Source organism: Xyrauchen texanus, chromosome 15 (genome assembly GCF_025860055.1).
Source record: "Xyrauchen texanus isolate HMW12.3.18 chromosome 15, RBS_HiC_50CHRs, whole genome shotgun sequence".
NCBI classification, from domain to species: Eukaryota; Metazoa; Chordata; class Actinopteri; order Cypriniformes; family Catostomidae; genus Xyrauchen; species Xyrauchen texanus.
In genome coordinates, this window is record NC_068290.1 from 20,755,897 (window position 1) to 20,811,844 (window position 55,948).

Consider the following 55,948-nt stretch of genomic DNA (forward strand, 5'->3'; position numbering starts at 1 on the left):
AAAATTTGCACACTACATGGAAACTGCATACTAAGACCAACTGAACAAAATACATTGGGAAATTATGCAACCTCGATTAGTATGATGGGTAGTGCATTAACCTTAAGGCCAGGTTAAAGGAGGACAATAGGACAGTAGATCCTGTCTGTTTCCCAGGACAACCAATCCCATTCAGTAAATAAATACATTCTCAGTAGCTAGTTTTGAGTAAACAGATACAAAGGACAGCAAATTCTATGGATATAAACATACTTTTTTGAAGACCTAACTACTGATAATCAAAACTATACTAAATAATATTAAAACACAACTGTCATTATCGTAATCAGTGCTGGGTAAGTTACAAAAAATAGTAGTCCACTACAAATGACTAATTACCTCTCTATATTTGTAATCAGATGACTTTACCTATTACTTAATCACATTACAAATTACTTTATTTTTCTAAAACAGAAAAGGTTGTCTTTCCACTGAACAAATGTTTACATCGTCTCCGTGTTCATTGTTGTTGTCCCTTCAGATGTTACAGAAACACAAACAGACTTGCATATGAACATTATTCATATTTTAAAAGTATTCTACATAAATTATATTATTTTAGAAATATGTGTAACCCAGTGGTGTAGTAGTGTATGAAGAGGTGGGCATACTGTGATTTTATGAAAGACCCCACCATAAAAAATACACAAAAAAAAAAAACACAGATCAATATGATATGTGCATAAAAGAGACATTTGTATTTGATGTCTTACAAATATCATATTTCACTTTATGATTCTTTTGAAAATCATTTGAACTGTGGTATTAGGGCATCAAAAGAAAATGTAGTTGAATTCATGAGAATTAGAGCTTTCATTTGATAGATGATTTGTGTATGTAAGTGCTATTACAAAGGCTTTTATATTCTACTACTCTTGGTTGTGCTGATTTGCCACGCAAATGTTTTCAGGCCTTATTTTGTTATTTTATGTAACATAAATGCAAAAGTAATGTGTGTGTGTGTGTGTGTAAAGTGAATATAAAAAGTCTACACGCCCCTGTTAAAATGCCAGGTTTTTGTGATGTAAAAGAATGAGACAAAGATAAATCATGTCAGAACTTTTTCCACTTTTAATGTGACCTATAATAATGTGAACAATTCAATTGAAAAACAAACTGAAATCTTCGTGGGGGGAAAATTCAAATTAAAAACCTTACAATAACCTGGTTGCATAAGTGCTGAAAGCAGGATAAATGGGCAAGCGTAAGAATCTGAGTGACTTTGACAAGGACCAAATTGTGTTGGCTAGACAAGTCAGAGCATCTCCAAAACGGCAGGTCTTGTGGAGTGTTGTATGTGGTGGTAAGTACCTACCTAAAGTGGTCCAAGTAAGGATAACCGGATAACCTTGGGCATCATCGAAGGCTCATTAATGTACGTGGGGAGTGAAGACTAGCCCGTCTGGTCTGATCCCACAGAAGAGCTACTGTAGCACAAATTGTTGAAAAACTAATGCTGGCCATGATAGAAAGTTGTCAGAACACACGGTGCATCACAACTTGATGCTTATGGGTCTGCATAGCCGCAGACTGGTCAGAGTGCCCATGCTGACCCCTGTCCACCACCGAAAACGCCAACAATGGGCACGCGAGTGTCAAAACTAGACCTTGGAGCAATGGAAGAAGGTGGCCTTGTCTGATGAATTACGTTTTATTTTAGATCATGTAAACGGCCAGGTGCATGTGCATCATATACCTGGGGAAGAGATGGCAGCAGGATTTACCAAGGGAAGAAGGCAGGCAGGCCGGCCGGCCGGCGGAGGCAGTGTGATGCTCTGGGCAATGTTCTGCTGAGAAACCTTGGGTCCTGGCATTCATGAGGGTGTTACTTTGACACATACCACCTAAGTACATAAAGCTTGTTGCAGACCACGTACACCCCATCATGGCAACAGTATTCCCTGATGGCAGTGGCCTCTTTCAACAGGATAATGCGCCCTGCCACACTGCAAAAATGTATTTAGAATGAAAGATGACAAATTGTTCAAGGTGTTGACTTGGTCTCCAAATTCCCCAGATCTAAAACTGATTAAGCATCTATATGATGTGCTGGACCAACAAGTCCACTTCATGGAGGCCCCACCTTGCAACTTACAACTTACAGGCAGGTGGTTTTAATGTTGTTGCTGATCGGCAACTGTGCAAAAGTCTTAGGCACAAAATATATTTTCCAAAAACATTTGTCTTAAAATCGTTATTTATATCTTCATCTTTAGTGTGTCAATAGGAAATATAAATTTAGACTCCCAAACAGTCCATTTGCAAATAGAATAGAAAAGATCTGCCAACAACCAAGAAAAACTGTCCATGTGTACCTACAAGAATTGGTGCCGTTTTGAAGACAAAGGTGGTCACACCAAATATTGATTTAGCTTTTTTTTTTATGTTTACTGGACTTTGTATGATGTTAATTGATAAATGAAAACTTATTATGGCATTATTTTTGAAGACATCCACATAATGCAAAATGTTTCACAAGTGCCTACAACTTTTGCACAGTACTGTACACAAACACACACATAAATACACACACACACTGATCGGCAACAACATTAAAATCACCTACCTAATATTGTGTAGGTCCCCCTCGTGCTGACAAAACAGCACCAATCCCAATCTCAGAATAGCATTCTGAGATGAAATTCCTCTCACCGCAATTGTACAGAGTGATTATCTGAGGTACTGTAGACTTTGTCAGTTTGAACCAGTCTGGCAATTCTCTGTTGACCTCACTCATCAACCAGGCATTTCCTTCCACAGAACTGCGACCTAACTGGATTTTTTTTGTTTGTTTTTAAGGCACCATTCAGAGTAAATTCAAGAGATTGTTGTGTGTGAAAATCCCAGGATATTAGCTGTTACAGATATACTCAAATCAGCCTGCCTGGCACCAACAATCAACCATATGATTATCTAATCAGCCAATTGTGTGCCACCAGTGCAGTATTTAAAATCACACAGATACAGGTCAGAATTGAACTTAACCAAGTCCAAATCCTCTGTAGATTGCATTGCAGTCTCTAAAATACTACACACCATGCAGACAAAAACACTACAATAAGCACTCAGAAAGTTAAAGACATTTATAATGTACAAGCACAACATCACTGATGCTCATGCTCTGTATTTCATTCATGCACATAAGCATGCACTGAGCTTCAGAATACATTAATTTAGTGGTCTGGTCAACGGGGCAGAAATGAAAGATTATAATGAGTTATTAATGTAATTGCTGGATTATGATGACTGTTTCTATATTCAAAATTGTTATACTGTAGATGAAGAGGATTGGACGGATAAGAGAAATCTCAGCAGAGTGCTGGATGACCTTCACTCATTCATTTCTCTAAGAGCAGATCAGACTATAGGCCATTAGAGATCAGAGCTTGACAGATAATACGCATGACTCATGCACCAACTTGAAACTAAATACAATATGGCACTTGCTGGTATGATAACTGTATTACATTTATCAGTATGGAACTTAATGAAAGCATTTAGGAAACAGTGTCTACAAAATTGATTAAAGTGTTCTAGGGCAGATTATGTGTGTTGTTCCTACCCTATGGGAGTGGAGTAAAGCTTTAAATGAACAGCATGCATGTAGCATAAATTGCCATGTCTTACAAACCGAGTCTGAGACCTGAGTTGACCAGTAATTTCAAACCCATAGGACTTTCTTTCTGTTAGGCTGACATTCTGTCTAACACCTCATTTTGTGTAACACGGAACACAGAAAGTCACACAGGTGTAGAATAACGTGAAGGTCAGTAAATCATGACAGAATATTCATTTTTGGGTGAACTATCATTATTGCATGTGCATTATTGTATTAGCATGACTTTATCAATGACATTTATTTCACCTAGCTTAAAGAAATAGTCCACACAAAAATAAAAATTCTTTCATAATTTATTCACCCTCATGCCATCCCAGATGTGTACGACTTTCTTTCTACTGCAGAACACAAAGATTCAGCTTTGTAGGTCCACACAATGCAAGTGAATGGTGACCAAAAACCACATAATAGTTGCATAATTTTCTTCTAAAGATCTTTGTTTGTGTTCTGCAGAAGAAAGAAAGTCATACACATCCAGGATGGCATGAGGGTGAATAAATGATGAGAGCATTTTCATTTTGGGGTGAACTATTCCTTTAAAAATGTCACTTATGCAGTTCAAATTCTACTATTATGTCCTTACCAACCTAACTAACCAGCAATTTCTGAGCACATCAGTTATTTGTACACTACAATGATTTGTGTCTTATATTCTTCTACAGTTGGAATAGGCTGCAGTGACAACCAGTACAACTGATGATACTTACAGTAAGGTGTTGGCAGTCTTAGCTGAAGAACATAACATGCATCCCTACAAACAGCATAAACATTGTATTAAGTTGCTCTGGTAACCGTTGGTGGGATATCATTATCATTGCCTGGACAGTGTTAAGTCTGCGGAGGCTGCTCATACACACAAGTGTCTTAAAAACACACGGTCTCCAACACTCAAACAATCCACTTGAGATACAGACGCACACAGAAAGACAGCATCTATGACTCCAGTTAAACCCAGTCAATAAACAACAATGGCAAAAAACATGCACCAAGGTTTGTTGCGTTAATGAGTCACAAAGCTGACAAGTTAATTTCCTGCTTGTTGTGTCAGTGTTTCTGTGATACTGACAGTGGTCAGATTTGGATGGTAACTGATTTATATGAACCGTCTGTGCAACCAACTAATTTTCTCAACATCATACTGATTGATTGGTCTATGGAGATGGAATAATCATGGTCTGTGGATACATTTAAATGAATAGTTCACCCAGAGTCATTATTTACTCCCCCTCATCTCATTCCAAACCAATATGGCTTTCTCTGTTCTGTGGAACACAAAAGTAAAAAAAATAAAAAGTATCTTTACATGCATTTTTGCCATTTAATGAAAATGAATAGTGATTTCGAGCTGTTAAGCAGCATAAGGTACAAAAACACCATTTAAAACAATGAGTCAACAAGACTCGTGTACCATTTTCCAAGATCTCTGAAGTCACACAATCACTATGCGTAATGAACAAGTTGAAATTCAAGTCTACACAAGCTCAAATCAAAGATTAAATCCTATTACCCTAACCCTAACCAAAGAGGTTTGATGTTACTGATGACCAACAACCTCAGAGAATAAATCAAACAATTCACTAAAAACTAATGCATAAAACCTTTTAGTTCAGATAAATGAATAGAGTGAATCGGAATAAAGTCCATACAGGATTATACCAGATCCAGGATTTAAATATCTAAAAAAAAAAAGCCTAATGATATTGCCTGTCAGCACCCTTTTTTGTTTTCTATTCTGTTGATATTTCTGATTACGTTATGAATCTATTTCTGTGAACTGCTCTGAATCATCAGATGGAGCAGATTTCCAAATATACGGGTTCCATAAATGGACAAAACACACTGCACTCTATAATTCTACATGAAAACTGTAAATAGATACAAAGAATGATTTATTGACAGAACACATTTAAAACATGTTCAAACATACAATATATATTTACACCAAGTGTGGTGGCAATAGGTTTGTACTTTAGATTGTGCTTTAGGATTGTGAAGTGGTGCTCTGAAAGGCATATGTAATGTGGTTATGGGCATGATCTAAGTAAATATCATTATATGATTGAATGGCTCCAGAAAAATGCCTCCAGTGCATGAGCTCAGACATGCTGACACGTTGCGGCAATGATGCTGCGCTGTCGGCATGGCGACCCAGCTGACATGCTCTTCCAGTCTCCTCGCTTACCTCCTTCACGACACCTGGTGCAAATACACACAAATTAATTAACAACAAATTAAAAGAACAAACAAATAAAACAAACAAACAGTGGCCTATGAAGTATTTGGACACTTAAGACACATATACAAATGTTTTAATTTAATTGGATTAGATAGCAAAACAACAAACCAAGTGGCATCAGCAAACAAATGATTGACATTTTCTCAGAACTAATGCCACTTTCATTTCTGCAATTACTTTTAACTAACTGGCCTAAAAAGTTCAAACCGGTGGCCTAGCTGTGTAACCACAGGTGTAGTTCACCCACAAATTGTAATTCTCTCATCATTTACTCACCCTCATGTCATCCAAGTTTGTGTATAACTTTCTTTCTTCTGCAGAACACAAATTAAGATTTTAAGAATATTTCAGCTCTTTAGGTCCATACAATGCAAGTGAAGCTTTTTCAAAAATGTTAAGCTCCAGAAGCACATAAAGGCAGCGTAAAAGTAATCCATAAGACTCTGGTGTCTAATTCCATATCTTTAGAAACTAGATAATGTGGGTATTCATTTATTAATTTTTTTTAGACTTTCACATTCTTCTTTTGTTTTTAGCAATTCACATTCTTTGTACATATCGCCACCTACTGGGCAGGGAGCAGAATGTAAAGTAAAAATGTACTTAAATATTGATCTGTTTCTCACTCACACCTATCATATCATTTCTAAATATATGGATTTAACCACTGGAGTTTTATGGATTATTTTTATGTTGCTTTATATGCTTTTTGGAGCTTATTAATTACATTATTTTCTTTCTTTTGAACTTGCGACTCCAGGTGTGGTAGTCAGCGTCTTTATGGACATATTCCACCATATTCCAGAAAGGTTTTGCTTGAAAAATTTTGATCTTTGGTTTGATATTTTATTATGTAATGCAATGATATTCATACATTTTAAGTGTGGCTTTAGTGTCCAAACCCTTTTTGCAGTCACTATTAATATGCAATGGAAAGGGAATCATCCAGTTCCTCAAAAGTGTCTCCAACACTTTGAGTGTTATGCATTTATTTACCTGGGGTGTCTCCATCTCCGGCGCACTGGCAGCCCAGAAGGCTATGAGTGAGGCAGGTGGTATTAGGCTCAAAACTGAAAAGGTCCCGTAGCTCCTCAGCAGAAAAGCTAATATGCTCTTTCTTCTTGGTCAGGTCCACCACTGTGCCAGAAAGCCCCTGTTTACTCACCTGCCGCTGATAAATCTTCTCTTCTATGGAGCCTACAAGAGAAACGTGCACACTTCTGCACACTCACGCTGATTTGCAAACTCTGTAAACAAATGCTTTTTTTTTTCCATCCATGAATCATCAAACTGAAAGCCTTCCAAAAATAAAGTGTCACATCATGTGCAATGTGTCATAACACAATTCATTGGTAGAAAATAAAGAGAAACAGTTTGTGTGGGTTATGATTTATGAACGGCATTGAGACTTCAGTTTTAGTTCAAGTACTGCTTGGTATTGCACTGTCATAACACACAGCTAAATTTTGGTATTGGCAAAGGGGAACTTAGTGTGATTACACACTTTTTCTGTTGACACTTTGCAAATGTCCTGATTACCTGTTAGAAGAAATCTGTAGATGTGAACGGTTTTCTTTTGTCCATCTCGCCACACACGTGCCATGGCCTAACGGATGAATATTAATAATTACTAGACAGACAGAAAACATTCATCATGGCAGTAAAACAAATGTGATCATAACAAATGCATATGAATGATGAAGAGCACTGCAGAAATAAATACAACTTGAGCAACACTTACTGTCACAGCAAAATAAGCTTAAAGGATTTTTTTTGTATTCACTGACATCTAGTGGTTAACATTTTAGGTGGGACATGGAAAAGCACATAGAAAGAAAACAATAGGGCAGTCTTATCATAATGTGTGATACCTGATCTCACAATCTTGAGCTTTATTTAGCATTATGTAGTGCTGTCTGGTGCTATGTTCTTGTGTACTTTGTGTAATAATGCATTGTTGCTTTGCAGTGTTGCATGGCTAATTGTTATGTTGTGGAAGTCCTCTGACCTGTATGTCATTGGCTGGATTCCAGTCTATATCATATAAAACAAGATGGGAGGCACCAATGAGGTTAAGCCCCACCCCTCCGGCCTTTGAACTGAGTAGCAACAGGAAGTTGGAGGAGTCAGTGCTGTTGAAAGAGTCAACGATGCGTTGTCGCTGCGCAACTGGTGTCTGTCCATCAAGCCGACACCATTTATAGCCTATATGATCACAGACGTCCTGCAGTAAGTCAAGTGTTTGAGTGTAGTTAGACACCAAAACAGCCCTAGAGAGACAGAGAGACCATAAATACTCTGAAAACAAATAATATTATTGAATGTTTTTTCTTGTTTTCCAATAAAATCTTCGAACAATCCTTAAAACAAGATCTGTTCCATTTCGAATTAAACTGCTTTTTTTAGGCCTCTGATATGACTGCAGTCTTCATCTTTTATAAGCGTACATCATTTATTAATTTTGTCAAAAGGACTATTAATTCCTTTAGGTATAAAACTTTCTAATGTAGAAAAAATATTGGACCTTTAAAATTACATTTAAAATGAGATGATGTCTGTAATCAGTTTAAAGAGTGTAATTTTTTCTATGTTAATTTATTTGCATAGACAACTATAAGAAAACAATTTGGAGGTTGAATAACCCAAAAAGGGCACCATCTGTAGCTGTGTGGCACTAACAAAACTCTGCTCTATTTGTTTAATCATCCCGACCCGCCTGACATGGCAACATTGACTCAACCAATGGCATGAGAATATCCGTTTTTTAAACGGGGAAGAATTCAGGAAAACTGTTTTAAAACAATCATTACTTTTGCAATTTCGTTTTGATGCTAATAGTGTATTATGTCTATGGCAAAAATTACCAGGCATGTGATGATATTCTGTAAAATGGTACATCACAGGAATAAACATGCCTGATATTGTTATCGTAAATAATTCTAGATCACCTTTCAGCCAAATTGTTTAGTTTTTCAGATTGAACAGTCGTTTTATTCCCCATCAAGATTCCCAATATTGCATGTATGTGATATAAATGTCACATGTGCACTTTAATCTGTTCTAAAAAGACTATGACAGATTTGTTTAATTTTTTTCATTTTCAAATAAACTAAACAGTGTGATTGTTCAAAAGGGACTTTAAATGTTTGCAGCTTTGCACTTTAAGATGGTGATTGACTATTTGACTTACTATTTATTTTCAAATATGTTTTTACTTTGTACATTTGTACATTTTATTATTGAATATTATTTTTATATTTTTGTGTAATTATTTAAATGTTCAATTACGTTTTTTAAATGTTCAGGGTTTTTTTCTAAGTTCTTTGTTACCTGTTAATTTAAAAGGCCAGTTTGGTATTGAAAAAAGTAATTAAACTTATTAAGAGAACAACAATAAAATTAGTTTACTATTCAACCAATTTTTGTAATGTAATTCAATACCGTTAATATACCATATACTGTGATAAAAGCTTCAGAATTATCTGGATGTGAAAATGTGATAATGTCACATGCCTAGAAATTACATGCTTCACCTTTAGGTGTAAGTTTGACAGCAGTTGTGTATGTGTGTACCTGTCTGTACGATTCACTTTTTGTATTGCTGAGAGCAGGTCTGTTAGAACTACAAGTTTCCCAGAGTCTGCGGTGCTGAAGGCTCCTGTAGAGTAACCCTCAGGAAAGAGTTCCATAATTCCATTCTCATACATCTCATCCTTATTTTCCTGAAGCAAATACCACAAATAATCAAAAAGCAGCAATAATCAGATAAAGAACATAAAAGAGCAAGATAACAGCATCTATTTCAAACATCCGCCCCAGGCAGAACACATTTCTGTAGAGGTGTGTACCTGTAGAGTGTTATAGAGCAGACCGGGATGGTTGCAAAGCTTCTTGAGAGCATTGATGCATGCCAGGTGTGGGCTGTGTGTGTAAGAGTGTGTGCTGGTGCCAGAAAGGCAGGCTCTGATGGGTCGTGTGGCCAGCAGGACACCGTACAGACGTAGCTGCAGCTCGGTGGGTTTGCAAAATACAGTCCACTCTATCCGCTCTGATAAATACTGATTAATGATCTCCTGAGTACGCCGTAATGTGAACACACCTGTTAGACGAAAGAGCTCAGCGGCACGCTCCTCTCCGATACATCTTTCTTCCTGAAACACACAGTTACTGTCAATGCATAACACTCTACATGTTGGACGCACACATAAACACTCAGTGGTAAATTTTCTAAATATATCAGCTTAAGAACATTGCTGATAAATTGTATACTCAAAAGTCATATTCATTTTACTAAACCATGCAGACTTTTATTTCAAAATCAGATCTGCTTAAGCATGTTTCAGTGTGAATTCAAAACCCTAAACTCCCCTAACCCTAACTAGCCCTAACCCTAACCTAAAAAACAGATAGCACAAACACATCTTCAAGCAAAACATTTAACAAAAAAATATAAAAAAAATTATTATATATTTAACAAAAAAATAAAAAAAAATAATTTCAGGGTTTCAAATGATAAAACAACAGATAAACTGTTCAAAATTAAGACAAAAGTATTTAGCACTTTCTGGTTGTCGAATGTTAGTGGAACATGTCTATAGGTAATGTGATAACTTACACCATTGGTTACTCTGCTAGAACACGTTAACTTAAATGTGGAACCAACTTTATACATCAACAAAAAAATGTTAACACCTGTTCATTAAAAGTCATTGCAAAAAGGACTTTCATTTACTGATTTTGATTTGATAGAATCGAATTCACTGATATTCAGAAATTTTAATTGTGATTAAAAATTTAAATTCTCTCATTATTTACTCGCCCTCATGCCATCCCAGATGTGTATGAATTTCTTTCTTCTGCTGAATACAAACAAAGCTTTTTAGAAGAATATTTCAGCTCTGTTGGTCGTTACAATGCAGGTGAATGGTAACCAGACCTTTAAAGCTCCAAAAATCACATAAAGGCCACATAAAAGTTATCCAGAATACAATGGTTAAATCCATATATTCAAAAGCAGTGTAATAGGTGTGGGTGAGAAACAAACCAATATTTCGGTCCTTTTTTAACTATAAATCTCCACTTTCACATTCTTTCACGTTTTAAGTGTCCAAATACTTTTTGGGCCACTGTAGGTGTACGAGGGTATGGATTTTGTGCGCTGTACCTCAGTGCAAGTGGGCTGGCGAGATCTGAGGATGGGTTCTTCATAAACTTTCCTGTATGCTGCAGATGTTCCCAGAATTCCTGGATTTACAAACTCAATGATAGAATAAAACTCCTGCAGGTCATTCTGCACTGGAGTACCTGGCAAAATAATAATTACATAATTTAATATAAATGGCATAATATTATACTACTATGCTCATTTATAAAAGGTGTGTTCATGTGTCTGTAACGGGAAAATTCAAAACAAACCTGTTAATATAAGACGCCGTTGACATGAGAGGCCAGTGAGTGCATTGGCTGTTTTGATGTTGCTGTTTTTGAGGCGATGGCCCTCATCACAGATGAGCACACCAAAGTCCAGGTCTTTTAATTTGTCCACGGAGCGCAGCAACATCTCATAACTAATGACCATCACGGAACAAAAAAGAGAGGACACAAAATCCTCCACACGGTGATCCTACAGAGGCAACGCATACTTTTAATTTAGTCCTCAGTCTATTTTTGATTATCAAAAAACAGCCACACATACACACCTGGTCCACAGTGTACACACTTATCCTCTCTCTGCCCAGCCACTTGTTAAACTCAGCAGCCCAGTTCTTCACCAAACTACCGGGACACACTACAAGTGCCCTCTTCAGTATAGGCCGTCCACCGTAGGGGCCCTGTCTCAGTAGTGTCCAAAGCACACAGACACACTGGAGTGTCTTCCCTAGTCCCATTTCATCTGCCAAAATAGCTCCATAGCGGCTATCCAGCCTGCAACAATTGCATAGACATAAACATGTATGAACAAAGAAATGCACATGGTGAACTAACAGTACAACTAACTGAATATATAGTTTTTTGAGAATGAATGGACACTATTGCAACATAATATTACAGATATTGTAACAGATATTCACCTCATCCCCATTAAGCACTCATAAAGGAAGACCACGCCCTCTCTTTGGTGTGGCCGAAGATGATTGGTCAAGTGAGGGTCGACAACCACATCCACCAGTGGAGAACCGAGTTTATTATACAGCCACTGGTGATCAGTAGTTGGTCGTGGCATCACCAGGGCTCCTTAGGACAAATACATAATAAGCAGTATTGAGGTTGTATGCAAGTACTGTACGTCTGCTATATTAGGATATGCATGTGATATACCTGGTGCATTTGGGTCATGTCTGGGTTTACAGACCGGTCCTTTGGGTTCAGAATCTCTAAGATCTCCTCCTTTGAGTGCTGGTCTGCTAAAGGATTTGGCCACTGGTGGGTATACAGGAGCTTTTAAGACAGGAGTCTCAACAGCAGCGCCTTGGAAACATCGGCCCTTGGCATAGTCCTCATTGGATATGACCCCCATTACCTCGATTTGCTTCCCTCCCACCATAAGAGTCTGACCCTCACACAAGCTCTCCAGCTCAGATACCTTATAACCTGATCCTAACAGACAAACACAATTCACACATACATTCAAAAAAGGTTTCAAAACAATTTCAAGAGTGAGATAAAACCATAACAGTGCATTTAAAAATAAATTATGAATTCAAAAATAAAACTTCATTTCTGAACTATATTATACTTCACAACATTAGCTATTTTATTTTAAACATGTGTTGGGACAGGTTTACCTCGTCCAATGTCCCGTGCCTCCATGTCTTTAAGAACAACATTTCGTCCCCTGGCCACCAGCACAGCGTCACCTTCCCAGCGCTTATGCTTCCTTGATGATGCCTTGCACCATATTACACTATAGTAGCATGCTTGAAAGAAAATAAAAACATGAATGAACAGAGATAGCGCAACATAAAAAATAGCCCATATTGAATAATAAAGACGGCTGTACAAAATAAATAATTTAGTTTAAAAATATATATGTATATAAATATCTTCATATTTCAACGTGTTGCACCAAGCACATATACTGTGTCAGATGAACTACACAATTACTGGTCAGGTGTCAAACTGTAGCATGAAAATCCTCATTCATTTGCAACAATTTCACATTAGCTTAAGTAAACACATTATACTTTACAAACACAAATTAAGTCTCCTCAAACACAGCTAGAGACTGAGAAGATTATCATTTTATGCTTCTGAAAAGAAATAATACAAAAGATATGCTTAAGACAGTTCAATTTTATTAGTGACAACTTACAAAAAAAATAAATGTCTTTCTTGTCCAATCAGGCATTCACACAAAAACTTTCATTCCTGCTACAGATATGAAAAACGATCTAGTAATACTTTACAATAAGGTTGTATTTGTTAACATCAGTAAATGCATTAAGTGTAACGAACTGATAATGAACAATATATTTTTACAGCATTAATTTATCTTGGTTGATGTTAATGAATACATTTACAATTGTTCATTCTTCATGTTAGTTCATATTGCATTAACTAATGCAAACATATACAACTTTTAAAAGTTAAAAATGTATATGTTGAATTTTACATTAACCAAGATCAGTGTAGGGTAACTCAAAATTAGTAATCCACTAAAAATTACTTTTCTAAAAAATATATAATCAGATTACTTTACTGATTACTTTGTCTAAAAAGTAATCACATTACTAATTGTTTTACATTTAAGTTACTTTCTAAATCACTTCTGGAAGTTTGGTCTATATTTCCAAAATGTCTATATTTCCTCATTTATTGTCACGCATGCTAACAGACGAACATATTAATTCATATTTTAAATGTATTTATACAGTACATATTACTTTTGCTCAAGTAATGTCCTTAAACGTAATTATTTTAATTGAAATTCAGTAACTGTAATCTGATTACAAGAATTTAATATGTAATGCATTAAACTACTTCTATTAAACCAAATAATCTTTAAATTACAGTAATTACTTTGTAAATGGATACACCCAGCACTAATCAAGATTTATAAGTGCTAAAAAGTATTTCATTCAAGTTAACTAATGTAGTTAACTAATATTAACAAATACAACCTTAATGCAATTTGTAACAAACAGTCCTTGAACAAATATCACCTGAATAAAAGCTGTACAAACAAAAAAGAACTGTACAAACATTTCAACAACTTCAAACTGTACAAACAAACAATTTCATTGCAGTTGGATATTGCCAACTGAGTAGCAGTAGTGCCGAAATTCCCTTTATGCTACATTTTATACACAACATTGTATGTGTCAAATCAATGGCAACCCGTGGCGGAGTCTGGCCGCCCTTAGTTTCTCCACTTTGACCTTTGACCTGAGTAGCTCCTCCTCCAACTGTTGCTTTCTTTTAAGGCCCTCCCTCTTCTCCTCCAGATACAACCCAAGTTTTCTGTGATTGGCCAGAAGCAGCTCATGTTCCTCACGCATCATCTGCAATGTTTCTGCCTCAAAAATGTGATTTTTAAAAGCGGCATTGCCCCTTTGATACAGACTCCTCCTTGGGGTTGGTGCTGATGGCGAGGGTGGGAGGTGTATGGAGGAGGGACATGGAGAGAGGGAGGCCGTGTATACGTGGGAGACTAATTCCTCTTCCTCATCGTCTTCCTCCTCTTCCACTACCTCATTGTCCCTGTCATTCTGTCCATGGTGGGCTTGACTACTTGGGGTGGTGATAGTAACAGGTGAACCATGTGATGTAATCAGGTGAATATCAGGTGGTGGTTTCACATCCTCTGATTCCACCCTCACAGCCGCAACAGGTGGATAGTCTGACATCATAGTAAGTGACAGACTGCTGCCTGGCTGCTCTACTGGAGAGTTCCTCTTGAACTGAAGCCTAGCACAAACACATATGATGTCAACTTTTAAACAGTTATTATATAAAAAAATTGCAAAATGTACACACAATGGGAAATCTCAAGTGTATCAAAGCCTTTTAAAGCAAGACAGGTCACTAGGTGGCCATGTTCTTAAAGGAATAGTTCACCATCATCCAAGATGTATTGGAATTTCTTTCTTCATCAAAACAGAATTAAAGATTTTTAGGATTTCATTTCAGGCCTCCTCCTTTAAACAATTCAAGTGAATGTACACCAAAATGCATATTTAGGGTGAAACAAAATAATCCACACAACTCCAGTAGACAAATAAAGTTCTTCTGAACCCAATAATTGATTATTTTTAGAAACAATATAATACTTATATACTTTTTTACTACAAATGTTTGCTTCTGTACATCTCTGTGACACACGCTCATGAGAGGGATGATGTAAGCTCATTGGTAAGGTCACGCATCACATGGAGGAGGCAGGAAGCACATCATTGTTCACAAGAGAAGGAGCGCTGTACAAAAGTTACATTTTCTTTGCTGTAGATTTATATTTGTATAATTGTATTGTTCAAAATGGTCATCATTTATTCGGGCTCAAATAGGTAGGGTTGGGCGAAAAACTCCACCTCCTCTTCTCTTCTAAAATCAAAATCCTCCAACATCCATGTTTGAAATTGTTTTGGTTTGTGAATGGCGTTTGGTCTGTGCAAGTTTCTCTTGTAAACAATGACGCGCTTACTACCTCCTCCACGTGACGCATGACCAACGAGCTTACGTCATCCCTCTAATGAGCGTGCGTCACAGAGATGTAAGGAAGTGAACATTTGTAGCTAAAAAGTATGTAAGTATTGTTTTGTTTCTAAAAATAATCAATCGTTTGGGTTCAGAAGAACTTTATTTGTTGATTGGAGTTCTGTAGATTATTTTGATGCACCATCAATATGCATTTTGGACAGTCAAAATTGTTTTAGTACATTCACTTGCATTGTTTAAAGGAGGAGGCCTGAAATGAAAACCTAAAAATCTTTAATTCTGTTTTGATGAAGAAAGAATCTCCAATACATCTTGGATGGCCTGAGGGGGAGTAAATTATCAGCAAATTTTCATTTTTGGGGGAACTATTCCTTTAATGAACCTGCAGGACTCATTTCTACTTGAATGCAAAAAGGCTGAAATCTCCAAAACAGTTGTGTCAATAATATTGAAACAAATAAAATAACTGCAATAAAAACTGACCACAACAGTATCATAAATTTTGCTTCTTTATCTCAGATCATGCTAAAAAGCCTGCTATTTTTCAGGCTGGTACAGATAATACACATGCACTTTCTTGATAATAACTGACAGGCAATGTCCCTATCAAAAAGGTGATAGGTTCTTTTAACTGTAAGGTGGAACTTCCATTCCTAGAGCCATAATCAGCATTACAATTTCTACCAATCATAAGTATACCAGTGACCTGCCATATTCTATACAGTCTCTGGTTGTATGTTTCTTTATATACCAGTAATCAATTCCTCTATTTACACTGCCCTACAAAGCCAAAATGCAGAAATTATGCCAACACTGAAATGGAGAAAAATGGCTCTAAAGGAATTTTCTGGGTTCAATACAAATTAAGCTCAATCGACAGCATTTGTAGCATAATATTGATTACCACAATAAATGACTTTGATTCATCCCTCCTTTTCTAAAACAAAGAAAGAAAAAAGCTAAAATCAAAGTTACAGCGGCACTTACAATGGAAGATAATTGAGCTGTAAAGTTGTCTAAATCACCATTTTTACAGTAATTTTAGTGTTTGTTGACATGACACCGACATGGCAATGAAGTTGTAAAAACGCCATAAAGTTACACAGAAAATGTAAGTGATTTTATCACACTAAAATCATGTTAACATGCATATTATTACATGTATATTATGTCTTGTGGCTATTCTTTTAAAACAGTGAATATTTGAATGTTTACAAATTGGCACCATTTACTTCCATTGTAAGTGTCTCAATGTAACGCAGATTTCTTACCTTTTTTCTTTTTTTTTTAAATGACTAATAAGTCGAAAATGAATTTTTTGGTAATCAACATTATGTCACAAATGCTGTTGATTGAGCTTAACCTGTATTGACCCGGAATATTCCTTTAAATATTTTCAATTGTCAAGCCAAATATGGATTATAAAATAGTCTCTCTCCGTTTTCTCTGAATCGGAGTGTAGTTGAGCCAATCTCATCTGTCACTGGATAGATCATAGTCTAAGAGATCCAATTTAACTCAATAACTTAATTTTGACAAAAAGGAGTAGTTACTGCATGTTGCCTTTGCAGGGCAGTACATTCACTCATCTGACTCATTATTATATGATCTTCAGGTGCAACATCATCCAATCCCACCACTCAGCTAAACTGAACTTGACATAAGTGACAAATAGAAAGTCCAAGAACCCACATTTTTATAAACTCTACAGAAAGGCCTAAGATTGGGCAGATATGGAGATGACACTGGAAAATAACTACTCTGGCACTCATTGGCAAAACTGGCTTTAGTGCAGTGTTGGAAATACGGTTAATGACATCGAATCCCCTCAGTGCTGCAGCTTACCTTTGGCACAGGACATAGAGTGAAAGGACTGTGAGTGTGTGCCTGTAATGAGTGTTTTGACCACAGACTGTAGAAACAGGCCAATTTAAAACTGGCAATGGAGATGTTTATACGTCTGTCTAACAAATTGGCTAAAGGCAACAATTAAAACTACAGCCACTTAAAGATCTCAGAACATTTCTGTGAAGATATTAGCAGAAGCTGCTATTAATGATTAATGACCAATACCTTTGTCTAAGTGATGCCAATGAGAATCTGGAAGAGACCTGCTGAGAGTAAGTTTACTTGGTTTGAATTTTCCATTGGATGACATTTATATTTTTGAGTTGTGGATGCACTGCTGAAGACTCAGTTTTGTTTATGCATGCCTGTGTCTGCATGTGCGTGCATGTGTGCCTGCATGTGGCGTGTGAGAATCTGTATGCTCAATCTCACCTGTGGAGTGCACTCTGCTCTTTGTCTCCCACATGAAACAGTTGTGGAATCATTTCCATGATGCGTTTGGTTGGCTCTGATATGCTGCCCCTGTACTCTGGTTGGGCGTGGCTTCGCTGAAGAACTTCCTGTTTGGCACTTTCTTTAAGTCGTTTATAGAGGGTCCGAAGGCCCTGAGCAGTTCTGGGGGGCCTCTCCCCTCCTAAACTATTATAGCGTTCTGCTATGCTGTCCCAGCACCGGTTCTTATCCACAATCACTGCATGCTTGTTGGTGTGCTCTTCCAAAATTCGTATGTGGGGCTGTACCAGCCGCAAAAGATCCAGTTTCTCAGACAGGGTGAAGTTTGAGGAGCGGGCTTTGCCAACCATGCTGTTTGTCATGAATAAGGAAGACATCTTGGTTTTAAGCTGGTCTCAATGCTCTAGACCCTCTCTTCTTCTCTCCTTCTTTCCCCTGTGCTGTGTGTCTGTCTTTCACTGGAAGACACTCACTTGTGTGAGCAAGCTGCTGCACTGCTTACCTTGGTTAAACAACACACACATGCACAAACTAGCTCTCAAGCACACAGACGTAAGAAAAAGAATCAGGCTTAACTAGGCCAGCCTCGATTAGGCCCACGCCTACCCGGGGAGGGCTTTGCTGGAATTCCTTTTAGCTTAAGCTGACGCAGGTTCAGTAAAGCTGCTTAAGCCTGGCCTGACCTACATAACAAACCCGACTACATTAGACTGGAAACACAGCGGAGCTCTTTTATGCCGTTATGCATTTTATTTAACGGGTCAGCAATGTGCTTTTGAACATTTATTAAACAGGAAGCGTCTACTCCGTGTTTAGATTGTACAGCGCGAGTCTGTGCCGACTTGCAAGACTTTAACAAAGGAAAACATTGATTTGGTGAAAAATGTGCAAGAGCTCGTGCCATTTACATTCAGAGAGCGAAAGATAGAGGGTTGAGTTTAGAAAAAAGACACCAGTTGCTGTAAAATTTTTCCTAGCCTAACAAATGCAGCACAGCTCACTCGTACGCTGAAGAGTTTGCCTCGAATCTGTTTGTGTGCGGCTCGTTTACTCATTTGCAATTGGACACACAACGCCTGTCAGTCAAGCGAATCTTGTGCATGGATTGGTTAGTTTCACTTAAAGCCGAAGTTAAAGGAGGGGAATAAAGTTCCGGTGTCTCGCCAAACTTGTGCTGCTTTTCACCACTCTACTGGTTTTGCTTTAACGTTTAAAATGGGACCATTTAAAATGAATTCCCTCTTTCAAAATACCAAAGCGTTTTCGACCAATTCATACACGTTTTGCTACATTATGTCAATGTGGTTTGAATGCTTGCAACACCACAAGAAACTACCATGTTACTTAAAATATAGAAATAAATCTAATTAATTGATTAAAAAAGGTTTTAACCATTCCTTTAAGCCCATACCCAATGGTTTACCCAAAAATGAAAATTCTCTCATCATTTACTCATGCAATCCCAGATGTGTATTATTTTCTTTCTTCTGCTTAACACAAATTAAGATTTTTAGAAGAATATCTCAGCTCTGTAGGTCCATACAATGCAAGTGAATGGTGACCAAAATGTTTTAGCTAAAACAAAAAGCACATAAATGCAGCATAAACGTAATCCATAAGACTCCAGTGGTTAAATCCATGCCTTCAGAAGCAATATTAAAGGTGTGGGTGAGATACAGATCAATATTTTACTCATTTTCACTTTAAATCTTCACATTCACATTCTTCTTCCTTAGTTTTTGGTGATTCACATTTTTGTGAATATCGCCACCTGGGCAGGGAGGATATTAAATATTGATCTGTTTCTCACCCACACCTATCATATCACTTCTGAAGACAGTTTTAACCGCTGGAGTCTTATGGATTACTTTTATGCTGCCTTTATATGATTTTGGAGCTTGAAAGATCTGGTCACCATTAATTTGCATTGTAAGGACCTAAAGAGTTGAGATATTATTCTAAAATTCTCAGTTTGTTTTCAGCAGAAGACAAAGTCACACACATCAGGGATGGCATGAGGGTGAGTAAATGATGAGAGAAATTTCATTTTTTAGTGAACTAACCCTTTAAAGGTAATGCATTACAAGGTATATCCTAAATACACTCACCTAAAGGATTATTAGGAACACCTGTTCAATTTCTCATTAATGCAATTATCTAATCAACCAGCAGTTGGCAGTTGCTTCAATGCATTTAGGGGTGTGGTCCTGGTCAAGACAATCTCCTGAACTCCAAACTGAATGTCAGAATGGGAAAGAAAGGTGATTTAAGCAATTTTGAGTGTGGCATGGTTGTTGGTGCCAGACAGGCTGGTCTGAGTATTTCACAATCTGCTCAGTTACTGGGATTTTCACGCACAACCATTTCTAGGGTTTACAAAGAATGGTGTGAAAAGGGAAAAACATCCAGTATGCCGCAGTCCTGTGGGCGAAAATGCCTTGTTGATGCTAGAGGTCAGAGGAGAATGGGCCGACTGATTCAAGCTGATAGAAGAGCAACTTTGCCTGAAATAACCACTGCTACAACCGAGGTATGCAGCAAAGCATTTGTGAAGCCACAATACGCACAACCTTGAGGCGGATGGGCTACAACAGCAGAAGACCCCACCGGATACCACTCATCTCCACTACAAATAGGAAAAAGAGGCTACAATTTGCAAGAGCTCACCAAAATTGGACAGTTGAAGACTGGAAAAATGTTGCCTGGTCTGATGTGTCTCGATTTCTGTTGAGACATTCAGATGGTAGAGTCAGAATTTGGCGTAAACAGAATGAGAACATGGATCCATCATGCCTTGTTACCACTGTGCAGGCTGGTGGTGGTGGTGTAATGGTGTGGGGGATGTTTTCTTGGCACACTTTAGGCCCCTTAGTGCCAATTGGCCATCGTTTAAATGCCACGGCCTACCTGAGCATTGTTTCTGACCATGTCCATCCCTTTATGGCCACCATGTACCCATCCTCTGATGGTTACTTCCAGCAGGATAATGCACCATGTCACAAAGCTCGAATCTTTTCAAATTGGTTTCTTGAACATGACAATGAGTTCACTGTACTAAAATGGCCCCCACAGTCACCAGATCTCAACCCAATAGAGCATCTTTGGGATGTGGTGGAACGGGAGCTTCGTGCCCTGGATGTGCATCCCACAAATCTCCATCAACTGCAAGATGCTATCCTATCAATATGGGCCAACATTTCTAAAGAATGCTTTCAGCACCTTGTTGAATCAATGCCACGTACAATTAAGGCAGTTCTGAAGGCGAAAGGGGGTCAAACACAGTATTAGTATGGTGTTCCTAATAATCCTTTAGGTGAGTGTATGTTAAAATGTTGAAAAATATACTAATTTTGAACAAAATACAAGAATTCAGCAGTTTAAATCTTTTCATTATATATCAGTCATGTTTTTCTTTTTTTTTAACTGCAAGATCTGTATGTTTTGCATTTATAGTCTGGCATGTAAAATTATAATACACTGTAACCACTGATCAAAATTCTTTTGAATAATATACAATATTTAAAGCTATATATAGCTAATATAATAATATACAAATGTATTATATTGTATCAGGGTTTCTGCAGGTTTTATGAAGCTACATTTCATTTTTAAGACCTTTTTAAGAACAAATAAAGAACATTTATTTAAGGAATACATTTAAGGGAACACAATGTTATCGCATTGCTCTCTAAATGTAAATGCCTAGGGAGCACAAGAACAGTCATATATGCTGTGCCATATATTATACATGTATACTGTAACACTTCAAAGTTTAAAAACACAACTTAACAGATCTCCAATACTTTAATTCATTTAAAAAAAAAAAAGTAACACGATTAAGGCTTGAATTCCTCTGCTCCTAACTACCAGAATGTGGAAATAACTTTTACGTTTGGATCAGACCCATTGTATCAGCTGTATACCTCTACTACACTGCTGTTTCACAACACCCAAAAATATACTTCAAAGCTCTGGAATAAAAAGTTATCACCAGCAAACATGTAAAAACGTTTGAATAAAAGATTTTATTCAAATACTTTTGGTCATTGTGGCAGGGCAGAGGGCAGGCTAATTAGCCCTCGAGAGGGATAAAGGCTGACCGAAGATGGCAATGTGTGAGAGAGAGAGATTTACGGACAGCTGTCTGATACCAGTGTGTGTGTTTGTCTTTTTGGTTCAGTTTTATATTAAACTATTATTTATATTGTCAAGCTGGTTCTCGCCTCCTCTCCCTTTAAAGTCATTAAATCTAGAAGCTCATCAAAAGGAGAATTTATGATATTTTTTTCTTTTTTATAAGAACCTATAATTCTGCATTCTAAATCCCTTGTCCTAGATTAGTCAATAATATATATATTTACAGCAATTTACACATTGTTCATATCATTCACAAACAGCAAAAAGACATGCCAAGGTTGTAGTCAACACACACGTGTGGATTATCTTTTGAACTATAGGTGGCGCTGTCTCCAAACTGCTCAGGTACGTTCAGGAATTGGTCAATGATGCATACCAAATTTCTTATAAATCTGACAATGCATTCAAAAGATATATAACTTATAAAAATCAATGTGCCAGACAGGTATGGCCAGTGTTGGGCAAGCCACTAAAAAAAAGTAGCAAGCTAAGCTACTAACTACTCAAAAAAAAAAAAAGTAGTTAAGCTAAGCTAAAAGCTACACTTAAGAGAAAGTAGCAAGTTACACTGCAAGCTACAGTACATGCCAGAAGTTGCTTGCTACATTTAAGATCATTCAACCAGATGCACAGAGCATACTGTCATAGACAAAGCATCTAAAAGACTTTACATGATGTTCATCTAAGCCATGGTACAATATAGTACGGTATAGTGCAATGCTGTATAAATGTATACAGTATTTTGCAATATGAAATGTGCATGTAAACAAAATATGTAAATTCATATTTATACATGCTACCTATACAAACTCATGTGTTCAAAATTTAAAATCACGATTTGTACATTTTATTTTCCATATTTATACTACTACCTCTACAAACCCATACCCATTTGAACAATTACCTTTCCTTTTTTCCTGTATACAATTTTTTCACAAACTATTCATCTTATCCTGTAAATCTGTGTCTAGCTATTGTATTTCTGTACTAGAATCTTCTGATCAGAGGCCTAATTTCTTCTGTTTGTGAGCAAATCTGGGCAATAACAATGTGACATCTGATGGTATACCATGGTACTTTGAGATACAATTACCATATTTATGTACCATTCTGTATTTACATGGTGCTTCAATGTACTTCAAAAAATACCATGGTAATTTAATATATGATTACCATATAATTGAATTTACATGGTGCTACAAGATAATGCTAGATTTCCAAAAAGCATGGTAATGCCATGGTACTTTGTGTTTTCGTGTAGGCTGCTGAATGTATTGATACACTTTTGGTGGTAAAATGTCTTTACCTGCAGTCGCTCACAAGCTGCACATGTGTTAAACTTAATAAAAACCTTCTTCATCACTGGCAAAAGACAGGATGCATTTGCAGATTTGGTATCCTTTTATTGTAGATCCACTGTAACCAGTGATATACAATAAATTATCTTTATTTTCTGCATCGGAGTGTTGCAAAGTGAGAGCGTGCCAAATGATTCAGCAGCGCATGTGTGAACTTTGAGTCATTCAGATTGAATCGTGAACTGATTCATACTACTTTGCTATCACGTTTGACCAATTCATAGTAAAGAGTCTTACATCTTTATTTCTGATTCAAAACTTGGGATATTAAACACCAGGTGCACGCATGATGTAGCAGTGTAGCTTTTGCCAAAGCTACGCCACTACCTAATCAAAAAGATAGCTTTGCTACTGAAAAGATACTTGATTTAAAAACTAGCGAAGCTAGTACCTCGCTACTCAGAAATGTAGTTAAGCTAATAGCTTCGCTATTTGTAGCTAAGCTACTGCCCATCACTGGGTATGGCTGATATGGGAAAAATTATATATGGCTGATATGGGTATCCTTGAAATCCCCATGACCCAAGGAATCCATAGACACCAAACTTTTAGGACATATGGTCAAATGCTTGGCAACAGGCAAAAATAGCAATTTTTCACATATCTTGACCCATAAGTGGCACTGTCACCAAACCTGTATGTACCCTCAGGTCATGGTTCTGATGAAGCATACCAAGTTTAGTTTCAATATGACAAACCACTGGCAAGATATAGCCTCACTTTTCACATGTTTTATGTCAACTTTGTTAAATTTGGTGTTAACGTAACTTTTAAACAAAATCAAAAATCTAAATGTGGTATGATTCATTCTGTGCAGATCAGTCTGGAGATTATTTTGAGCCACTGTTTAGGCAAATCAGGCAAAGTTTACAGGAATAGTAGCAAATAAACTATAAACGTCATACTCCAAGATGGCGGCCACTGTAATGGGCAGGGTTTTAATTTAAGTGGTCCATTTGTATCATACGGAGGAGAATAATTACATGCAAAAGGAATTACTAGGACAAATGGTTCAAAAGATACGAGCAAAAGAAAAGTGAATTTTTTAACTGGTGGTAGCACTATAGTTTGTCCTAGAGATCTCAAATTTGTTATGGGGTTATTCGTGCTCAGAAATGACTTCTCACTTTAAAAAGACTTACGGTAAACGCAATGATCAGACCAATCCCTCATTTAATATTTAATACAGAGACCTTATGAATTTTAGACTTGTTTCTCCGATTTAAGACTGTAAGGCTTTAATTTGCAAAAGGGCAATTAAAGACTTTTTACGACTTTTTTCAGACCTGCAGAAACCCTGTGTATATAGCTTTTTATTTTTTATGCATATGTCCCAGGAATTATATTTGTAATTAAATGTTATGTTTTCTTTACAAAAAATAGCTTCGCAGGACAACAGTGGTATACAATCTACATGAATGCAACACTTAATGTAGCACTGGCCTGATAGGGCAAGTGACAACTCTATCTACTGTCAACTGGCCAGAATCTCTCTCTCTCACTTGCCATCCTTATAGTTGAGCCTTGGGTTATTTGCTTCCATTTTCGTTACCATGAATGATGATAGTATTTCTGTCACCGCTGTATCTTACCAGTTGATGAGGAGTTGGCTTCCGTATTTGGCTGTCTTGTGCAACTGTCTTTGTCTGTCCATTGCTCTGCTTCAGGACAGTCAGATGATGAGTTTAAGCTGTTTTCCTTACATTCTCCTTGAGGAACAGCACCCAAGACCCTGGCTAAAGCTTTACTGCCTTCTGAAGCTCTAGAAAAATCTGGACCGTCTCCACTAGTCAAACACCTCTGGACCTGCAGAGAGAAATAACTGTTAAACATGCTAGCAGTGGAAAATTAAAAACTCATAAAACTATAGATGAAGGGTCATTCCTAATGACTGTTTTATGGATCTTACACATGTCTGTTCAATAAACTCTTGCTTACAACTGCATTATTATGAACACACTACTTGAATAACATACACATAGAAGTTTAATAGACAATATGCACAGGAGCACTTTAAAATAAATCACATATAATTATGTACATAATCTCAAACATTGCATAAACAACTAACTAGAGATACACTGATATGAACATTTTTGGTTGATACCAACACTGATAAAAAAAAAATACATAGACCGATAAAGATATATTGCAACTTACGTAATTTTGTCATCACTTTTACTTAGGCATGTTTAAAACTAACAAAGAGTCACAAAATCCTTTTCACTGTTCTAACAAAACATTTTTTCCTTTGAACATGGCTTGAATCTGTTGAACACATGACACAGTGAAAGATACATGCAAAATAAAAAGACAAAAAAAGATGATAAAAATTATTAAATATGATAACATGTTGATTGGTATGAAAAAATATTATTATTTACTTGTAAAAAAAATTGGCATTTGTTTTTGCCGTTTAAAATGCAGCCTTTTAAGGGTTAGTAATCGCACAAAGTCATATTGCAATTTCAATCTTAATTCAATAAATCAATCAATTAATGATATTATACTGATATCTCAGAAGTCAAAGTCTACTGGTTTCAAACCATTTTGGATGGTTTCTCTTATCATGAAGCCTATAGGTAAGTGCCTGTGTCACAACTATCACATCCGTTTATGCAGTTGTTTCCGCATTAATGTGAGAACGAGATAATTAAAATTGAATTAAATTAAATAGAAATAGAAATGTAATATGTTCTTAGGAGTTCCAACCCTTCTACATATATATATATATATATATATATATATATATATATATATATATATATATATATAAATAATTTGAATTCGAGGAGTTTATACAAAGTGTGTAACCAATTAATTTTAATTAATTTTTAAACAAACCATCAGTTTTTCATGCTTATAATTAATATGCCAATAGTTTAAATTTGGTCAATAATTGGCCGATAAATATCGACAGCCGATACATCTGTGCATCCCTACATTTAACATACCATTTTTATTTTTCACTTGTTCACGTGTTTTGGCTTATTCATCGCTTTTACCTTGTTGAGCACATTCCCTAGTGCTAGTGTGGACGGTGAGGATGGTCCTGGTTGGAGGTTTGATACGGTAGGAACATCAATCTGCGCCGGCCCCGGAGGCTTAAAGCGTGGTTTCTTTGCAGCATTGACGCTGAGCTGACTCGGAGCTCCAGACCTGCGCATTCTGCCAATGAGGACGCCACTTAACTGAATAGAAACATGAAGGATCAAACACAGCCATAATGCCTATGTCATTAACTTGTATCAAAATAAGAATAAAATACATGTCATGTGAAATAAACGTGGCTTTTAAGGGATAGTTCAAGCAAAAAGTTCTGTCATAATATTCTCACCCCAAACATGTATAACGTGCTTTCCTCAGTGAAACACAATAGTGACAGACAGGCTCAGTCACCCTTCACCTACATTGTCTCTTTTTTCCATACAATGAAAGTGAATAGTGACTGAAGCTGTCATACGAGTTTGGAACAATATGGGAGTGAGTATATGATGACAGAATTTTTATTTTACAGTGAACGGAACTTTCCCTTTTATGTAAACAGATTACGTCGATTATAACTCTTTTATTTCTCCAAACAATTATGTTAAATGTAGATATGTTTAATTTGTACTAGTAGTAGACAGAAAGCACGTTAATCGCTCACCCTTTATCGTGGTTCCCTCTTGTTTGTCAATGACTGTTTTTGTTTTTTAAAACTCCCTCGAAAATCACAAAGCTCAAAATACGCGCAAATGTAACGCGGAAGTGACGTGTCTTCGCTGTGATTGGTCCAACCATAGTGTTGCATGAAGTGGGTGGAGCGGAGAAGCTTATGAAGTGCAAAAATCAACACCGACTGAAGTCACTGTCAGGAATGTTGTCAACAAGAAAGGTTTCCGAAATAAAACAAATAAAGCAGAGGTAGACGTCTCAACGTTTTCATCCCTGTCAAGCATCAAACAGGCAAGTACTGAGTGCAACACTTTCCACAGTAAAGGCAGGCTGCTGTCTCTCACTCTTTCTGTAGTACCCTTGCTTGTTGGATTTGATTAATGTACAACAACTATGAACATATGCCTTTTGTAACAATTGTGGCTTTGACATTAAACTATTTACTGCTATGAATCAAACACAATCAAAATGATCTTTTAATTGTATTAATTTCTTTTAACTCTGCCTTTAATATTAATTGTAGAGATTGATGAAATGTTGATAAACTTAAATATTCTACTAGAAAATAGTCCATTCAGTTTTGTGTCATTTTTAATTCTAGTACTTCAGGACTTTAGTAATTTGCTGTATATGGGCATGATCACCATGTTATTTTTCTATGGTATCTGAAGCTATTAACTCTCGCATATGCACAGACACATGTTTGGCTGTGTTGTGCCAATGTTTTATGTGGCTGAATTTCTGAAAGTGAATCTGCAATGTTGCGGTGTAGAAAATAATCCAATCAGGGTGTGGGAAACTGTAATCCTGTCTAATCCCACCACATCCATGAAGAACAGTGTCCAGAGTGTCCAGACAGGGACACAAATGTCCTCTCCTCTAAAAAACTCGAGACTTTTAAATAATTCTCCCGACTGTAAATATTCAGAAGACTCAACTGTTTAAATATGTCTATTTAAAAAAAAAAATTGTCTACTGGGCCTTATACCTCTGTTTTAAAGAAATAGTTCACTCAAAAAGAAAATGCTCTCATCACTTACTCACTTTCATGCCATCCCAGATGTGTATTGCTTTCTTATTTCTGCAGAACAGAAACAAAGATTTCTATAAGAATATCTCAGCTTTGTAGGTCCTCACAATGCAAGTGAATGGTGACCAAAACTTCAAAGCTCTGAAAAAGCAAATAAAGGCAGCATAATAGTAATCCATATGACTCCAGTGGCTTAATCCATGCCTTCTGAAGAACGTTGAATCGGTTTTGGGTGAGAACAGACCAACATATAACTCCTTTTTCACTATAAATCTTGACATAAGCAGTCTCCTTGGTGATCATGATTTCAAGCTTAATTACATTTCCTAGTGCCATCTAGTGCTCTGCACATGCATCAGGAACTAGGAAGCTTGAAATCATGATCGTGTCTAGAGACTGTAATTGCAAGATGTGCAGTGAAAAAGGAGTTACGTTTTGGTCTGCTCTAACCAAAATTGATTAAATCGCTTCAAAAGATATTGATTAAACCACTGAAGCATTATGTATTACTTTAATGCTGCCTTTATGTGCTATTTGGAGCTTTTAAATTTTGGTCACCATCCACTTGCATTGTGTGGACCTACAGAGACTTCTTCTAAAAATCTTTGTTTGTGTTCTGCAGAAGAAAGTCATAAACATCTAGGATGGCATTAGGGTGAGTACATTTTTTTTTTTTTTGTGGCATAATGTTGATTACCACAAAAAATTATTATGACTTCTTCCTCCTTTTCTTTAAAAAGCAAAAAAAACAAGGTTACAGTGATTCACTTACAAAGGAAGTGAATGGGGCCAGTTTTTGGAGGGTTTAAAGTAAAAAAAATGAATTTATAATTTTAAAATTATAAAATGAATTTATAATTTCATGAAAGCACTTACATGAACTCTTCTGTTAAACCTCATGTATTATTTGGGCTGTACATTTCTTTAAATCATCATTTTTACAGTCATTTTACGGTTTATTGACATTACATCGTCATGGCAACGAAGTTGTGAAATTGGCTATAACTATACTCAGAATTTTATGTTAAGAAAATGATGTTTACATGTATATTGTTTATGACTTGTAGCTATGATTTTGAAACAGTGAGTATTAAAAAATTGCCCCCCCCATGCACTTTCACTTTTGCATTTTTAAAGGAAAGGAGGGATGAGTCAAAAATTATTTTCGTGGATTATTATTGAACCCGGAATATTCCTTTAATGGTCTATTTTTTGCATTTGTGTGCTACTATGTATTCAATCACAGCAATGAAAACGTGTTTCCCAAAGGGCCTCGCTAAGGGGTTTCAGAAGGTGTGTCCTGTGTTCTTGCAAATTTGTTAGACATTACATTGTCTCTGGTATAGGTAAGTGTTGCACTGCTATGGTGCCTCATAAATTACATTTCACACAATTTCTCTGTCTTTTCTGAGCATAAATAAAGATGCCAAGCTCACCTCAGCTCCCAGAGCCCCCTCCCTAGTGAATTTCAATCATTCTTAACCACACCCACTCATGTTTCTGTCCAACAGCTGCCATCTGGCTGTCTCTACGGCAACTGACTAGACCACCTTCAACACCTGCACCTGAGGGAAAGAGAGAAAGATCAGCGACTCTCAGGTAAAGGTAATGTTAACTTAGTATATGATTGTTTTTTTTATCATTATAAATGATGCTGTTAAGATTATATTAGTAGTGTATATTAGTTCATATTTACTTTGAAAACAAATATGAATTAGTATATTATTAGTTTATATTTATATTAATGTATTTGATTATTTATATTAATATACTGTATTAAACATCATGTAAATTATTTCTTATAATGTAAAATATAACTTAACATTTTATAGTTAAAATTCAGCCTTCAGAAGGATAACAAAAAAATTTAGTAATGTGCGTGATGGGTTAATCTTTTGTGTGTTAATAATTTTTTTCTAAGAAACTAGGTTGAGATGATTGTCTATAATGTGACATGTTATAACCACGTAATAACTATATAGTTAATAGTATTTCGCTACTTTGCATCAGTTTATTCAGTGTGGTTTCTTGCATGCGTGTTTCTCCTCTAGAATGGGCTATGATCTGGAACGCTTTGTGGGTTATGTTAATGAGGGTCTGCTGTGCTGCGTTTGTCGGGATGTGTTGGAGGATCCTTTGCAGGCTCCATGTGAGCATGCCTTTTGCAGCTCCTGCATTCATGGATGGCTCATCCACCATAATAATTGTCCAGAGGACCGCTTACCTTTAGACATCACACATCTACGCCCATTATTCAGGTAGCAAACATCATGCACCTGTAACTCTTATACCGTTTATATTGTAAGCAGAATTACATGTAAGTAATGAGGTAACTGAACTTATGTCTTTATGTAAGTGCAATGCTTTTCATGACTATTCATTTAATTACTTTTCATTATACCAAGTGTGCCCGTCAACTGTTGTTAAAGGGATAGTTCACACACAAAAAAAAACCCATTTCTGTCGTCATTTACTCACACTCATGTTGTTACAATCCTGTATGACTTTCTTTTTTCCATGGAACACAAAAGGAGATGTTAGAGTCTCAGTCAACATCCACTTTCACTGCATCTTTTTTCCCTACAATAACAGTGAATGGTGGCTGAGGCTGACATTCGATTAAGTTTATGTTACATAAGAAGAAACGGTTTTGGAACAACATAAGGATGAGTAAATGATGACTGACTTTTTTGAGTGAATTATCAATTTAGTAATGTAATATGAAATGTTTAATGTGTGTTACAGATACATGAGGAATGATTTAGCAAGGCTGCAGATGAGGTGCTTGTTTCGGCCACAAGGTTGTGAGGTTATATGTGCTCTGGAGTCTATTCATAGGCATGAGCAACAGTGCGACTATGCTCTACTGAATTGCAGTAATGCAGGTACACACATACTTACATACACATGCACACAATACATGCATTCACAGTATTAAAGCATATAGTTATGTCTTAATACCTGCACTTTAATGGCAGGGAACAGGTGGCATGTACACTGCAGCCATAGCCTCATTCATATACACATACAATACAAAATGCAATTGTAACAGCAGATGAATGGGCGTTGTGTGACCACAAGGTAGAATTTCTCTCTAACTGAGTAATCACATCTTTAATTATTAATGAGGGACCCCCTCAGGCATCCAATGAGGTACAACAATTGAGCTTTTCAGTTCATAAGCTAATTCTTTCTGAGAAATCTCTGGGATATTGCAACCAAAAATGAAAATTCTATCATTGTTTACTCACCCTCATGTTTTTCCAAACCTTGGAACACAAAATGAGATGTCAGTCTGAATGTTAGCCTCACTCCCCTTATTCACTTTCATTGTACGAACAAAAGAGCAAGCCATCATACAGGATTGGAACAACAAGAGGTTGAGTAAATGACATCAGAATTGTACTTTTTGGCCTTTAACCCTTTAACTACACAGATATACATAAAGTATTAGTAAACTAAATGCAGATTTCCCTAACCCTGGAAATGTATGCATGTGTGTATGTAAATATGCAGGTGGCGAGTACTTATGCTACCGCTGTGGTAGGTGCATTGTGTGTTTGTGTGCTTTGTGCAAACTCTGTGTGCCTTGCTAGATCTTTTAGTAGAAATGTATCAGTGCTGGTCTGCATGAACTTTTGCTATGTACCAGTGTGTCATCTTGTTTTGTTGTCTATGATTATCTTACATCATTTCTTTTCTGCTGGTGGCAACATTCAGGCTGCCCTCTTCAGGTGTCACGACGCTCTCTGGAAGCTCACCTGTGTGTCTGTGAGTACAGCAGTAGGGTTTGTGCAAGTGGCTGTGGATACACAATACTAAACACAGAGGAAGCCCGACATAACTGTGTATCTGAGCTCCGAGCCGAGTTGGACATGCTCAGGTAGAAAAACACTGAAGTGATGAAGACTGAGGCCAAGTTATTGATGTTATGTTGGATAACAGGGTAGAATGTAAAACGTATAGATGCACCAGTATGAATTTTTTTGGTCCGCTACCGATTTCAATACTGGAAAAAAACTATTGCCCGATACAGATATTTTCTCACTTACCTTATTTTGTCATCAGATTAATTTTTTGCTCAGAAATTATGTTTTAAAAATGTACAGAGGTATGAAAGCTTTTGTTCTAACAATAAATAATTTCCATTGAACATGGATTGGATAAGTTGAACATATGACAGGCCACATTTTTAAAGAGAACCACAATAAAAGATAAATGGAAAATAAAAATTTTAAAAAGAAAATATTGAAAAATAACTACATTTCAAAGCATGGTTGGAAAAACATTATTTTGTACTTCTAAAACATTTTTGCCCTTCTGTGTTTGCAGTTCAAAACAATATAGCTCACATTTTACATGTTTGTACAGTATATAATGGAACATCATAAATTAATATTATGCATATGTTGGGCAATTCGACGGAAACGTCAACCACATAATGGAAAAAGAAAAAGTTACATTTTTTAAGTTCTATTGTGGAATATTTGGTAATAGAAAATGCAAACCACACCGCCAGAGGGCGCTACTTGCTTACTCAATGCTGACTGAATCGCAGAATCCAGTCGAATTTTAAGCTTTCAGTGTTAAGTAATCGTATAAGACCATATTGTAATTTCAATTTTAACTTAATCAATCATGCAGCCTTAATTAATACCATACATATACCTATTTATGTATAGGTAAGTGCAGCTTTGACAACTGTCACTTACATGAAGGGTTTTCCTCATTAATGTGAGAACAAAAATTATTAAAAAAAAATATTACATGTTCTTAGTAGTGCCAACCATTCTGGTTCATGCATTTGAATTCACAGAGTTTTTTTTACAAAGTGTGACGATAATTAATATTCGTTTTTCATATAGGCCGATGGTTTAAATTTGGTTAATAATTGGCCGTAAATATCAGCGATCGGTGCATCCCTTGTAAAAAGTGTGGGAAATGTGTGTTTTCAATAGGGCAGAGTTAGACTGTAAGGTTGAAGAGGTGAGGCATGAAATGGAATCTCGCTTGGATTCCCAACGACGACATATGGTGCAGAAGGAGAGTTTGCTGAGGAGTGAGGTGGATGAACTTAAGGTAGAATATGCAGAATAAATAATTAAATATATATAAAAACAAATCTGATAAATGAGGGAGACCGGGTAACTGACAGTTGTGTGTTTTTGCAAAGGGCCAGCTGTCCCGTGTGATGTCAGATGTCCGTGTTCTCCTGGGTGCAGAGAGGGGACGCAGACAAGAGTTGGAGAGGCTGGAGCTTGAGAAGGCAGAGCTTCTTGAACTGTTAAAGGAGGGGCTTAGACCAGCCACTCCCTCTGCACCAGCAACGACACCTGCTGAGGGGCCAAAAAAGTCAAGCCCCCGCAGCCTGGCTTTGGATTGCATCAAGAGGAAGAATAGAGAGTTGACTGTTATTTGAGGACACTGCTTTTTATGAGAATCAGGGAGAAAAATAAGGAAGAAAGAACATGCTAATAAACAACACTACCTTTAATATTCACATCTCCTCACTATTAAAGGTGCAAACATAATTGTTTCATCATTGAAAAAAGACTTACCCTAAAGAAATGAAGAGAACTTTTACTTTTGACAAAAATATGTTTAATAATATATGTTGACATGAGGACTCCAGTCCAGTCATTGCAGTAGGCTTGCAAAATCAGTTTTATTTGACGTGGGCCATCCAGTTGAGATCCCGTTTCAAGCTGAATACTGCTCACTTGATCTCACTTTTTATACCCCTGTTATTGGACAATTTTGCTCATGGAATAAATTAATCATGGCTGACTGAGGATATTGCGTTTCTGCAATAGCATTGGTAACTCTTGCTTGATGCTGCATCCATGCTGCAAGGCTTCCATGCAATCCAAGAAGTCTGTCATATCAGCCAGCACAAAATAAGCAAAAAATTGTTGAAAGCATCTTTAAGAAACCCTATTGTTGTAACAAGTCCAATGAGGAGGAGTAGGTGCATACTGGACGAACCAAATTGTGTAGGAAAAGAGTTTGACATTTGTTACATTTGAACAATCCACAGTTAGTATATTAATATAATTTTGTTTTAGATTTTGAGAGACATGTCAAAATTTGCAAGAACAAAACAGAGGCATTTTACAGTGTCCATTCTCTATAAGGTTGATATTAAAATAGTTTTCTCAAAACACAAGTTACACGTTTTTTTTTATTATTATAAAAAATACACTCAAACATAAACTCACAAGAATTTAATCATATTTTAAGTTTTTTAAAAAAAAATGAAAGAAAAACACAAAACTTGGCAATGATATACACAATGTCAGCCAATGGTTGCAACAGATAAAGCAAATCCACATTCTGATTGGTCCTTTAGAGCCTGATGGCTGAGTTTGTTTTGCTCATAACAGCATCTAGCGAGTGAATGAGCGGACATGTCGGCCCCGCCCACCTCCACTCCCTCCACTGCTGAACTTCCCTTGACCACGTCCACCACCACCAACTCCACCTCCTCCCACATTAACTCCACCACCACTCAGCCAGGACAGACCAGTACCTCTACCTCTGGCTCTGTCTCGAGGAGCCAATCGGTATGCACCTAAAGAGTTAGGAGAGAGTGTTCAGTAATAAAACAGAGCTGTAGGCTAAGCTAAATAATTATTTGAAACATTTCACTAAATACAGAGAGGCCTTCTTTCCAAGGTCATGGAAAACCTGGAAATATAATTTTAAAAATGCAGTTTTCAGGGCCTGAAAAAGTTTTGAAAATGTATAAAATGTTATGCTATTATGCCACAAATATTGTCAATTGAGCTTAACTTGTATTTAACCCGGAATATTCCTTTAAATATGCAACCTTGTAATCATGTTGCAGGTAACTGTGTCACAAGTGTCCCAATGTTCAGTGGTTGAAAACCCTTGCTAGTGCCCAAATTCATTTTCACGATATAATGATTCACAACACATGGAGAGAGATGAGACGCACCCTAAGAATACATTGGTGTATAAAGTATTTATCGGTTTATGTAGTTATTGTCTAGAATTGTATTTTAAAATAAGTGTGTTGACTTACCTGCGGGTGGTTGCCTGGAGGGTAACGGTCGTGCGAAGTTGCTTTGTGCTCCGCGAGGTTCACTGTAAGTCCCTCTGTGAGTGACGGCTGTTACTGGAGTGCTCCAGGCGGAGCCACGGCCACCCTCACGGCGAGGATAGTTACCTTAAAAATTAATCATTTTTAATTGCAAGTCACTACTTTTATCAGCCATGTATAAAATTAAATATTTGTGCATGTCACAAGAAATATGTGCCTGTACCAGCAAGAAGAACATTTTTGGGGGCTGGTGGCATAAAGAAGCGGGTGTGGCTTTGGAAGCCCCTCCCTCTGGTTCCTCCAGTGAATAAGCCTCTAGTTGGTGGCTTGGCTCCTCCTCCTTTCGGTAGGCGTTTGGCCAGGGCCAGACCAGTGGGCGGACCCACGTCCGTAAACTCTGCAGCAAGGAAATCGTCCACATGCATGGAAGGAGGACGACTGGTGTTCTGCTTGCGCTGTCGGAAAATGTCATGTGGCCGACAGAGCTGGCCAAACCCACCACGACCCCGACCTCGAGGGGCTGCCATGATGTGAGCTCGTTTTGCAGGCTCCACATAATCTGACTTCCCACTGCAAACAAAGACACTTGATTTGTAGCTATAAAGACTATTTATACATGTCAAGATTGATGTGTCAGAGTAAAACTGCAGTGGATCAGTAGACCATTAAACAATGGAAATGATAAAACCCACCCCCCCATACATGGACAATACATATGCTTAAGTACCTGGATGTGATGAAGGTCTCATGTTTGTGCTTGCCCAGTCTGAAGCCTTTGGTTGGTTTGCTGTGCCCTGGGGAATCAGGTTCACTGAGGAACGACCGCTCTAACTCTGCCTTCAGGTCCAAGTCTGGACAACATTGCTGGGCCAGTGCAACTAGGTCTACTTTCACCTGCAACACATAAATTTGCCACCATGTGAAGTTTGCAGATGCTGACTACCACCCCTGGAGTTCACAAGTTCGAATCCCAGGGCGTGCTGAGTGACTCCAGCCAGGTCTCCTAAGCAACCAAATTGGTTGCTAGGGAGGGTAGAGTAACATGGTTTAATCCTCCTCATGGTCAATATAATGAGGTTCATTCTTGGTGGGGCGCATGGTGAGTTGTGCATGGATGCTGCGGTGGATGGCGTGAAGCCTCCACACGCATTATGTCTCCACATTAACGCGTTCAAGCCGTGATAATATGCGTGGACTGACGCTCTCAGACACGGAGGCAACTGAGAGAGTCACTACGCCACCACGAGGACTTAGAGTGCATTGGGAATTGGGCATTCCAAATTGGGGAGAAAAACAGCAATCTATTAAATGTTTGAGTGTCCAAATAAAAAAATTGTGATTCTAAAATGTATAAACAATGTAACCTTAAAATCTTCCACAGGCCAGCAGCTGATTAGCTTTTCAAATTAGTTCACAAATACAAATAGATACATTTATTGTTATTCCTGCAAACACATCCTGTAACTCACCATGTCTACTTCTGTCTCCAAATCCTCTGACTGAAATGGAGAAAACCATAGAGCCTTCAACTGCTCATCCAAGACATCAGAGAGAACATAAACCGTTCTGAAGACAGAACCAGAAAGAGAAACATTATTCAAAATTTGTAATGCCAAGATCCCCTTTGTAAAATATAAAGGCAGCTATATATTTTCTTGTACATTGACCTCTAGTTCACTAAATGTAACACACAGTTACTCTCCTCCTGTGTTACCTGTGGTTGAACTGTGTCTGGAGTGGCTCTGGTGGAGGCAGAGTGGGCTCAGTTTCAGGCTCTGCATTAGTGGGTGAATCTCCAGAACTTTCTATAATCTGTCGCAGTCCAGCCACATTCTCGAGCAGAGTCTCCAAAGACTCGTCGTCTTTACAGAGCTCCTATACACATGGGACAACAATACAACATGAGATAAGGTTAATACGAGTGGCTCCTTTAATGCAGCCAACAGGTCAGAGCTCAATTATGATATACTCTAGTAGTGTTGTCACGGTACCAAAATTTCAGTAGTCGGTACCAATAGCAGTGAAATTTCACGGTACTCGATACCATTTTAGGTACCAAAGCAAAAACAGGTTACTAAACAACACTCTTATTAACAAAGTTAACAAAACATTAGCAGCAGAACTAAGAACAGAAATACGCCATTGAGCAACACTTTAATTTAAATATATTATTTTTAAATTATAACAAAACTGTACAATGTATGCTTAAAGTATTTTTGAACACTTATATAAGATTTGCTTCAACTTTTGCAACTATTACTTTAAGCTTTTACCAAGTAAAAAAAACGAAATAAACAAGCATACAATAGAATGAATAAAAAAACAATTTCCAAACTAATGTGTAAAGTGCTCTCTTATTAATAAAGCTGCATATTGCCAATTTTCTTCACGATAATAAATGCACAGTGACAAATATTATGATTGAATAAGTCGCGAGCAATCGCGTTCTAATATAGCTGCATTAAGCATCCGCGCTCGAGGATGAGCGTCCCCAAGGCAGAGTCTCTCTCAGCCGGGTGCAGTTTCAAACTCTCCCCCTTGGATCGGGACATTCACGCAACTCATTGAAGAGGAGCTTACCACCAAGAGAGAATGCCAGTTTCAGAGTTTAAAGTTATTAACACGACCTGCTTCTGTATTATTTGAACTTTAATAAAGCTATAACACATTAAATATAACTACATTTGTAACGCCGGGATGTTTCCTTTAAAGAGCTCCGGCTCCGCTTATTCCACAACGAGACTGCTTCAGAATTTACTTTTTTATTTTTATAATTCCCTAATACTGTGATCTTTGTAATTCTTCCTCTCCTTCGTCAGGCGTGAACTGCAGTGCTGCTCTCGCGCATCATCATTACAGTTTAATATGATTTCATTTTACATTAAATGAGATCAAAGGACTATTTGACAATGAACATTTTTCTCGTCATTTTTTTATTTTCGACGTTGTCGATAATGTCGACTAAAAGTTTCAGCCCTAATGCAAATGATAATATGCTTTTAAACTATCCTGCTTTGGTTGCTTGAATTAATCCATGTGTCTGTCTTTCAGGTGCTTTATTAAGTTTCATGTGTTTCCTCCTTTCGTCAGAAAATTGTGAAAGCACCGTTTACAAATAGGTTTTTGCTGATCTATGATGTTTCCCTTTTCATCAACCTCAAATACAAAGAATTTCCAAACCTGGCTTTTTCCACTTTTCTTTTCGACAAGATTCAGTTGAGACTCTGCAGCAGCTTTGCTTGTCGTCATCTTTTTCTTGTTGTGAGCGTTCAAAAGTTCCAGTCTCTGCATGGGTACTGGGTAGACCAGGTACTCGGTACTCCGGTACCTTCAGAAATTCTGGTATCGTAAAATTTCTTTTTTTTCAGTACCGACTTGGTACCGGAGTACCGGTATTTTTGACAACACTATACTCAAGTATCTCTGCCATTTATACCATTATATGTTTCTCCAGTTCAGGTAATGGATGTTCCCCTGATTCCTCCTTCCACTGCAGCAGCTGTTTCATGTCACTCACACTAAGAAACAATGAGCGACTGTCTATGTCTTCATCCTGTTATGGCATAAATAATATAAATAAGCACATACATACTAGCACAAATAAATGTAAACACATTCTCTTGCATGCATACCATTGTTTCAGTGTTAAGGATCTGTCTCAAAAAGTCAAACAGGGCTGAAAGAAGCTCTGCTGATTCTTTGTTAAAGGAGGTGGTTTCCCTGAAGATCAGAGAGGAAACGGCCAAGCTGTGTTTGTTCAGAGAGCTGCAACACAAATACATAAACACTGCATGTTAAAGACCCCATGAAATGAAAACTGGAGTTTTGTGGCTTTTAGTTCTTGTCCATTACCTTTGAAGCATAAACATAACATCCTAGTGTACACCTAAAAGTTGACAAGATGAACTTTTTGCAAATGTACATATATAAAATGTAGTCTTTCTCCAAAAATATTGATGACTCGTGCTGCACTCCACAGATTTTGACCAGAATGAGAATTGGCAAGTAGCAAATCATGTTTTTTTTTTTTTTAAAGGGACAAGCCCTTTGATATGCCCTGCCCAAACACATGATATAAAACTATAATCATCAAGCCATTTCATGTATACCATTTATAAAACACATTTTACTAATACTCAAAACATTGACCACACTCACATTCACACAGCGATTTATTCCAGAGTTTTTGCATTAAGCGGTGTTCTGAAACATCATGTAAACAAGAACACAGATTTCCTAACACCATTTAAGGGATTAAGGTTTCTTATAGAGAATGCAGCTTAATGTGGCCATGTAAACACATAAGCAGCATTCTAACAGGTTTTGGAGGAGTGCACATATGTGTGAACAAATGTCATAAGATGGAGCCCAAAAACAAAGAATTTAGCATTTCTGGGAGAAAAGTGGGAAAGCAAATACACTATAAATTATGCCCATTTATACACACACCAATGTAAAATACTGACTTACATAAACATATAGCTTCTAGTACATTGGGGGAATCCCAGAGTTTTACATAAGGAAACCCCACTATTGAAGCACAATTTCACTATAGATTGTGATAGAAAGTGAAGGAAACAAACACAGCAACAACTCTGGAATGTCTGGAAATAAACTGAAGCAATGAGGAAAAAAATAGCAAAGTCTTCTTAGGATACCATGCTTGTTATTTACACCAGCGTCACAGGAAAATAACATTCCTGTGGAGAAAGCTGCTAACTGACCAATCTGTATGTATACGTGAGTCAAGAATATGCCACTTATACAGTGCATGTAAACAGGAATGAAATTTCTTGCAACACGTCACTTTTTCACACTTTCTGGAGTCCATGTAAACAGTCATTTTCATACCTTTTCAGGTGATAGAGTCCATAGTTGTGCTCTGTGAGGAACATCATTGTTCGAAGACATGTCAGCTGGAGTGTGTAGGTACTGTGCGTATTTCCCAACACTTCCAACATTCCGTCACATATACACATCAGCATGTCTCTGGTCGGCAATGCATTGGCCAGCTGCTCTAACTCAGACACAGATGCCTCTCCTGAGCCGCTCACGACCAGCGACACATCGCTGATCACATAGTGACTGAATAATGGAAGCTATCAATTCAGCATTCTGCTGTGCTGATAGGCTGGCATTTGCTGTTAGGACAATCATGGCCAACAGGAAAGGAAGAAGGTCTGAAAGTTTGTCCTCCACTTTCCCATCACTACGCCCCTCACTGCGTGTCAGTCCGCCCAACAGAGCCAGCATGGCCGTCTTGCAAGCACGTTGAGATGCCAGCAGGTCAAGAAGGGCTAGTAGCCTTATTAAGCGTGAGCCAGCTGCCTCTCTAAACACACAAGACACAGTCTGTAATTTAAGCTGTTTGATATATGTACACACACACAAACACATTTTTACTGTATTACAATTCCTAAATTTGTAAAATTACTTATTTTTGTGATAATTTATATTTCTAAGAACTGAAACTCAATTATTTTGTGACATTACTTCATGTTTAAAAATATTCTTACTTTTTTTTTTTATTATTGTGACAGGAGCAGGGATTGTTTTTAAAAAGAGGGAAGAATGGAAGGTGCAAACAAAAGGGAACCTGTTGCACTCCAAGCAATTAAAGGTTAGGAGAAAATGTATCTTTCAGCCAGACAATGAACCACAAAAAAAGACAAAATCAAGATCAGAGCTCCTCAATAAAATAATACAAAGACAATGTGAATGTCCAAAAATGGCCAATTATCAATCCAATTAAGAACTAGAGGTCGACCGATAGTGGATTTTCCAATACCAATATTTAAGATGGTGGAAAAGGCTGATAAACTCTTAATCTGCCGATAGTTTTTAAAATAGATTTATCAAATGTTAAAATAGTTTTTGTCTTCCCTTAATGTGATGGGAAAAGACATAGATGCTGCAGAAGTCCAAAATGAGTAATAACCCGAGATGCATGTTTATCTATCGTGCAGCCAAAATGAATAAAATTAAAATTAAAATTAAGATTTGGTGCATAATGAGGGACGCTTTATTATAAACAAGTCTGAAATACACCTGGAACTCTGTGCTTCCAACTCACACAAACATACAAGGGAAACAAAACATGTACTCTTTCAATAATCTACAATGTATTAACAATAGAAAAACTATAAAATGAACATTGTCATATGGGCTAATAAATACTGTATGAGCAGTCATTTATATACAGTGCATAATAGGTCGGCAATGGTTTTGACATGGAGTGTCATTTAAAAATGTTCTTGTTAATGGCTGTGCTGACACAATCTGGTACATATTCTAATATTTTCTTAATGTTTCAACTTATAGAAGTGTAGGTTTTTACTGAGGAGAAGTTACCATAAATTAGCGTATTTGCATATGCAAATGAATGGTGCAATTGAAAGAAATGTACAGGTAAATAACACCTTAATAGCATAAAACCTTAAAAGAAGCACATTTTATTGTTATTAATTCAGGGAAGAAGAAATTGTACCATTTCTTTAAAAACAATAAAAGGTTACAATTGTACAGTTTGCAGTTCAAAATGGCCACAAACAGCCATGGTGTGGAGAGGGTCCTCACTGCAGAATGATGACATAGTGGATCTAATCATCTGTGTAGTGGATTTTGGTGATTTAGTGGATGTTTTGGTTTTATGCGTAAAACTGAGTAGTATTGCTTAGTATTATGATTACACGGAGACATTGGTTCAGTACAGCTTAGCTTTTGAAATGGTCTTTGGAAAAGTTTTGCAACACACTCATTCTTTATTATAATAATACAAATTATTAATTATATAGCCAATTATTACTCACATTTTAGAATAATAGTAAAGTCATCAAAACTATGAAATAACATACATTGAACTATGGGAATTATGTTGTGACTTATGTTTGTTTAGTTGTGACTAAACAAAATCCAAACTAAATCAAATCTGTGTTATATTTGAGCATATTCAAAGTAGTCACCCTTTGCCTAGAATTTGCAGACATGTACTCGTGACATTTTCTCAACCAACTTCTTGATTTTTAAACAGTATTGAAGGAGTTCCCATCTATGTTGGGCACTTATTGGCTGCTTTTCTTTATTATTTGGTCCAAGTCATCAATTAAAAAAATAAAAAAAGATTTAATTAAATTGTAGTTTTATAATGAAATCAATTAATATGGTGGCACAATATTATGTTGACATTTTTGTCAACAAAACTAATTTCAAACATTTAAGCATAGGCCATCAGATCAAAAGATTTTTAAGATCATGAGAAACATTTCAGTCAAGTGTTTCAAAAGTTTTGACTGGTAGTGTATACTGATCAGCCATAACATTAAACTACTGACAGGTGAAGTGAATAACATTAATTATCTAGTTACAATGGCACCTGTCAAGGGGTGGGATATATTAGGCAGCCATGACGTCTTGGTGCCAGATACCACAGGACACCTTCAGAGGTCTTGTGGAGTCCATGCCTCGACAGGTCAGAGCTGTTTTGACAGCACGAGAGGGAACAACACAATATTATGCAGGTGGTTTTAATGTTGTGGCTGATCAGTGAATATATATATATATATATATATATATATATATATATATATATATATATATATATATACACACCATTATCATTATTTTAATAACAGAGCACAAGCATCATTTGGAGAATCTGTACAACCTGGAGCAAATCTGCATAGAAGAATGGGCTAAAAATTAAACCTGAGTAAAAGGTGACGAAATAATACAATTTGTTTGTACAAAATTTGTTAAAGATCTTTTCTAACATTTAAATAATTTCATATTTATAATACAACACATCATTTATATACAATGACCAAATTTTAGGTCAATTACAGGGAACAATTTCAAAGAAGATTTTTTTTAATTCTCTAAAACGAGAGAATTGGTAAACGATCTTAACACTTACAAGCACAGAATATTTTTAACCCAGATATGGCCAAAACCCAGTTATGGATTGAAAACACCCTTTTTGATCATTAAAATTCCATGACTTTTTCAGTAGTTTGTGATTTCTGGCAACTGATTTTGAAAAATCATTTTGAATCAGACTGATTCGATTTACTTTTTGTGAACCGATTATTATGGCTTGCAACCAAGTTCTACTCTACATAAGCTCCATCCAAGAGTTACATTTAGGTTATGAAATATTTTAGAGCACAGGGTAACTAGAAAAATGTATATTCACAATAGAAATTTCCATGATTCAAGTTTTAGTTAATTTTACATAAAAACTTTATAAAAGTAATTCAATTAGATAACTGAAGCTTATTCATGCTAAATTATCTGTAATGTAGGAGCTTTGTACTCTGATTGTAATCACACGTGTGAGTGTGTATCTTACTGTTGCATCTCCTCCTGCAGCTGCTCCAACAGTGTTCTCATCACCAGGGTTGCAGTGGGTGCAGCAAGATCACAGAGCTGTACACACACCCGGCGTAGCATGGACAGGAGCGGTGGACAGCTGCTCACACACGCACACCTCAGCACTTCCTGTAAAACTCGGGCCTGAGCATGTAAGTGCACACTCCACAACTTTCTTGTGTTCATCGCAACCCCAATGTCTTGCACAGAAAGTGCCTGTGAGAGAGAAAGAGGGAGAGAATGAGAGATGGAGAGAGAAGATTGTACTACTTTATGGTTTTATAAATTAAAGTTAAAGTATATTTAAGCAATAGTACAAGGTGTCACAGAAAAGTATCAGATTTAAGGGTCAGATAATACTCTTAACAATATTACATAGGTGTGCACAATAAAGATCAGTGGGTGGAATCGTTTGTTGCTTATGCATGTTTATGTGGGTTCGGTACCTGTGTGGTCTGCATGGGCAGCGGTAGAGGCAGCAGTTCAGAGAGCAGACTGAGGCTGCTGTAGATGTTCTCTGGAGCAGCCAGTATGGAGTTCAGCACTTCCTTCAGCATCAGAGACCAGCTGTTTCCTGCCACAGTCTCCTCTGAACCAGTCTCTTGCTCGCTAACCGCATGTGTCAATGTTAACAAAATCTCTGTCACGTCTCCCTGGATACGTAACTCCTCCACATCCAAGCGACCGGTTGTCGGGGTGGAGCAGAGAATCTTGTGAAGAGTGACACAGACGGAGGGCACACGGACGTCACGGAACTCGCAGTTTCCCCCGCACAGCAGCTCTGTTAACATGGCTCGGATGAGTCTCAGCGAGCAGGAGGCCACTGAAAGCATCATGAGTCGCTGTGCCGTGGGGCCCATCGGCCCATGTAGTCGCCATGGCAGTAGCAGCAGTGATGTAAGCTTCTGGAGGACTTTAATAAAAGTGTCCATTCCTTCAGCACTAAAGAGGGCAATTATTGCCTGGTTCCACTTCAAGTCTTTCTGTTGACCTGCGCGCACACACACACACAATAAGTTGTATCAGGATCCGAGGTAATATTTTTATTCAAGGATTTGCATGACTACTCATTTTAAATAATCAACTAGATGTTCAGAAAGGTTGTCAATTAGTTAGAGGGTCAATGTAAATAACTCACCATATGCAGTGCAGCTTTAGTGGCCTCTGCTGTTTACAACACGGCATTGACAGATTCATGCTGTTTGCATTGTTGTGAACAGTGCAGTCTGCCTCTGGGCAACACTTGATTAGTTTCTGGTTGGTTCACAAAGAATTTTGGCTTGTATGTGAACACTCCAAATTAAATCAGACTTAGTTTATTTGATCTCTTGAAAATATATCTTTGATATCGGAAGGTCAAGCTGAAGATAAAAATGCTTTGGGTTCACTTTATTTTTTACTTTTGCATAATTTGGCAATTACAGATTATTTCACAAAGTTATACAACAATTATATCTGACTGGCTATCTAGGAGTCATATCAGCACTGGGACGCTTTACTGTTTGTATCACTCCACTTGTGTTTGTGGCTTGTCCATGATTGCTCATAATACTGCTACACTAGAGCTGAGAAATAGAGTTAAACTAACAACTTCAGCATTAATTTTCAGCATTCAGCTGAAATAAGGAAATGACAGCACTCTTGCTCATGTGATATTTCATTATTAATGACACCGTTACACTGGGACAGTTTTCAGACAGGAATTTTCCTCCTGATGTCACTGTGTATAGAACAAGCGCAACTGAAGAAATATGATCCACGACTGGCCCAGTGCATAAACTAGTGGCATAACTTACCTACTAGTTGTGCAACCCCTATTGTATTCTTTCATAAGGGCCTTATTTGTTTTTTATAAAAAATAAAAAAAAGTCACATTGTCTATGGTGATAAAATTACAGGGCCACAGTATGTTTGTGCATGTACCTGGCACAGTAGGTGGAGGACAGGCAATGTGGCACAACACTCTGAGAGAAGATACAAGACCCACCCCATCAGCTGTCATCAAGTTCTCCAGATTCTGATGGAAGAAACAACAAAAGCTAGACATTCTATACCATATATGACACACATAGGGGTCTTTGTTCTGATATGACAATCTTTTGAAAATCTTATGTTTGTTTTTCAAGCAAGAGAGCATCAGGCTGAGGTCTTATGATGAAATCTGGAAAGACAATCTGTATTTCAATGTCTTGGTCAATGTCTAACATTCAGGGTTCACAGAGCAATACTCTACATACTGTAACTCATTCCAATCCCATTAACTGAAGAAAAGTGCTCTGTAGATTCTGGCATGGAGTTAAACTCACCTGTTTAATGTAGTCAATAAGTGTAGGGATCCCACTGATATCAAAATTTAATTTTTCAAGAGGCTCCAACCACTTAGACAACTCTGAAATACATTTTTTGAATATGTGATTGTGAACTGTCACATTTACAAATATGATAAAATGTTTTTTATGGTTTGCTGAAAAGCAAACTCACCCTGAAGCTTAGCATTGTTATCATCAGCATTGCAAATAGTTAGAAGTGGAGTGGTATAATGCTCCATCATCCGCAGATCACCTGACGTTTGAACCACGAGCAGTATAAGCATGCAGGCATAGTTATATGTTACAGACTTCCTTGCTTTGCCCTCCCTTATAGAAAAAGAGGGAGGAATAATCAGAAAACAAGATACATAGGAAAATAAAGCAATCTTTAATAAGCACTGGCTATTGAGTGCCTCAAAGCTCTGCATTTGGCCCTTTTATGTTTAAGAACAGCATTACAATATGGTGTAAATTTAAAACAACATACTACTTTTCATTTTTTGTCATTTTCTAGATTTTATGTGTAATTAGAATGGCCAGTTTCTGCTCTGGTACATATTGATGTTATATGTATGACAGGTGTATTGGTATGTTCTTACTCTTGGCCCTCTTTGGCATGGAACTCCAGCAGGTTGACCAGACAGCTGAGGTTATTACCCAAGCTAAATGCATGTGTTACAGCATTTCGGCCTGTGCTGCTAAAGCTAATAACATACAGGCCATGAAGTGTTGCCAAAATATCTGGATTATCACCATCTTCAAGCTCTGCCCCATTGAGCTCAGCTACACCCTGCAGTGCATGTAAAGTTTGCATAAGCCACACCCAAAAGCCATCCTCCATCGACCCATCTCCAACTGTCGGAGCATCTTCACCCTCGCCCTCTAAAAGGGGTGTGAGGGGAACCAGGTGAGAGGGTGGGGACAGGTGAGTTAAGGGAGTGAGAAGACGAAGCAGCAGGTTGGTAGGTTCATGCTTGCTGAGGAGGAAGAGGAGACCCTGCTGGGACTGCGACAAGAAGCACATCAGTTCTCTGACAGACTGCAGGACACCAATATGGGCACATGTAGCCGGATACGACAGAACAACTGCCAAGGATTCCAGAAAGTGACATGCATGCATATATCTGTAAAAAATAAATTAATAAATCAACTGCAGATATTGTCCCAGACCCTGTGTTTAGAGGAGCCCACAAGATGTGTCTTTTTTCAATGCTGATTGTATGGGGACAAAGCCCCATGAATGCAAGTGATGGCCCCGCCCCAAGTATAAATAGCTGCGTTTCCAATATTGGGCCAAATGAGGGCGTGCTAACGCATGCCAGCGCCTGGCTCGCACTGGCCCAATTCTGTAAACGTGGCTAAATGATATTCTGGTCCCTACATATGGCTCAGGTCCCTTCTTCTATGCTTAGAAAGATATAGATATTTTAACCAACACTGACTATGGTCATTCCTATGCATTTCTCTGGTCACTACTTGTACCCATTTGAGTCAGATTGCCTTAGAAATTATACCTCTAGGGTAAGGGGTTTAGAACAAAGTATTCCACAGCAAGTACCACTAATATTTGTCAAAAAGAGCTTTTATGATAATCATAAATAAACAAGATATATCAGTTTTATAGCAATGTGGTGCTGACCTGTACAGTGTTGGGTAGGGATCATCTCGTTCTGGAGGCCCTGTGATGCGTGCACTGGTGGGAAAAGCTTTCCCTGGAGGCTGTACCATACAGTGAGGTGCTGTCTCCAGCAGATGGAGCAGTTCCTCTAAAAGACCCTGCAGACTCTCCATGTCACCCTCTGACAAAGAGGACGATTCCAACAGAGTATCGATGTCCATCGGGCTTTCCCGCTCTGTCTCCAGGGTATCCCGTTCTCTCTCATCTTCTTCCCTCTCTGTGATTTTTCTGTCTCTCTCACCCACTTCTCTCTCACACTCACATCCTTCTCTTTCGCTAACCTCTCCTACTGTGGGATGCAGTTCAGCCCAAACGCTTGCTGTCCTCTGCAGGTCAGTCAAAACCTCATAAAAATGTCCCTTTTGTAAAATGGCTGCGCCTGCCGTAGCAACACGTACGGTCTGGTCCAACAGAAACAGATCCAGCAGACGCTGGTATCCACTCGTTTCTTCATTGTCATGGTGACAGTTTCTAAGCAGGTTTTCCATGCCCTGAGGCTCACTGATGATGCTGTCAAGGGAACGCAGCACATTGAGTTTCAGAGTGGATGAAATGTGTTCCGCAAAAAGCAAGCCCATCAGACTTGCAACAATCCCTTTCTCTAGCAGATCCTGCACAGGCTGGGCACCACAGTCAGCCAGGGCAGAGGCCAGTTTGCTTCCTGCTTTGAGCTGGCGAAGGTTCAGAGCTATAGGCTGTGCCAGAGCAGAGTCTAAACTAAGCGCTTCACAACTCCATTCGACTAACTGTTTTAACTTTTCTCTCTGCCCATCAGGGTCTTTAATAGAAATAAAGCTCATCCCTTTTACAAGCAAGGCAGGAATTTCCTCTAATGCCGTTATCCAACCTGCCCCTCGATCCTGCCCCTCCTCCCAGGTCTCTAACAGTTCTGATAGTTTAGCTGCAGACTCTGCCCATGGAGAGGTAGAGTCCTGGATGTCTACCGTTTTGAGTCGTTTTAGTTCTGCCTCATAGCGTGTGATGTGTGGCGGGGTGAAATGCTGGAGGGGTCGGAGTTCACGTTCGTATGGATCATACTGGACTGTTGGTAATGAGGCAAGGTCCTCAGCTGTGTAGTCCAGGTCAAAGGCAGGCAGCTTGAAAGCCCCACTTTCCAAATCCTCTTCATCACTGGAGATCTGCTCATAGCCATCATCACCTATAGACAGTAACAAGATTCATCACACACTCATTGCAGTTCCAAAGCATAAACAGAAAACGACATCTGTTACACTTTGTTTCCACTTAATCACCAAACCTAAGAAGTTCAATCTTTATCTCAATGAAACTTTGTTGAAATTTTTCTCACTGAGTTAGCCATCATTGTATATTGGAGTATGAGCTGTCTCTTTTGGTATTTATGAAGAACACTGAAATCTGCAGAGACAGACACAATCCACATTTACAACTAATGAAAACTAATATATCTGCTTTGCCCATTAACAGAAGCATTAACTCTCCCTTGTGTCAGTTACAAATTCTACCAACAGACTGGTCAATGCATTGTGCACAATTGTTTAAAAATAAAATACTTTCAGCATTTAAGTGTATGCCTCAATTGCTATTATAAATAACATATTAGCATTATATAGGGCAATCAATACTTACATCAGGGTTAATATGATAGCAGCTTAAGACACACAAACGCACACCCATCGGATGAACCCCTCATGCATTCTGATACTTTACCTTCTCCATCATCATCCTCCATCTCATCAGCCTCTTCTTCTTCATCATCATCATCTTCCTCACCCTGACTTCCCACTGATGGTGCATCGTCATCATCTTCATCACCAGCTGGGCCATCATCCTCCTGCTCTGCTTCAGAGTAGGTCTCTTCGGCAGGAAGAGATACTCGCTCAGGTGAGACGGGTTCCAGGTAATCACAACGCTGTTCTGTGTGCTCCTCCTTTACTGGACCTACACCACAGAGAACACAGAGGTTAAGTGTTCACCAGTGCTTTTACCAATTAAAAGACATGGGGCTTTAGAATAATTTATAAGAAGTTTGTAAGAATGTTCCTAAATCCAATCCAAGAAGTTGTCACAAATATCTTAAGAACGTCTTTTTTCTCTCTCTTAAAAACAAAAATCATTGTCTGATTATTGTAACCTCCTCATGAGGTTGCCTATCAACCATTTATTTTGTAAGTAGCAAGCACATCAGGGGCCCTGGGCAGCTCAGCGAGTATTGTAGTAAATTATTCTCAAGAACATTTTGTGAATCTGACCCTAGAATATTGTTACAAGATGAATAATAATATACAGTGAGTTATAAAATTCCACTTGTGAAAATGCTTCTATTTAGCATTATTTTAAATCTAGCTTTTTAAATTACAAATGATATTATCAGCAATCACAGTGAAAAGTTACATGAATTTCTTAGTATTTAATATGTCCAACTTTTGTTTTAATGACAGCATGTACTCAAGCTGGCATGGATGGCACAAGTTTGTGCAAAACCTAATGATCCATATTATCCATGCTTGTGTGCTTCAATGGATGAAAAAAAAATCAGACCTTTTGTCTAAAGGAGTGGAAAATGCCTATTGATTATTGACCTAGAAATCTCACATATTTTTTTTATTGATATGATTTCTTTATTTTAAGTTTTTCAAAATTCTAGAACTTTATTTGTTTAAATTCAATTTAAATTAAATCTCATATTTTCTGTCTCTCTTAAACTCTACTGTATATGTACATTAATCATATGTACGTTAATCTACATATACATTAATCTTGGCCACACAATCACACACTGACCAGGTGCAGGAAGAGCTTCCTCATCATCGTCGTCTGGAGGTGGAGGCCCTGGTGGTGTCCGTGGCCCTCTGGGCTGTGGTCTGGGTGGACTGCCGTTGTATTGCTCTTCATTGTCCCACTCTAAGTGAAATTTACACACACTCAAGTTTAATTTTGCCCATCATGAAGGATGGCAGAAAACAGAATAAATGTGTTTGTGCTGACCATGCTTGATGATCCTCTTGGACCCCGGCTGCTGCTGTTGGGGAGGAGGTGGAGGAGGGGGCGGAGAATCCAGCTCATGGCTGTGGGGACGATCAGCTGTGCCGTACACTGCCAATGTCAGGCATGTGTACCATCCACGCAGAACTAAACCATCTGTGTTTACCTTAAACAATAAACAGACAAAATTTACCCAAGTGTTGTTTTATAAAATACACTGCTTATTATATAATATAATAATAAACTATAATGAAAAGTATATATAATAAGATGAATCTAAAAATGAAATGCTATTAGAAGCATAACAAATGGGAAGTTGACGTTACATTATTCAATGACAGCAATGTGACATGCTATACTTGCTAAACCATTTTAAACATCTTGTCTAATTACTATACATGCAGTTTTTATGATCTAATATTAACCCTTTAAGCTATGAGGGTGTTTTTAAAGTTTTCCTGTTTCAGTGGCATCCCCAAAATAAAGGATTATAACTTTAAAATGGTAAATGGTCTGCACTTATATAGAGCCTTTTTAAGCCTTAACGATATTCAAAGCGCTTTACACTGTGACGCATTCACCCATTCACACACACACATTCATACACCAATAAAATATGCAGTGATAATTTATTAATAATTATGCAAAACTGTACCCTTTTGATTCGTCTTCAAATTTCAAAGCACTTGTTCAGTTTTGGTCATAATACCTACATGCATTGTAAAGTACAGCTTCTAAGATTTAAAACAATACCTATTTTGTGTTGGTCAATACTGTGTTTATCATTATTTTGTTCATTATTGTTTGGTGGCCCATCCAAGATTCAAGGGTTAATTAAGAGGCTACATTACATATTTCAAAATGCATTCATCATCACACCACTGGTATATCAAAGTGAACTGCAAAAAAGCGAAGTTTATTAAAAATGGAAATGAAATAGTGACAATTTACAGCACCTAAAATATACACTTTCCCTCATACATTAATATACATTTTAATCTAAAAGCACGATGTTGAATAATTAAAAGACAAGTTTATTTCAACTACCCAAATATCTCTCTTTATCCAAGTAGCTCAGAGCACTTCTGAAAATCTAGAGGGGAGGAGCAAGTCGACTCACTCAGTTTAAAATACAAATGAAGGCTAATTTGCCTACAGGCCACTTGAGGACAGGAGCTGACAGATTAAGTCATTAGAGAGGCATGTGAAAATACATTTTGGATTAGGAAAAATGCTTCAAGTATGCACATGTCAGCAGAATTTGGAGAAACCAAGACGATATATGTGTGAGTGAGATTAATTTCTAGCATGTGGGTCAATATCAACACACGTTAAAACATGTGAATATGTTGCTGGGCTGTAATGAAGTGAGTCTCTTACCTTCCCATTGGGTCTGAAGATGATTGATTTGTTCTCATCATACTCAAGGCTAGTGCGAAATTAACATGAACATCAGTGATTTCAAAAATCTGAATAAAATAATTTATTTAACTTATCAAGTGTGTAATAATCAAAAAGTGCACTGTATTTCTTGCAGAGTTTGCCAAACACAGGTGTGTGTATATAATGTGCGTGTATGTAGTACCTGCCCAGCCTGTCAAACACTGGGGCGTTGGGTTTGGAGACATTATTGAAGAACAGGTCCAACTGGAATGCGTGTGGTGCGGTCTCCCTGCAGATACACAGGAAGGGGCATTGTAACTGTCAAACCCAAACCAGAAACCCCCATTTACCATCAACATATCACATATCAGTGACATTATTTAACAAATCCCTCAATTTAAGCACTGTTCTCTTGATTTATTCTCACTTAAATCACATGCAACATGATCATTTAAAAGAGATAATAAGTTCTAATAATGTAGGCTATCAAAACAAATATTTTCTTTTCTCTCATTGTTCTTTTAACAGGTCTGGAGACAACACAGATGAGGGATGAGATCATGAGAAAAGCTGACAGTGGTCAGAGAATAGGGGGTGTGGTAGGTCTGTTTTTAAGAAAGAACAATAGGGGCCACATAAACCTTTTCCAAATTCCTCAATGTCCTGCAGCCATTTCATCTGTGGATGCAACAGTATTACTCATGTACTTGCATCCTATTGTGTACTATAGAACCGCTAGGGAACGTTGTACACATATTAAAACTTTAAACATGGTAGAAGTACTGTTAACTGTCACAATATGTCTAGTTAAATTACCTTTGAACACTTTTATGCAGAGTGGATGGCAAAGGCAAATAGTCTAACTAGCACATATGTAGAGGGATTAGAATGTTTATATCCCAACTGCATGATTTTTAATGCTCAACTGAATGCTTGGTGTACCTTAAGATAAGATGCTGTGTGTATTCTCACCCAAACGCTCTGCTGTCGGGAAGGTTGCTGTGTGCTTTGATGCCAGGGGGAATGACCCGCACTTCTGTGATCAAGACACCATATGGAAACCGCACAACATCCACATTGGTCAACTTGTAAGAGGACAGACCCAGAAGAATTTTAAGAGGCTTATTAAGATGAGGATAAATGTTATCAAGTATAGACTGATGAACAGGACAAAAAACTCACATACACACCCCTAAGTAGCCTACCAGAAAAACACTCAGGGTTATTCAACTGTTAAAGGTCTTGGAATTAAGATTCCAAACATTCAAGGAATTCGGAAAAACAAAAGCATTACAGAACTTCTGTATCATATCTAAAATTGGCAGTGCAGTGATTGCAGGACACTCTTTCCCTAACAAACTGTGATGGGACAACAGGCTAGTCTAAACTGTTTCTATAGAGCTGTTGGAATACACCTGTGTGGCGGCAAATGAGTGCAACAATACAAAGCACTCATCTACCATGTACACACACCCAACAAGACAAGAGATCTTTTTCCAGTCTTTCTCAAGGATATTAATGTAGAACACTGGAGTCAGAAGAGGATGCATTTGTAGAGGTTCCCATATTCAGGTTTATGTTTATAAAAAATACAAATAAAACACATTACCAAAATTCCACCTCAACCCAAGACCTTTAATCTAACACAACAATGAATTTAAGACTTATATCTGTTAAGGTATTCTGTTTTAGCTTAAACAGTTACTGCTTTGTAATCTGACATTTCAATTTAAAACAGAAGTTAGTCCTGATGTTTGAAGCAATATTCCTGATGTTTGATTTTTAAAGTTAAGTTTTTGTGTAAGTGATCTTCAAAGTGTGTTTATATAAATAAGAAACTGGTCAATATTGTTTTTACTCTTTGGATCTGTAAAGATGCTACAATTGTGTGTGTGTGTGTGTGTGTGTGGGGGGGGGGGTACTGTAACTAAAAGAATATTTGTATCCATGCCAAGTAATGAATTAGGAATTTAAAGCTAGCTTTAAATGGTAACCCCATGAAACTGAGCTAAAAGCATATAAGGATGTTATCTCATTAGTTGGGCTGTGTAGAATTAGATCAGTAAATTTAACACATTTAGTTATAATGCACAACATTACGTCATAATTAGAGGGTTTTGACTATTTGGACAATATGATGACAAATGATCGTTCAGGCTCAAAACAAATAAATCACAGATTAGTGATCAGGAACAGCACAACATCAAACATCCAAACTGAGAAAGGAGATTTGTTATAGTACATGATATTAGTATAATCATATAATCTGCCTTCCAGATTCTCAACAGTGTAACATTGTACTGGCAAACAATCACACAATACAGAAAACAAGCGATACATTCCACGAATCCAAAGTCAAAAAAAAAAAAAAAAAAAGACCTGGTCATCAAAGAAATGGGACTAAACTTGAGCTAAACTATACAAACAAGACTAAAATATTAATGCCCAAACTTTAACCCCCGGCTATCATTGTAAAGCCCCAAGGACTCTGTGTTTACATACACATGCTTGTTTACATGACAGCCAGCTGCTTTCAGTCAGGATAAACATGCGCATGAACTCAACTGAGCACTAGAAGAGTTCCAAAGTCTACTGATCAAGCACCGGCTGATACATATATAACAATATATGTGCATATTATTGTTTTCAAATCCAAATTCAAAACATTAGCATATAACAGTACATATTGATGACAACTACACATATGCAGCTAAACCAATATAGTCATTCCCTTTCTTTCTTACGTACATTTTGTATGATAATGTTAGACTTGCTCTACCATAAACTATAGCCGGATCTATACCGGGATGCAGTAGTTAAGATAAATGCAGAGTCCGGAATGTAAATATATGAAAACTACGATGAATGTGTATGAAATCATGTGCTCATTAGCAAGTTGTTGTTTACTTCGCTCAGTGTGTTACAAAGGAAACTTTACGAACCGCGCGAAAACAGTTTTAAAATATGTCAGACATTGTAGTCGCTGCAACGTGCAGTAATTATATGTGAAAGAGGAATGGAAAACTCTGCAAGTTTACCTCTGCACTTTGATGCTTGAACGTATCTAAAAAGAGCAGCTCCATTGCTGTTTCCCCCGCCATCTTTCTTGATCACATAAGGACTTCCGGCACAGGAAATACTTCCGGAGATGAAGTGCGTCGATGTCAGTGATGTTGTAGTAATCACTATATTTTAGTAAATACTAGATTGTAGTATTTATTTATTACTAGATTTCGATACTTTGTATATCAAACATACACGCAGTGTCCCATCTATAATACAGATTTAAATCGGCCATTTATGAGTCTCTGACTTTATGCCAGTTTAATAGTAGGCCTAAATAGTCAAATTAATAGCTACGTTTTAGAGTTAATATTTGGTCTCTAAACTAAAGCAAACTGTGGGACAATTGTTGCATTTCTGACATAACCAGCACATTTTATTCCATTAGTAATTATGTAAGAAATGTGTAATTACTAAAGAATATTCTGTTCTACTCTACTTCTAACAAAGTTATAGAAGTCATGTGTTCTTATCACGTTTACAATACATAAACTGTAATCACATTCCATACTTTTTCTCATTCAATTTTTTCCTGGATTAATAGATGGTATTAAATTATTACAATAGAACAAGGGTTTAAAAAATTCCTTGATTCATGTAGCAGAGATGACACAAACTTCAGTGGTGCATTAATACCTAACAGACACAGGTCTCAGCACTTCCAGTATTGGTGGAACCACCGTTGTGGGTGTCAAGAAACTATAATCTTCTTACTTTTGAACTGCAAAAGATGTTTCAAGTACTAAAGAGGTGGTGTTGCAACAAGCTTTGGGAACTGTTTTTAGCCTCTAGAGAGAGGATTGTTTTATTTATCTATCCACTCAGGTGAGCAAATACATGGTTATCTTCAGGAAGTTCATAATTATGAGTAGAGATGCTGGCACACTGCTAAACGTTCCAGTTTATCGACAACATTTCAAGCCAAATAGGGTCTTCATCCGGTCGAAAGGAGGGAAAAGATGACAAATGTGTTTGACCTGATGAAGACCCAATTTGGGTTGAGAATTGTTGTCAAAAAACTGGACTGTTTAGCAGTGTGCCAGTGTCTCTACTAATTTCTATGAACTTTGACCGTAGCTGTGCACCTCCA

The 55,948-nt window shown here is 37.4% G+C and overlaps 4 protein-coding genes across 6 annotated transcripts; 1 reads left to right on the forward strand and 3 right to left on the reverse strand.

Moving 5' to 3' along the window:
* Positions 1-5,543: 5,543 nt before the first annotated feature.
* Positions 5,544-27,079, reverse strand: rad54b (RAD54 homolog B). The gene is made up of 15 exons (XM_052144266.1): positions 26,994-27,079; positions 26,350-26,535; positions 24,937-25,150; positions 12,680-12,811; positions 12,213-12,491; positions 11,966-12,128; positions 11,594-11,819; positions 11,310-11,517; positions 11,059-11,198; positions 9,743-10,045; positions 9,468-9,616; positions 7,903-8,164; positions 7,434-7,500; positions 6,891-7,091; positions 5,544-5,854 (listed from the first exon to the last, which is right to left on the reverse strand). Exons 2-15 carry the CDS (start codon positions 26,509-26,511, stop codon positions 5,640-5,642), a joined length of 2,721 nt encoding a protein of 906 aa, XP_052000226.1. The 5' UTR covers positions 26,512-26,535; positions 26,994-27,079; the 3' UTR covers positions 5,544-5,639.
* LOC127656093 (fibrinogen silencer-binding protein) lies at positions 13,226-18,386 on the reverse strand. Its single transcript, XM_052144267.1, has 2 exons — positions 17,829-18,386; positions 13,226-14,801 (listed from the first exon to the last, which is right to left on the reverse strand). The coding sequence occupies exons 1-2, from the start codon at positions 18,224-18,226 to the stop codon at positions 14,216-14,218; spliced, it is 984 nt and encodes a 327-aa protein (XP_052000227.1). The 5' UTR covers positions 18,227-18,386; the 3' UTR covers positions 13,226-14,215.
* Positions 27,080-28,681: 1,602 nt separating the features above from the next.
* rnf41l (ring finger protein 41, like) lies at positions 28,682-34,297 on the forward strand. Of its 3 annotated transcripts, none has more exons than XM_052143891.1 (7): positions 28,682-29,377; positions 29,543-29,630; positions 30,083-30,289; positions 30,777-30,916; positions 31,752-31,914; positions 32,990-33,110; positions 33,205-34,297. In XM_052143891.1, the coding sequence occupies exons 3-7, from the start codon at positions 30,084-30,086 to the stop codon at positions 33,448-33,450; spliced, it is 876 nt and encodes a 291-aa protein (XP_051999851.1). In that variant the 5' UTR covers positions 28,682-29,377; positions 29,543-29,630; position 30,083; the 3' UTR covers positions 33,451-34,297. The 3 variants fall into 3 exon arrangements, with proteins under 3 accessions (XP_051999851.1, XP_051999850.1, XP_051999852.1); XM_052143892.1 differs by having other exon boundaries at positions 29,315-29,324; XM_052143890.1 differs by having other exon boundaries at positions 28,682-29,636.
* Positions 33,541-54,914, reverse strand: LOC127655865 (protein virilizer homolog). Its single transcript, XM_052143889.1, is given in 24 exon segments — positions 33,541-34,602; positions 35,077-35,220; positions 35,318-35,664; positions 35,822-35,988; positions 36,564-36,660; positions 36,809-36,969; positions 38,531-38,647; positions 38,727-38,859; positions 39,946-40,163; positions 40,165-40,426; positions 43,442-43,677; positions 43,908-44,452; positions 45,385-45,478; positions 45,768-45,850; positions 45,943-46,097; positions 46,370-46,894; positions 47,410-48,607; positions 49,138-49,368; positions 50,212-50,331; positions 50,416-50,578; positions 51,793-51,841; positions 51,998-52,084; positions 52,768-52,880; positions 54,834-54,914. Coding segments are annotated over 24 exon segments (5,493 nt in total). The 5' UTR covers positions 54,897-54,914; the 3' UTR covers positions 33,541-34,417.
* Positions 54,915-55,948: the final 1,034 nt, after the last annotated feature.

Bases quoted from the DNA above. Each gene is read 5' to 3' on its own strand.
- LOC127656093 (XM_052144267.1), bottom strand. From the start codon at position 18,226: ATGTCTTCCTTATTCATGACAAACAGCATGGTTGGCAAAGCCCGCTCC. The intron at 14,802-17,828 runs GTGAGATTGAGC...TGTTTGTGCTAG, and splicing joins GAGCAGAGTGCACTCCACAG to GCTTCAGTTCAAGAGGAACT.
- rad54b (XM_052144266.1), bottom strand. From the start codon at position 26,511: ATGCGCAGGTCTGGAGCTCCGAGTCAGCTCAGCGTCAATGCTGCAAAG. The intron at 11,518-11,593 runs GTGTGTATGTGT...TTGCCTCTGTAG, and splicing joins GTGTGTACACTGTGGACCAG to GATCACCGTGTGGAGGATTT. The intron at 8,165-9,467 runs GTACACACATAC...CTGTCTCTCTAG, and splicing joins AAAGTGAATCGTACAGACAG to GGCTGTTTTGGTGTCTAACT.
- rnf41l (XM_052143890.1), top strand. From the start codon at position 30,084: ATGGGCTATGATCTGGAACGCTTTGTGGGTTATGTTAATGAGGGTCTG. The intron at 30,290-30,776 runs GTAGCAAACATC...TGTGTGTTACAG, and splicing joins CATCTACGCCCATTATTCAG to ATACATGAGGAATGATTTAG. The intron at 33,111-33,204 runs GTAGAATATGCA...GTTTTTGCAAAG, and splicing joins GTGAGGTGGATGAACTTAAG to GGCCAGCTGTCCCGTGTGAT.